A 72,089-nucleotide genomic window follows, 5' to 3' on the forward strand; every position below is an offset into this window, starting at 1 on the left:
TTTGGTGTTTCTATGTTTGGTGCATAAATATTTACAAATGTTGTATCAGGTTAGGTTAACTTTATTATTATGTAACACTCTTTTACTAGTTTGTTTTAAACTTTACTTTGCTGATGTAGGCATAGCTACTCAGTTTTTTCTGTTTGTTTCCATTTGCATGAACTATCTTTTTCCATATTTTCACTTTCAGTCTGTGTGTGTCCTTCCATCTAAAATGAATCTCTTGTAGGCAGCACACAGATGGATTTTGTTTTTTTTTTTAAACCATGTAGTTACTCTAAGTCTTTCAAGTAATGAATTTAGTCCACGCTTAAAATAATTATTAATAACTCTATGCTTATTGCCATTTTGTTATTTATTTTATGACTGTTTTTGTAATTCTTCTCTCTTCCTTTCTCCTCCTGCTGTCTTCCTTTGTGGTTTGATGGTGTTTTTCACTGGTATGCTTGTATTCCTTTCTCTTTCTCTTTTGTATATTTACTATAGATTTTTTGCTTTATGGTTACTATGAGGCTAATATGTATATAACAGTCTATTTTAAGTTGATAACAACTTAGTTTGATTCCATTATAAAGCTCCACATAATCACTCTCTCCCCGCCATGTTTTATGTTTTTGATTTCAGGTTTTACATATTTTTATCTTGTGTATCTCTTAAATGATTGTTATAATCATACTTATTTTTACTACTTTCATCTTTTAACCTTCATACTAGCTTTATAAATAATCAATCCAATAGTTTTACCATGTTTACCTTTTCAGTGAGATTTGTTCTTTCATATGTGTTTTAGTTATTAATTACTTTCTTTTCTTTTCAGCTAAAAAATAGTCCCCTTAACATTTCTGGGAAGGCTGGTTTAGTGGTGATGAAATCCTTTTACTTCTGCTTGTTGGGAAAATGCTTTATGTCTCCGTCATTTCTGAATGAGAACTTTGCTGAACAGAGTATTCTTGGTGGAAATTGTTTTTGCCAGCACTTTTAAAGTTTCTGCTGAAAAATGTGCTGACACGGTTTGGGAGTTCCCTTATACAAGCTGTTATTTTTTTTCTTTCTGCTTTTAAAACTCTTTCTTTGTCTTTAACTTTGGAAATTTTAATTATAGCGTGTGTTGACATGGGTCTTTTTGGGCTCCTTTTATTTGCAACTCTCTGGGCTTCCTGGATCTGGATGTCTGTTGCCTTCCCCAGGCTAAAGAGTCTGGCCATTGTTTCCTCAAATAAGATTTCTGCCCCTTTCCGTCATATCTCACAAAGGTAGCACCTGTCCTTCAAGTTTTCTGGAAAGGATTACAATCAGTGCCAAGATGCATGTTTAATCAGAAGCCTGCCCCTTAGACTGCATTCACAATAATAAGCCAGTTGGCCTCCATCACTAAAAGGCTGAGCTCTGGGTCTATTTCCTCTTACTGTACCCTAGGGGTAGTAGCTGTTTAAAAACTCTTTCTCCATTGGTTACAGTCTTGTGTGACCCACAAAGACAAGCCTTACTGACCCAGATCCAGGCACTGTAGAGGTGTACCCTGGCAGCAACTGCAAAATTGCAGTGCCAGACAAGGGTATGTGCTCCTTTCTAGGTGATACTGATTGTTAATAGTCCCCCTGCGATGAGGAACGCAAATTCTCCTCGTCACCAGACCCGGGTGATCAAGAAGCACTTCCTAGGTGGTAGCCACAAAAATTGGGCACCAAATGGGATAAACTGTCCCTTCTAGGAGATGATGGTGCTCTGGAGTCCCAGAAAGAGCTCAAAAATGACATCTGCCAGTGTCTATTCTCAGAAGAGTGTTCCAGCATATGAAGTACCTTGTCTTTGATAGGCAATAAGAATACCTTAATGAACAAAACAAATATGATTGTTGCCATTATGACACTTTCAGTACGAAAGAACCAGGCAAATAAACAAGCAAACAAAATGTAGTTCTGAATGAATTACTATTTCTTGTTTTTGTTTTTGTTTTTGTTATGGAGCTGGTTTGTTTTTCTCGAAATTATACGACTTCATTCCTCCCATGGGGATAGCTGTGCTCGTAACTGGAGGGGACCTCCCCCAAAGATATTGTGCACCCCAGCCTGGAGCTCAGAGCTAGAAATGACAATGAAATCAAGCATATAGCTTCAAAGTTCTGTTTGGAAGCTAAGCTAATGGTACCTCATCCTACCTTTTCCATTCCATGTATTTTTTCCTTATTTTTGTGAACGACAAATACGTGTAAAACAGGAGAGAATGATGGAAAAGCGTTTCTGAGAAAGAGAGGGAGAATGACAGAGAGAAAGAGAGACAAGCTGTCCTGAGTTAAGCTAGAATATTTATGGCATAGATATCTTTTATTCTAAAAGTGAATTTTAATTACTTTAACATATATGCCTCATTATTCCTTTAAAGGAAATCAAGTCAAACTACAATTTTTCACCAGATACACTGGTAAAATAAAAATGTTACTGTTTTTAAGACAATAAATGCTTCAGCAGGAAAAAAAAAAAAGCAATGTAAATGTGAAAAACAGCAGTGGGCTTTGATTATCTTGGGTCTCCACTATTCTCTCTTCACCGAGTGTGTTACAGAAAGAAAAAGAACATTCTCTCACGCTAGTCATTTATTATTTATTTTTATGCTTTAATTATTTGTGGAAATTCCTGACAGTTTCTTATTCAGCTGGTTCTCCTGACAGTCAAGTTTGCACATTAAGGAGGAGGACAAAGTACCAGCTCAAGAGGAGAAAACCCAGCCAGCGGCTGAATGGGTTTGAAGGGCAGAGCTGCAAATTTAGAAATCATTTGATGTAGGAAGGATGACAACAAAGAAAAAAGAAAAAATTGATGCTAATGACACAATTTGACCTCTTTTCTAAATCTTTTGAGATGTTTTCTCTCAAAATGAAGACTGTTCTTTCACTCAGCTCCAAGGTGTCATGGCCGTGGCTACAGGGGACCCTAGTGCGCCCCTGGAGAGAGATGGCATGTGGTTCTGGAGTCCGGGCATGGTCATGTGGTAATAATGATTCAGGAAACTGAAAATGGTAGCATGAGGATTTATTGCAGTCTATTCATTTGTTCACATATCCATTCATTCATTCACAAATACACGGAGTGCCAAGCACTCCATTAAGTATTAGATTAGAAGACTAAGTAATTTGGGGCGCCTGGGTGGCTTAGTCGGTTAAGCGTCCGACTTTCGCTTAGGTCATGATCTCGCGGTTTGTGGGTTCGAGCCCCGCGTCGGACTCTGTGCTGACTGCCAGCTCAGAGCCTGGAGCCTGTTTCAGAGTCTGTGATTCCCTCCCTCTCTGACCCTCCCCTGCTCATGCTGTCTCTCTCTCCTAGAAATAAATAAAATATTAAAAAAAAAAAAAGACTAAGTAATTTAGTTTGAAAGAGTGAACACTTGAACCAGAAGAATGGCTCTACTACCTTCCTTTTCTATTTACTTGTTACCATTTATTTATGTATTTATTTGGCAGGGGGCAGAGAGAGAGGGAGAGAGAGAATCTCTAGCAGGCTCCACACTGTCAGCACAGAGCCTGATGCAGGGCTTGGACTCATGAACCGTGAGATGATGGCCTGAGCTCTTCCACTACCTTTGTAATTCCCATATACTTTACTGTTTAAATCAGAAAGAGCATTTGTGTGTTTATTTATTTTGATGCTGGCTTTCATTTTGGTTTATTGGTTCCTCTGTTTTTCAGGTATAAGTGACGATGTTCACCTCTCTGTGTACAAAGACTCACCCTTTCATCTTAAAGATCAGTAGAACTCTGAGTCTTTGTTCAAGGTAAGACATGTTCTGAAGATTTTCATCAAAGATTTTATACTTTCATGGTTATTTCTAGGACCCAAATGATATCCACCATTCCTGGAGGTCTATTTTGTTCCTGACTGTTCCAGCTACTAGGTGCTTTAAACCAAGTATCATTAGTCCTTATAACAATTTTTTAAAAAAGATTATTGTTATTCCCATTTTACAGATTTAAATATTGAGGCTCAGTGAGATTAAAAATCACTCTATAACTGGTTAACATTGGTGCAGAGTCTTAATGTATATGGTTCCAAAGACCACGTTCTTCAGAACTTTCCCTATTTTGTTTTTCTTTTCAGGAAAACTTGACCTTAAGCATAATTGAAATTACAATTCCTCTAACTTTCTACCAAAATGGGAAACTGCTATTGGTTTTGCCTTTTTTATAGCAGCTTCCCAGAGGATTTATTCTGGCAGCTTCTGACAATACAATGAGCTCACAAGACAGGCATTATCTGCTCCCTGCGCACATGCACCAGGACCTTGAGTTTCCTCATTGCCTTGCATATCACACTCTTTTCTTTGAAGGGAATCCCATTTTCCCACCTGCATCCATCATTCATCTGTCATCCCATTCAACTGGTGAGGGTTTTAACTAGACAATTTTTTTTCCCTTTCTTTCTTGGCTAACCTTGTCTCTCAAGGTCTTTGCTCCGACTACAGTTTTAAAGCTCTGCGCATTTTCTTGCCCCCAGTTCACCCCCTTGGGAATAGCAATTAACACAGGCACCTGTTTTGTTGGGTTTTGCTTTTTACATATTAAAGGGCAAAGGCAACCTGCTTGGGCTGGGCTGAGCTTCCCTTTGATCTTACGGAGAGCCACACAACAATTTCCATTTGGACAACCTGAGCAGAGTAATTTAGGAATGGTGTCTGAAGGAAGCGTGGAGGTGCCATTGCTTGGGTTTGAAGAAGGACTCATACAGTAAGAGCATGACCCCTTCTCAAACACCTCTAGGAGTAGCAAATGTACTGTGCTGGGATCTCACCTTCCTCTTCTGATGCAGGGGATGAAAGTGCCTCTGAAGAGGAACAAAGACCTGCACTATCACAAAGCATAGCATTTTCCCATTGTATTTGAACTGAGTATATTGCTCTTTCAGTTTTGCTAAGATTACACAAAAATGTAATTACCATGACACTATTCACCTGGGAACTTGAGGAATGAATGCTAATGCAGTGGCTTTGGGGGAGGAGTGCTTCCAAACCATGCAGACACTTTCTCCTTGAGTCCAGAATTCTGCCTCCATCAGCCATAATCAACCCAGGCAGCAGAGGGAAGTGCTATCCAGTTTGCACTGTTCTAGAACCCCTTGTTGCTCCATATGGGAGCACATGTCTATTTATTTTATACTGTAAGTTTTTGTAAACTCAATGTTCTCCTTTCTGCTTTTATCTATCTAGTCTGTCAGAAACCTTGCAAATGTCCATGTGTTCTCTGCAAATAAAATTTGGTTTAGGACTAGCTTTATTTTAAATTTTTTAAAATGTTGTTATTATTTATTTTTGAGAGAGAGAGAGTGATTCCATCAGAGCACTAGCAGGGAAGGGGCAGAGAGAAAGGGAGACACAGAATCTGAAGCAGGCTCCCAGTTCTGAGCCGTCAGCACAGAGCCCGATGTGAGGCTCAAACCCAAGAACCATGAGATCATGACCTCAGCAGAAGTCAGACGCTTAACCAGTTGAGCCACCCAGGCACCCCAGAGCTAGTTTTATTTTAAAATAGAAGTTGAATCAGTATGAGTTTGTGTCCCAAATGAGAAGTTAAAATTTTGATTTATAACACCTGTTTCACATTGAGGCTCCATGACTCAAGCATTTATTAAAATGCTTCAAGCATAAAAGAGAAACTGTGGTTTTCATTTGCTTGCTTGTTTGTGTGTGTGTGTGTTTTTAGTGAAGAAGTACAATTAAAGTGTATGTAACTCTAGTTAGTTAGCAGCTGACTTTACCTCCATACCCACATCTACACATGGTAAAGTTATGTGTCTTAGAAAAAAAAATCAAGACTTCTACGTGGCTTCCTCCTTGAAAGACAGAAAAGAAACCCAACACTTGTACTTGAGATTGGCAAGAAAGACAATGGAAATAGAGAACGAGGGGAAAACAGAAATGGAAACAGTACAAATTTTTTGCAAGTATTAGAGAAAATGTATAGAAAGCAAATAGCATAGAACTGGGTACGTAAGTTCTAGTTAGGAAGAGAGGGAAGAGAGAAGAGGTATTGCCATTCCTCCAATCTCTATCGTTAATTGTATATCCAAATTTTGGCACTTTAAGATACGGTATTTCACTGTATGTAAGGCTAATAACAATTCTGGGTAGATAGCTAGACTAAGTGGTGACAGTGTTAGTATTACAATGTAATGTGGATTGGGGTCCACAAAGCATTTATTGAGCACCAACTAAGTGCCAGGCACTGTGCTAGGTACTGGAGATTCAGGGCAGATAGGAAAAAAAAATGCCAACTTCTGGGTTGTGAAGGCAGTTTGAAAAATATATGCCTTCATTCTCACTCAAAACACAGCAAAGCGCTTTCTCTATAAACAGACTTAACTCACAAAACTGCAGACACCTAGAGAGAAGATATGAGAAGAACAGTGTTGGAAGCCAGAAAGAATGCAGACCAGCAGTAAGTGACCTGGAAGACAGCCAAATCTTGGACTGACGGTGGGGACCTAGAGCAAGCCAACATATCAAAGATCCTCAAAGTTCCCATTGATCTTCCAAATGGGTCATGAACACACATATTCATAGGTTTGACTGATGAGACGGGGAAAATATCTCTTTTTCTATGTGACAAAGACGTATCTTGGCCCTGGAGTGCAGCTTGCCCCTTCCGTACTCTCTGCTGAAGAGGCCTGCACATTCCCTGTCCTTTAATTAGCGAAATCAGTCCCATTGGACGATAGTTCCCTGCCCGGGCCCAGAAGGAGGAAGGAAAGGGAAACAGAAAGACAAAAACACTGTCTCTACTTTCGAAGGTTGCCAAAAGCTTTAGAGAAATGGTTAGATCCTTCTTTACCTCACTCTAACAAGATGGCCACCCCCACCGAGAGACTAGAATTTTATTCTCTGGTGAGAGTAAAAGGTCTCTGGCAGAGGGGAACAGATGGGTGCCATTCTGAAAAGAGAGAAATTATGTGTCTGTGTAAGTGCTGAATACTTAAAAGCCCTCAGCCCCCTTCCTCTGCTTGGTTGCTTGATCCTTTGCTTCTAGATATTTTTACTCTCTAAGCAGGAAAGAGAAGGTTACTTCTTCCGAGCTTCTAGTGACTCCCCTTCTACCCCACGGAAGGACCTAAAGATATTGACACTGCATTCTTTAAGGAATGTGTCGCCCACATTACCTGGCAATAAAGCTCAAAGTCCCAGAGCTTTCCTCATGTCCTCAGGGCTTCCAGACAGTTCCTTAATGCTTCAATCTTAATCATGAGCAAACAGTCCAGAATAACCAGATATCTGAAAGAAACTTCTTACTTGGAGTCCAGACTAAAACAAACAGAAAGAAAAGTAAACCAACAAAAAAGCAACTTGAAGAAAACAAACTATGCAGGGAGAAAAAAGTCAATACTAACAATAACAAAAACTATGCTTAATACCCTTTAAGAGATAAGAGAATTTTGGTCTTGAAAGAAGTGGATGCTATAAGAAAGAACGGGGGGGGGGAGGGGCAGGAACTGTTAGAATGTAACAATATTATAGCAAAAAAAAGCAACAACAAAAACAAACACAAAGAGACAGAAAAACAAAACCCAAAAAGACAAAAACCTCAATAGAGGGCTGAAAGAAAATATTGTACTACCTGTCAGAAAAGTAAATTAAAAACTTAAAGACATTGAAAACAGGAGACAAAAGCTACAACTATTATTTCAAGAGGTCTAGTATTCAAATAATTGGCTTTTGGGATGAAGTACAAAGGAAATTGAGGAGAAATATCATCAAAGAGAAAAACGCAGGAAAATTGTCTCACAACTGCAAGCCATAGATTTCCAGATTGGAGAGGCCTGTGGAGGACCCAGCAATATATAATGAAAATATATCCATACCAAGGCAAGTCATTGTGAAATTTCAGAACATTGAGAGCAAAAACAAAGTTCCACAAATTGATCAAAAGAAAATTCCAGACATATATAAAGGGATGGTAATCTGGCATACTGGAAGAAGTAAGAAAACATGAGAGAGTAATACCTTCCAAAGTCTGAAGTAGAATGTTCTGTTCTTTTGAACAGAGAATAAAACCAAGAAGATGAAAGGCATGAGTCTAAGAAAAAGCAAAGAAACTCAGAAGGCAAGTAAAGGGACTCCAAGTATCAAAGAAAAGTATTAAAGAAACGTACAAAAGTATAAAAGAAAAATATTTTTAAAAGTATAAACGAGGGGCGCCTGGGTGGCTCAGTTGGTTAAGCATCCAACTTCAGCTCAGGTCATGATCTCATGGTTCGTGAGTTTGAGCCCCGCGTCGGGCTCTGGGCTGACAACTCAGTGGCTGGAGCCTGCTTTGGATTCTGTGTCTCCCTCTCTTTCTGGCCCTCCCCCGCTCATGTTCTGTCTGTCTGTCTCTCTCTCTCAAAAATAAACATTAAAAAAAAATTTTAAGTATAAAAGAAAACTTTCAAAATCTTATCTGGGAAGCTCAGATTACAGAATCTCTCAAAGAAGGATTTCTCTTAAAAAAGTGTAACTAGAAATGTGCTAACATTAAAGGAAATGATGCTTAGAGGCTAATAAAAAGTATGGGAAGAATAATTGCAAATGGAGAAATTATGAATCTGAGTAACAATAAAAAATAAGAAAGGGAACATAATCATATGACCATGCTCATTTGTGAATAATATTTGCATAGACATAATAATGAATAATAAACAATGAATAATGATTTAATCAAAGTTATAAGCTTACTATATTGGGAGGATGGGGAAGCAGGGTGGCTAGTCTGAGAAGATTAAGTCTAGGATTCAGTAGAAAATATGTAAAACAAAGATAATAGGAGACACACACTATTTAGAAGTACAAGGGTGCATAAATGCCAAAAGAAACAGTAGGGAAAAAAAACCTAACTAGCTGGAAGGGGTCCAGGTGGCAACGGGGCAGGATGGATGGGGAGCCGCTATACTGTATTGGTAAGTTTGTAGTTATTTAGGGTTTTTTTTAAAAATGCTTATTTATTTTGAGAGGAGAGGGAAGGGCAGAGAGAGAGAGGGTGAGAGAGAATTCCAAGCACGCACCCTGTTGTCAGTGCAGAGCCGGACACGGGGCTCGAACTCACAAACTGCAAGATCATGGCCTGAGCCAAAATCAAGTCGGGCATTTAACCAACTAAGCCACCCAGGCGCCCTGTATTATTTAGCTTTTTAAACTATGGGGATATATTATGTTGATAAAAATATTTTAAATCATTAAGTGTCTTGTTTAATCACCATGGTGTCTCAAGCACCCAGCACAGTGACTGGCAGGAAGCAGGCCTTTCATTTATTGAAAATGAGAAGGACAAGTCTTCATCCCTTTTCTAGAGGGGCCTGCATCAGAATAAATGAATCCCCTGGAGAACAGTTCACAGAACCAGGCACAGTCGGTTGTATCTGTCTCCTCTCTGAAACAATCAGAACCGCGCAATAGAGCTAAACCACTCCTTTACCCTCTGTGAATTTCCGAGGCTGTAGGAGTAGCAGCTTTAATAAAGAAGCAGTCATGGTGGTTCTCAGCAGCGAGCATCATCGTAACAGTTAGCAGCATGATGAGTCCTGCTCGTCATCGTAATGTTAAAATCCACAATATGGGAAGAAGTACCCTTGATTTCTCTAAGGCAGTAGACTATATGGGAAGGAAGGCAGCTTCGAAGCAAGACAGACCTGTCTTACCGTGGCAGAGTCATTTAGGTTCTTTTTGCTGGTATTCTCAACTTTAGAAGGATAATAATAGCTCCTGCCTTGCGGGAGTTTTAAAAGGGAAAAAGCTGTGAAGACACCTTGGAGTAGTGTAAGCATTCAGTGTGGGGTGCTGTTTTCACTCTAGTACACTGGAATGAACATTCTCCTGAGATTGAGAACCATGTTTTTTGTTCTCCAGGACCTAGAACAGTGCCTGGCACATAGTTGGAGGGCCTTGAGTATTTATTTACTGAATGAATGGATGAACGATCGCTTCAAAAGGAGCAGCGTTCATTTGGGGACTGGAAGTTTCCGTGGACGTAGGTCAGCTGCTACCGCTTCATACAGCATCTTAGGTCAACGCCGTTTGGAGGGAATCAATTTCCTCCAAGAATCGCTCTGGTGATCTGCAGAGAAGCACCTATCATAGAATGCGTCAGCTCAAACATTCCGACTTTGAGGTCCTGTGCCTTCCGGCATGATGGGTGCTGAGGCTATAATGAACAGGGCACAAAACTGCCATCTCAAACGTGTCCCCCTGTACCCTGGTGTTGTGTTGTTTACTTCTGTTCCATCTAGCTTCCGGCAATGCCTCCACGATCTTTAATTACGATCCTCTTTCATTAGATATTTCTTCTCATCAATATTTTTTTCTTCTCATCGATATTAAGATATACATTGACTTATACAATTTTGCAGTCCAAGCATTCTGTCACTCTAACAGGCACCGGGTACCCATGTGCCTCCTCTTCCGGGGGCAGGTGTCTGTTAAGCAGAGCTTCCTATGTGACCAGGTAACCATTCAAGATGTTTAGGCACCTTTAAATGAGTGAAAAGCAGTTTTCTCTGTAACAGTTGGTTTATTACCCTACCCACAAAATCGGATTATAATAAAGAAAAGACAAAAGCAGCTTAGCTACTTTTCTAACTCTTTTTTTTTTTTTTATCCCCCCCTGTATTCCTTCCTTTTAAATGTATCCTTTCTGCTGTCCATGACCATCTGGAGAACATAAACAACCATTTTAGAACCCAGATGCCCAGCCACTGAGAATTCCCTAATTGAGTTATGCGGCAGTCAGCTGCACGGAACCACACCCACAGCCTTGGCACGCTCCGCAGCCCTGCTGTAGAAACTCACAAAGATTCTGAGGTTTCCGACTGGGAGGTGTGCTGCTTCGGGAAAGATCTGTTCTGCCCTCCCTCCAATTTCCCATTTGCTGGCATTTTTCATTGATCTTGGAAAACACATGGCCAGCATCTGTCTGTGAATAACTATTTGTCATTGTGTAAAACATCTATGAAACGTTCTGCTTATAGAGATTTCAGCAAAACAAAACACAGACTATGCCTTTTTGGTGGAATTGTTTTTCTGAGCCAAGTTACCAAGCTACCATGATAATGGGGTGGAGATAGGTATCTTGATCTCACCAAGAGTAGAAATGTCCTTTATAAATCAACCTGCATGTGGAAATAATTATTTCTAGTTTCTCGTTGCTGTTCACAGAGAGGATTCTTAAACACTGCATCATTGCATTCTCACTCTAACCCTCAGATTGAGCATTCTTATCCCATTTCAGTGTTGGAGAAACTGAGGTCTAGAGAGGTTAAGTGAATGATTCTGTAATTAAGCTATTTTAAATCCAAACACACAATTCACTATTTTTAAACTGAAACTACACAACACTCTTTCAATCATTTGTTTTTTTATTCATACATCTTCAACAAACATATTCTATAGAATAACATTAATAGAATCAAATTTCATGGTGAGGCTTTCTGATAGGTGTAATCAGATTATGTGAATTCTCAGAGAGTTTTATGTGTGACCAAGTTTGAAGTCAAAGATGAAGAGAAATAACAGCAATTACATAATTTAATGATAACTCAGAAATAGAATTTTCTTGCCAAGATCCAAGGAAATGTCTTATTAGAGCAGGCATGCATCCCTGCACCGCTCATAAATACTTTTTCCTTCAGTTCATTCAATTAGCATTGCTGAGGTGCCTGGGTGGCTCAGCTGGTTAAGCATCCAACTTTGACTCAGGTCATGATCTCATGGTTCATGAGTTCAAGCCCCACATCGGGCTCTGTGCTGACAGCTCAGAGCCTGGAGCCTGCTTCAGATTCTGTGTTTGTCTCTCTCTCTGCCCCTCCCCCTCTCGTTCTCTCTCTCTCTCTCTCTCTTTCTCTCTCAAAACTAAACATTAAATTTTTTTAAAAAAAAAGCACTGTTAAGTGCTTAACAGGTGTTTGATGCTGATTCTATATGACCATATGAGAAAAAAAAAATCATCTGGCCCTGACTCTGAGGGTTTTGGCAGTTAAATTATGATAATAATAACAGACACAGACTGGGTCTTCATCTACTGTTGCTGGCACATAGCTCCTAAAACCCTAGTAATTTCTTATATGGGAACCATAAAGACATCTTTTGTTATAATGTTTGGTCTTTTGTCATCAGTTCCTGAAATAGTTGCAGAGCCATCAAGGTGAAAAGTAACTTATTATTCACATGGAGTCCCTTTCAAACATACCTGAGTTTATGTTAATAAGGTGACTTTGGAAATCTCTTAAGGATGGGGGCTGGTTGCCAAGGGAACCCACCAGGATTAGAAGATTGGGAGTCTCAGTCCCACCCAACTCCATGCCCTCCCACCACTCAACTCTTCCCAGCTCTCCCAGTTCAGAGAAGGGAAGAGGAACTGGAGATGAAATGAATTGCCAATGACCAATGATTTAATTAATTGTACCTATGTAATGGAGCTTCCATAAAATACCCAAAGGAAGGGATTTGGAGAACTTCTAGGTTGTGAACATGGAGGTCTAGGAAAGTAGTGTACCCAGAAGCTCTATGCCCCTTCCCACATACTTTGCCCTATACATCTCTTCCATCTGTGATCCCTGAGTTAGATCCTTTTATAATGAACCCCTGATCTAAGTAAGTCAGTTTTTCCTGAGTTCTGTGAGTCACTCTAGCAGATTATTTGAATGTGAGGTTATAGTGTTGTTGGTGAGAAACACAGGTGACAACCTGCAGTTGGCATAGGAAGTGTGGGGAGGTGTTAAAAGATAAACTGAGGAGTATTTAAAAATTTAAGAGTTTAAGGGTGCCTGGGTGACTCAGTCGGTTGAGTGTCTGCCTTCTGCTCAGGTCACAATCTTGCAGTTCATGAGTTCAAGCCCCACATTGGGCTCTGTGCTGACAGCTCAGAGCCTGAAGCCTGCTTCCAATTCTGTGTCTCCCTCTCTCTCTGCCCCTCCCTCAATCATGCTCTGTCTCTCTCTCTCTCTCTCTTTCTCTCTCTCTCTCTCTCTCTCAAAAACAAACTTTTTTTTTTTAAATTAAGAGTTTATTTGGACAAAAATCAGTTCCAATTGGGCAGTGCCAAAACAGAAGTGGTTAGGAACACTCACCACGGGAACTAGAGGAAAGTCTTAACACACAGAAGGGGTAGAAGCAAAGAGAGGAAATGATCTGCCTTGCTATACCTTAAAGCTTAGTTGGCTGCTGGTGATTGGTTGTCCTTAGGTTCCAGTTGCATAACCTTGAGGCATTTACAGGCTTCGATGTTGATTTGCTTACACAGGCCACCACAGCATTACAGACACATCAGTCTAATGGCCTCCTTGTTCAATTAATGGAACGGGGAGAGGGTGCGGTCTTATTGGGCTGAGCGCTTCTCTGTGGGATCTGACTCTGCTCTGCAGGGAGATAGTGTCTGATTTGAGCTAAATTGTAGGGCACCCAATCAGTGTCTGCAGACAATCACTTGGTCCTGTTGGAAAACATCCTAAACTAGACCAAGAGACAGATATGCAAGGAAACTGGGACACGGCGCTATAAGTCCTACCACCAAGAGTCAGAGACCAGAAGTGGAAACAGCCACTTGTCTACGCAAGGGGAAACTTCACACAGGAGGTAATACCTGAATGGCTTCTTGATGAATGATGAAAAGTTTTGCACATTAAGAAAAGTCAGAGGTTCTTCAAAAATAGAAAAGGCCATGTACAAAGGCCTGGAGACACAGAAGAACCTGGTGTTTGAGGTAGGGTGAGAAGTCTGGTTGCAGCAAAGGTGCTGGGGGGAATTCTGGAAGATTAAGATGAGGCACCTGGAGGCTATGTTCTATACCATGACAGTTGGAGAGTCCTAGGCAAAACAGAGCCACACAGAGGTTAAAACGGAGAGATGACATGCTCAGATTGTCTATTCCTGAGCTACAACCTGGTGCCAGAATGAGGCGAAGAAAAGACAGAAATGAGGAAGCAGGTGGAAATAAGAGGAGGCTGAGAAACTGCTCTGACAGAAGATACGGCTTTGGGAATTCTCACGGAATGAGTAAATAAAGAAGGTGCTCATCATTGTCTATAAAGTCACCGTGGACACTAAATTAGCAAATACTGAGACGTTACTCCTAGGGGAAACACATGGTTAGGTTTCTCCAAGCCTCTTGTCATAACATTTTTGTCAACCAATCAATACAGAACCTTGTTTCGTGTGTTTCTGTTAAAGACACGTTATTTAATATATATTGATGATTTATTTATTTATTTTTTATTTTTTTTAAATTTTTTTTTTAATGTTTTATTTATTTCTAGGAGAGAGAGAGAGAGAGAGACAGCGGGAGCAGGGGAGGGTCAGCGAGAGAGTCACAGACTCTGAAACAGACTCCAGGCTCTGAGCTGGCAGTCAGCACAGAGCCCGATGCGGGGCTCGAACCCACGAACCGCGAGATCATGACCTGAGCGAAAGTCGGACGCTTAACCGACTAAGCCACCCGGGTGCCCCTATTGATGATTTATTAACAATGAATGGCCAACAGCACACTATAACTCATGCTTCAAAGAAGTTTATCTAATACATGTATTTTCTCTATAAGGCACATCACAGACTTTTTGTTCTGGAAACACTAGACAAAACTTTAGCACTCCGCACTATGCTTGGGACCATTATAAATAGAGAAATTGGTAACAAAAAGCACGAAAACACAAAAAGCATGGCACTCAATAGACTGTGGAAAGGACACTTGCAGATGGTATGAAAACTGAAAGAAGACAGAGCATTGCCTTGTTCAGCCTCAGCTGAAACATGGGCAGGCGTGAGGGTGACTCAGATTTTTTTGCCACTCTGCTGTGCATGCCTGAGATTAACCCTGAAAGCACCATGGGTATATGTTTGGGGGCTATAAATAACTTTCAGCAAGAAGGTGAATTTGTAAAATATGAAGACAATGAATAATCAACTGTACTTGAAATCACTCAAGAGGATACAGGAGCCAGAGGTACACGCAGAGAATTCTGGAGGACATGAGGGTGAAGAGGTGGCAAATGCCCAGGAACAGATAGAAAAAGGAAAATATCACAGTCTGAGAGGCCAAGGAAGGGATGAGACTAGAGATGTAGGATGTGTTCAACAACGTACGGGTCTACAAACCGTACAGGAAGGCCAGGAAATGGGATTTGAATGTGTCTCTTCCTTCATGGCGACCTTAGTGGTTTCAGTTCAGTGAACAGTGGCAGCCAACATAAGAGGGCCCCTCAGAGGTGCTGGCTGTACAGCGAGTAGTAAGATATCCATGTTCTTAAGCGGTTTTCTGACTCTGGAGAAACTAGACAGGCATGAAGAGTCATTCACTTATTCAACAAATATTATTGAGCATCACTATGTGTCAGATATTAATTAAGCACAGGGAAGACAATAACATGCAAAGTAGGCCAAATCCTTGCCTGCGTGGAGTCCCCATTCCAGTGAGGGAGATATTCAATAGAGGAACACATGACTAATAATCTACTGTCAAATGCTGAAAATACTGTAAAGAAAAGGATAGCAATATAAGAGAGAGATATTAATAGCGTTTGCTATTTTAGCGAAAATGGAGAGGGATGAAAGTTGGGCAGAAACCTACAGGAAGTGTGGGAGCGAACCATATGCGTACCCTGAGGAGGAGTGTCCCAGGCAGAGGGAACTGTGAGCACAGAAACCCTCCCTCCTGCAAGAACTGGCTCAATGTGTTCCATCAATAGGCAGGACATCAGAGTGGCTGGAAAAGGTGAACAAAGAGGTAGGTAGTAGAATCGATAGTCAAACGACCATAAGTATAGTGGCTGGAAGTTCAAGACCAAGGTGTAGGCCAATTCAGTTCCTGGCCACAGCCTGCTTCCTGGCTTGGAGACAACCACTCCTCTCTGTGTCCTCACATGGTCTTTCCTCCACTCATACATGTGGAGAGAAAAAGATCTCTGTCGTTCTCTTTCTCTCTCTCTTTTTCTCTCTCTCTCTCTTTCTTTCTGCCTCTTGCCCCCTCTCCTCCTCTCCCTCTCTGTCTCCTTATAAGGGTGTTAATCTCTTTATGGACACACGTTTATGACTTAACCTAAGCACAATTGTCTTGCAAAGATCCCTTTTCCAAATACTGTCACATTGAAGCTGGGTCTTCAAAGTATGAATTTGGGGGGTGCACAGAGACACCCAGTCTGTAACGCATAGCAACCCCAATTAAGGCAAGTGTTCCAGCAGTCTAGGTAAGAGGGGAATTGCGGATGGCTAACATAGTTAGGAAGGTTTCAGACAACTCAGACTTGAGCCAAGCTTTCTAAGAACAAACTAAGCTATGTGCACAGGAGTGAAAGAGCAAACAATTGGAGGTGGGGGTAGGATGGATCATGAAGCGAAAAAGCAAAAATGGGAATATGCATAAAGTTGATCAGCCAGCCTGGGGCAGCAGTGCAGGGTGATTGGGCAGGAAGCTTTAGAGTTAAGTAGTCTTAACGTGGGAGGCCTTGAAAGCTGATCTAATGGGAAGCCAGAGTTTTCTGAAGAGTCCCACGATAGATGTCAAGGTGCTTTGGAAAGACATCACAAAAGAACCATGGCCAAGTTTAAATTGGCCAACAGGGTCAACAGGGATGGGTGACTGAAAGTATGGTGGCATCACTGACACAGAACTGGAAAGCCATTGGAAAGAATCCGCTTAGGGAACGAGTGAGGACCTGGAATAAGAGAAAATTCTAAGACATTGAGATGGAGAGGTCTGCTGCAGTTGAAGGTGCAGGATGGAAGATCAGGAGAAAGTTAGGAATCGTAAGATAGGGCAGACATCTGCTCTGATTCACTTTAAATATGCACCACCCCAGCACAGTACCTGAAACTCTACAATAAATGACAGCAACATGAATTAAAAGTAATCCCCACTAACCAGCTGGTGCTTGCTTCGAAGGAGGAGAGCAAGAGGAAACGTCCAGAACTGTGGAATGTGACGGTATTTGGGTAGGAGTAAAGAGAAAAAGAAAACCAAAGGAACAATCGCAGAGTAGTCTAGACATTTCACAAAATTAGGCCAAGCTCATTTTAGAAAAGAACCAAGTGGATAGGAATTCCCGATGGAAACTGAAACAAGTGTAAAGCCTACATCTGGGCCCACAGGGAACATGTCCCATTTGCTGCCTGGGACCCACAGATACAGGGTGAGTAGAGGTCACTTTGGGAATAGAATTCTCTAGTGCAGGTGAAAGGGGCAAATTTCTCTTCAGAAGGGAGTCTCTAAATAGCATCCGAAGAACTGCAAGCTGTCTGCCCCGCCTCCCGCCATGGATGCAGGGAGAATTCTACATAGCTCTCACACAGCTTTATTTAGGACTGGAGGGGAGCCAACTGTCTATTGTTCAAGTTCACATTTTAGCTGATGATGGAAATTCACACATTCTGTACGAGGCCATCCTGAGGAGCAGTCCTCAGTGCGGGGCTTTGGCAAAAATACTACATTCTAGGACAAACATGCTTTCCAGAGAGGCAAAGATTTTTCAAAACAAACAAACAAATCAGCCAGCCAGAAAATGGATCTTTGTTTTAAGTATTTACCACAGGGAAGATGTCTGGGGAAAAGTTTGAGAGTGGTGATAAGCATCATTTCCCCCATTAATTATTTCGTTAGATTAAAGAGAACGTACACCACACTGTCCTGGCATTTTCCTGTGATTATAGGGGGACTCCCACCTTGCTCTACATGAGTTATGGTTTCTTTAAAACCCTCAGAATCTTGAAAACTAAAAGAGAAATCTCCACTATCAAAGTGTACTAAAAAATCTTGAAGTCCAACATGAATTTGGGACGAAAAAAGTAATAGCTACGTGACCTTTGACAGATGCTTAACCTCACATAGCTTTGTAAAATAAGGCTCTCATTACCTCTGGGGTTGTAGCAAAGATAAAATAAAATGTCGTACGCTGTCGTCTCCACAGGGAAACCATCCCTACTCATCCCGTCTACGGTAGATGGCCAGCCACTCTGTATACATCATTCAGGTTCAAGTCTTTGCTGAGCATTTGTGACTCATTTATTACTATGTCTATTTATTGTTCACTGACTTATCCATTTAATATCTGTCTCATCTGCACAGACTGTAATCTCCAAGAGAACAATGACTTTGTTTTTTCGCTACTCTATCCCTAGTACCTACAGCAGTGCCCAGCACAGAGTAAGTGCTCAATCAATAGCCATTGAATAAATGTTAATGGGTTGCCCGTCGAATACTGGTTTCCTCCCCCCTCCAACGCCATCCCAAATTCACATGGCAAATATGTGGTTTATATACATAGAATTAGACCTAGCTCTTCAAGTGGGATCATTACATAACTGAGAGATACAGAGGAGGATCCAGGAGCTATTGCCCTCACCGCCCACATTGAATTTACTGTTTTACATTTACACTGTGTACGGTGTATGTTGCTGGAGCGACTCCTCCTCCATTTATATTAAATGAGGTAATACATGCACCCAACACAAACTGGGTCCATAAAACAGGGGCTGAATATATGTTAGTTTCCTTTCCTTTCTGTTGTGTGTATTTCCACCGCTCATAATATATTTTGGATTAGAAATCAGAAGCTTATATGAAAAACCCTCAGAGGAATCTCAAAACCTCTGACTCCTACAGAAACTAAATAAGAAAAAAGAGCCAGAACATTCCAGTTGGCTTCAGTGTTGCTGCCTGATTTCATTAAGCATGACCTGATTTCTCTGAGTTCCTGGAAAAGTGCTATTGTCATAGTACTTCTAATGTGCTTTTAGTTCCTTCTAAGAAAAGCTCTGTAGAATTCTACCATAGATTTTTTTAAGTAAATCTTTGAGATGACAGCTTAAAGGGTATTCAATTCAAAATACTTAATCTTTTCCCAAACTCTGCTTTGTGTGGAGGGGGGAAATGCTTAGAATCCCAATTCAATGTACAAAATTTCCCAGCACTTCATTCTGTGAGGATATTTTTGCTTAAAAACTCGTTAGCTTTTTAAATATTATACTTGTTCTAATTTTCATGCAACACACTCAACTATGAGCCAGTTCAAATACGATTTAAAATAGGACTCCATTTTCTTTGCACGTAACTACCCTTAATTGCATAGAACAAATTTGTCCAATTAAGACAAAAGGTAGAAAGGATAATTAAAAATAAATCAAAAACAATCAAATGCTACATTTGTATTTTCCCTTTACGTGGTGTTTGGGGTTCAATTTTGTTTTGTTTTGTTCTTGTTTTTAATTCAGAGTCGGAGGAACTGTGAATTTAAAGGAATGCTCTCGGTCTGAGAAATGTTACACACATTTCTCCAGAAAAGAGACACTGGTTTGTCTCCAGAGAAGGATCTCTGAATACTGGGATGAGGGAGAACGTGCTTCTCTTTTCAGCTCAATTTTTAAGTAGCTGGGATTGTTTCCTCATCTCTGAAAGGAGTTATGTAGACAATCACAAAACTCCCTATACTTTATACATGCTATGGATCTCTATATAAGGATTTTTAGTTAGCTTCAGTTGGAACTATAATTTTGGTCTGTAACAAATTCTTCTAAAGGATTTTAATACTCATTTAAGTATTGAAAAATGTAGTTTGAAACATATCAGTCATTAAGACTTTGGAGTACTATCAGAGTTAAGACTGTTTCCTTTAAACAGGGTTAATTCTACTTTTCTATTAAAGAATAATTAGGAACTGAGAGATCTGAGAATTCACTTATTAATTAACCACTGCCAATAATTTTATATGCTGGTTTGGGTCTTTATATCCCTACTTAGTAAAATTATTTTCTTATCTATAAAACTCCTTCATAGTATTTTTTAATAATGATTTAAAATCTTTATGGACTTTCCAACTCAGAGTATTTAGAATGATCCTCCTTTGGGACACCTGGGTGGCTCAGTCAGTTAAGTGTCTGACTTCAGCTCAGGTCATGACCTCACAGCTCAAGAGTCTGAACCCTGCATCTGACTCTGGGCTGACAGCTCTGAGTCTGGAGCCTGCTTTGGATTCTGTGTCTTCCTCTCTCTCTGCCCTTCCCTGCTCATGCTCTGACTCTCTCTCTCCCTTTCAAAAATAAACATTAAATGAGCAAATCAGAGAACTCTAGATGCTGGCGAGGATATGGAGAAACGGGCACCCTCCTGCACTGTTGGTGGGAATGTAAACTGGTACAGCCCCTCTGGAAAACAGTGTGGAGGTTCCTCAGGAAACTAAAATAGAACTCCCTTATGACCCAGCAATAGCACTGCTAGGAATTTACCCAAGGGATACAGAAATGCTGAGGCATAGGAGCACATGGACCCCAATGTTCATAGCAGCACTCTCCACAATAGCTAAAACATGGAAAGAGCCTAAGTGTCCATCAACAGATGAATGTGGTTTATCTATACCATGGAATACTCCATGGCAATGAGAAACAGTGAAATCTGGCCATGTGTAGCAACATGGATGGACCTTGAGGGGGTTATGCTGAGCGAAATAAGTCAGGCAGAGAAGGACAAATATCATATGTTTGCACGTATAGGAGGATTAGGAGGAACTTGACGGAGGAACAAGGGGGAGAAGAAGGGCGGAAATGGTGGGGGAAAGGGAGAGAGGCAAACCATGAGAGACTCTTGAATGCTGACAAAAACTGAGGACTGAGGGATGTGGGGGGGAGGGGGGGATGGGCATGGAGGAGGGCACTTTGGGGATGAGCACTGAGTGTTATGTGGAAACTAATTTGACAATAAACTATTTGTAAAAAAAAAAAATAAAAAAAAAATAAAAGAGAATTTTTCAAAAAAAAAATAAACATTAAAAATTTTAAGTAGGATGACTCTCCATTTTAAATCTTATAAACAATACAACAAAGAACATCTTTCCCACAAATTTTTATTTTGCATTTCCATATGTTCCCATTCAAGCGCAAGGGGGCAGTTACAAAGTCTTAATGTAAAAATCTTTTTTCACTACTTCTCTTTGGAATGGACATCATTAGTAATGTATTAGAAATGTAAAAATGATAGAGTGAATTACACATAGATTTCTCTAGTATGAAAGTTATTCAGACCCATCACATGTGAGACATATTTTCTTCTCGGCCTTGTGCTTCTCTCAGATGCCGAGAAGATATAATCCAGCCCATTCTCTTGTCTGTTTTAGTCTCTCTGGACTTTTAGAGATGACAATAAGGTCTTGGTTCAAAAAATAATATTTTTGAATAAATTGGGTTATAAGCAGAATAGTTGACCTCCCGTCAACAAATGTATTCGATTCTACAGCTATGTGAAAATATTTTAATATAAATATATATATCTATATTAAATTATATATATAAATATATATATATATATATATATATATATATATATCTCCACTGAATATATTGCCTGAGTAAATTAAATTAGGCTGGAAGCAAATACTACAGAGGCTCTAGTGGACTTTTTATAAGTGGTTAAATATGTAAATCCCTGCTTTTTAGTTAATAGAAAGAATGATATTTATTCACAAAACAGTTGCTCAAAGTAATAACTGTACTTTAAGAAAGAACTGTTAAACAATTTCTAATTGTTACTAAACGTATACTAAAAATCTCTTTGAAGGATACATTAAGCAAGTAGCCCAAAACATCCAGAGGTTACCAGCATATAGCTAGTATTTTCCGTTCAGAACATAAGGCTCTTAGGGTTTTACTTGGCCATATAGCTGAAGACTATTGTGTGACTTTCAAAAAATAAAATGTCAGAACTCATATTTTATCATCTCCTTCGGAACCCTACCCATCTGTACTGAAATTGCAATTCTCTTTCTTAAACCAAAGGGTATTTTCTAATAATAAAAGTAGTAAACCCATACTTAAAAAATGTGTAAACTATAGAAACGCATAAAGCAGAAAATAATGGGTCACCTATAAAGACATTGCATAGTGATGCCCTTAGAAACATTGTTTCATAATTACTTGCTGTCTTTTTTCTACAGGTTTCTTCTTTTTTCTTCCTTTGCTATTTATATGGCAGCATATCTTCTTATTTCGTTCCTATCTATTCTTCTCTTAATATTTATAATCACACTGTATATATAATTTTGTGTGCTGCATGTTGCTTAACTTTACTGATTATCACAAGCATTTTCATGTCATTAAAGCACTCGTCATTTTTAAATACTACATAACTATTCTATTGTGCAACTGTACCATAATTTATTTCCTCCAATTCAGGATATTTAAGGAGATTTCATTTTTGGGGGGACGCCTGGGTGGCTTAGTCGGTTAAGCGTCCGACTTTCGCTTAGGTCATGATCTCGCGGTTGGTGGGTTCGGGCCCCGCATCGGGCTCTGTGCTGACTGCCAGCTCAGAGCCTGGAGCCTATTTCAGAGTCTGTATCTCCCTCTCTCTCTGACCCTCCCCTGCTCACTCTGTCTCTCTCTCTCTCTGTCTCTCTCTCTCCTAGAAATAAATAAAAATAGTTAAAAACAAAGAGAGATTTCATTTTTTCACTAAGCAAGTAATGCTGCAATAAACAATCTTGCTTCCAGTTTTTTCTTTTGCATTTCTTATTATTTCCTAATGATAGATTCCTATAAGTGGAATTCATGGTCATAAGGTATAAATGTTTTAAGACTTCTCAAAAAAATGGTGGTAGCTACTAATTTACACGATTAAACTTTAATGAAAATATTGATTATGAAATCTATACAAATAAAAAATAGTAAACATCAACAGATGTCATTTAGTAGTTTGTGCATTAGGGAATCCATAAATAACAAATTTACAGAAGATTTCAAGTATTCATCCAGTTTGCATCCCAATAAAATACCTCATGAGTGAGAGCTTTCATTTTAATCAAGAGATCTCATACCCATGCATGGCCCATGTTGACATTATAATATGTCCAACACACAAGTTGGTTGCTTAGAGTCCCTTGAGAAATTAGGAAAAAATAAAGAACAAAGTCTTGTCATTCCTCATCATTAAACTATTGTATTTTTATGAAGCCATGCTTATTGCTTTGAAGAGATGTGTTGTACCTATTCAATATTATGTCAATTGTTTTGAGATTCTTTTTTAAAAAAACTTTCAATTTTTTTGTGTTTCTCCTCAAGCAGCAAGGACCTGAACCCAGAGGAAAAAACAAGGGTGCCCTTCTGTGGAGAAGCGGAAGGCTAAGTTAAGCAGTGATGCTTAGGTATTTGAATCATTTGAATATTTATTCAAGTCCTACCAAAATCTTACACAAATAGATGCATCTTTATTCCTTTAAGAAAGCAAAATGATCCTCATCCCTGGAATTTTATTCTATGAAAAAATAACTTTTTGACTTAAATATGACCTACTTTAGAATGACTCATCTTCTCATGCTGCAAAAATTATTAGCTTATAATTAGGAAATTTCATGCCTTTTTTTTACCCAGTAATCACCAGCATAGCCTATTACCTAAGTGGATGGGAGTCGAATTAAGTCATCTGGGTTCAAATCTCAAATTCACCGTTTACCAGCTGGGTGGCACAAGGCAAGTCACTTACCTGTTCTCTGCCTCAGTTTTATCACCTCTTAACAGATATAATAATGGAGCCTCCTTCTTAGGTTACGGTAAGAATTAAGTGACTTCATAATTGTAAGGTGCTTGGAGCACTGCGTTTATCTGGCACGTGGTGTTCAGTGTTAGCAATCATCATCAATGCCACCAAACATTACAGAGTATAGATTCTAGGGACACAAGGCTTGTGACATACATAGAACCTGAAAGTACAATGATTAACGTATATAATAACACGGTGTGGCATGCATTCGGTGCTAAATGAATGTTACAGGTAAAATAAATTACAGGACTGCCACGGAGCAAGCAATTATTAAAGTGTAGCGTTCTGTGAGAGGTCTCCCAGACAAGGTGAGACCTACGCCGTACTTCGAAGAAGAGAGGAGACTTGGCAGAAGACTGGAAGAGCATTTTACACAAAAGACATGTTGAGAAGCTGTTGATAGATTCTGGGAACAATCCTGGGAACAGTCAGGCTATCACAAAAATGGTTCTTCTAGAAAGGAACCAGAAAGTGGAGGGTCTTAAGTAGTAACCTCCTCAGAAATGTGATTGCCTGTAAGCACCTGGAAAGTACTGAGGTTTCTGAGATGGACAAATGAGAGTAAAAGGAGAAGGACATTAGCCCATCACTAATTTTCAAGATGATTCATATTGGAAAATATTAGGGACAAAAAATTAAAGACTTCACTATGAGACCATTAAAATATCTCCCCCCCGCCCCAAATTCTAGGAAAGTTCATATTAATAGAGATCTGGCAATTCAGACTCTTCCTCTCTAGTAATCCTTTTCTCTGTGAACTGTAACATAGAAATAACCTTGCCTGGTCGAGTCAGTTGTGTTTGGTCTTAAATTTTAATGTCTTTGTTGAGAGTAGAGCTCTAAAAACTTGCTAAACTTTTCATCTAAACCTGTAGCCCTTATTCTACCAAGAAAGAATAAGAACTTAAGGGTCCTGATATACGTAGTTTGAGAATTCAGGTATCCGACAATATCTTATTTGTGGTCCTGTGGTTATTGGCACAAATACAGTGAGTCTGGAGTTGTGGGAGTGCTTTCTAGGCTTGTAAAAATGAGGAGTTTTTGGTTAAACAGAGTCGACTCCTTGGTTAGCAGATGACCCATCACACTAAGCTCTTGGAGGTTGATTATGACTTTCCAGAAGTCCTTGGGAAATTTGAAAAATGCCCCATGATATTAAAACACAACCAATGGAGAGATAGTGCCAGGAGAGATCGTGGAGCAACTGTCTCTGCAGATCTGAAGGAAACAATTAGTAATCAAGTGTCTTTTTCTAATACAGAGGACCTGGAAGGTGGATGTGACCTTTTATGACAACTCTGAAAATAAACACTGGCCAATGTATCTAAACAGAAAAAAGAAATTAGGATAATTACAGACATAAGAGTATTAATTAAAATATATGTAATATGCTCTGCTTGTCTGTATGGGGCTTTGTAGTGGAATTTTCTTTTTGTGAGTAATATGAAATATTTTTTTTCCTTGAAAAGTCTATTATCTTAAAGTATAAAGAGATAAGCATAAAGGAGATAGGGAGACATGTCTATTTTTCAGGCCCAAAAGAAATCTGTAGGTATAATTCATTCTGTAAGTGAATTGAAAGGCTATTTTTAAATACTTCTCTTACTGTGATTGTGGGATATTATGAAACTTTGCTGTTAGCATTACTATGTGACCCTAGAAAGTCTCTCCGAGCCACCGAACCTGATTTCTAATCTATAAATGAAGGTAAAAACAGCAGGAGAGGGATGAGGGCACATCCCAACAAATGCTTATAAGGCTTTTTGCAAAATAGAACTCACTTGCTATAAAATTACATGGCTTGCTTGGTTCTTTAGAAACCGCTCAGACCAAGAGGCATTCTCTTCTTCCCTGAACACATTGTGTGTTGAACACCATCTTCCCTTAGCCGAGCAGAGTCCAAAACCAAATGAATGTTCAATTACTGTGACACTTCTCTTCTAGGGTGAGCCCGTATTGGCGACGATAATAAGGGTCCCAATTAAGCTGAAATCCTCTGAGGATATATTTAGGTTTCACTAATATGGAAGAGTCTGGGAGGGGCTGTGGATGCTAACCATTGATTAAGTCGGAGGGATTACTTCATTCTCTTCATTTTATGTTTCCTTTTCTCCCCATCAAGCAATTTTAGTCATTCTCCGATGTCCCCCTAGACTCTACAAACTAACATCAAGGCCAAGAGTTTCCTCCTGATAGTCCAACCTTGCTCTGCATTTTCAGTCTGCCATTTGCTAACATATTACATGACCAGCTGAGCCACTGAGCTAGAATAAACAGAATGCACTTTAGCATACAGGGATATTTTGCAAGAGATATATTCTCAAGTCTTGGAAACTTAACTGTGTGTTACCATATTGTCTTCCTTATGCTCCTTCTGTTTCTTAATTTCACACATCACTCCATTCTTTGAAGAAATTTTCCCCCAATGTGTTAAGAAACTGAGTCATGTCCTAAATTCTGTGAAAAAAAAAAAAATCAGGAGGGTGGGAGGAGGTTTATATCTGCAAAGAGCAATCTTGTTTTCTCTCAATAAGTTAATCGACCTGGTCATTTCACATAGAAGTTAAGGGACATAAAAGTGCTTTGAAAATTCCAGAGCCACACAAATGCATGTTATTCCAGGGTTCCTTTTCAGTTGCAGGCTATAAATGGGTCACATGCCAGTCCTTTTGTACTCACCAGGCCCGTTTTAGGTGAAGTGGTTTCTCTGAAGTTCTCCAGCCGAAGGCATTTCAGCTTTAATAGGTCATTTTTTGCTTTGAGCAGTACAGAGGTCCTCGTTTGCAGGGAGATGACCTTTATGAACCTTGTTCAAACTACAGGAGCTGGGGATGATCCACTAATCGGTTGTTCACAAAAATGAAAGGATATCTCTACGAATGTTATCATATATTTGTTTATTATAAATCAATGGCTTTGCTAGGCGTATGGCATGCAGGCCTTTCAGACTAATATTCTCTCTCATTGGAATGAATTTTTTTTTTTTTTAAAGAAGGGTCTCTCTGATCTCAGAAATAGAGAACGGAGCTATAACTAAAAACTGTTGTTGGAGCCGGTAATTTTTTTTCACCTTCATAATTCTGTGTTTCTCAGCTACATTCAGTGCTGTCCTGACATATGTTAATCAATGCATTTGTTACCACACAGCTTGACTATTGCATTTCTCTGGTAGTTGGCTTATCATCGTCTATAATTATTTCAACTCCAATTAATTCTGAACTTCTTTGCAAGGTTATTTACTTGCTTTAAGCAATAAGACAACATGACACCTCTTTGATTTCTAAGCATCTGGTCAACTACAAATTGAATTCAATGCCCTCTTCTTTGCTTGCGCAGTCTATTTCAGTGACCCTTCTCATTAGATCACTAGTATTAGTGGTCATTGACTGGCCTGATTGAAAAACAAATGCTAGTGAGAGAAATACTCTCAACGTAAGGGCATTGAGGGCTGCAGAAGCAACACTCAGAGTAACATTAGAACCCAGGAGGGGGACAGATGAGAAGAGCTACAGAGGTGTGCTCATCCACAAGGACAAGAAGAGAGTCAGGCGGTCTTGGATCCAGCTTAGAGAAAGAAGGGAGACCTGTGATGGGCCAGGTGTTATTTTGGGTGCTCTAATACCATTAGATCCTTTCCTAGTCAACCCAATTCTTAAGAGAGAAGAATGATTAGCCCTCCATAACAGATAGGCAAAGGGAGCCTCAGGAAAGGTAAGGACAGATTAGCTCATGGACACACACCTAGTAAGTAGCAGTACCCAGAATGGAACTTGGGTTTTCTAACCACACTATGACCACAGAAGGAGCTGGAGGTAGCAAACACAATTTTAGAAGCCTACATGTAAGGCAGAAGAGGGAATAGCACACCCAAGAGGTAGGAAATGCAAGGACTCTGAATCCGGAAGAAACAAACCCAGAAGCAAGAGTGTTAATTGATAGGCAGAATGGTATATGGAGATGGATCTAGATGGGCCTAGAGTCTTTTGTGGTAAGGGACCAGATTGTAAATATTTTCAGCTTTGCACCCCGTACAGTCTCTGTCTTAACTGCTCATCTCTGTTTTGGCAACGCAAAAGCAGCCTGAACTATATGTAAACAAATAGGCATGACTATGTTATGAGAAAGCTTCATTTACAGAAACAGGATGTGACTTTGCAGCTATAATTTGCAGAACTCCTAGTCTAGATTAATATCTCCAAATGCAGGCTGGTATCATCCCCCTAGGGGTTATTTGAAAATGGAGGAGGAGCTCTTTTGACTATCACAGTCATGAGAGCTCAGAAAAAGCTACTGGCATTTAATAGATTCTGGCCAAGGATATTGAAAATCCTGTGCAGATCCTGGGGAAGTCCCAACTAACCTAGAACTTTCCCCATCCTAACGATGATAGCATCACCATTGAGAAACACTAGATTAGGCGAAGGTGACAATGTACTCATTAAAAGTCAAAACCCTTATTGTCATTCCAAGTCATAGGGGTTAGCAAAAGGACATGGAAGAAGTAAGACCTTCTGGAAAGAAGAGGGCCTTTGCAATGAAACCAATCTGTTCTGTGTATGGTTTTTCTACTGGTAACCGCATGTTTTTTCAAGCTCCCTGATGGCCCTGACACCTGGAGCTTGTCAATAAATAGGGAATAGTTATAACTCCCTCATCAAGCTGCTATAAAGATTCAGAGAAAGAACACGTGTGAAGTGACTGGCATAGGGTATGGATCATGTAGGCCCATGCTGTCCAAAAGAAATATGATGTGAACCACCCATATAATTTTAAATTATCTAATAGCCACACTAAAAACAAAGAGGTAAAAAGAAATAGGTAACAATAATTTTAATAATGCGGTGTATTTAGCCCAATATATCAAAAAATGCTGTCATTTTGGGGCGCCTGGGTGGCTTAGTCGGTTAAGCGTCCGACTTTCGCTTAGGTCATGATCTCGCCGTTCGTGGGTTCGAGCCTCGCGTCGGGCTCTGTGCTGACTGCCAGCTCAGAGCCTGGAGACTATTTCAGAATCTGTATCTCCCTCTCTCTCTGACCCTCCCCTGCTCACGCTGACTCTCTCCTAGAAATAAATTAAAAAAATATTAAAAAAAAAATGCTGTCATTTCAACATGTCATCAATACGAAAAATTATTAATGATATATTTTATATTCTTTTTTTCCTATTTAAGTTTTCAAAAGCTGTTGTTTACCTTTCAATTACAGTATTTCTCAGTTCGGGAGCACCACGTTTTAAGTGCTCACCAGCCACGTGTGGCTTGTGGCCACCATCTTGTCTGGCTCAGGTGGAAACTATGAGTTCATACTACATCCTCCCTCCTTCTTCAGTTCCCAACAGGCCACTGACTCCTAGTCAATGTGGAGAGTCTTTTATGTCACGTACCCCTTTCCCAAACATGCAGATAGAGAAGAGCCCCCTGCCTTTGCAGGACAGGGTCTCCCAACGCTTTCCAGGCCTTAGTTCTGAAGCACTTCCCTGACCGCACAGCCCAAATTTAACTGAACGCAAAATCAAAATAGCGGCACTTGCTTCACATGAAAACCCCCTGACGTCCAAGAAGCAAATACTGCCAGAAGGGCTGTATTTGGTGGCGCCTCTTTAGCAACCTCTATCTTGGGTAACTTTCTAAATAGCAGTGCAATAAATTCTGATGGCCCAGGAGTATCCTGTAACTTCAATATTCCACCTCCAAATAAAGAAATACTTTCATGAAGTCTAGCAGTAGGGTAGTCTCAGAGTCACACAATGGGTTAAAAATGATTCAACAAAGCCCGTTGGTTGGCCCATCGATGTTTATGATTAACACAGGTTTCATCATCAGCATGCTATAGGAATTCAGCTCTTCTATTTTTCCCGACTGAAGCAAATGAATTCCTTCCCTTGTAGTGTTTTGAAGCTTGCCAGTCAAAAGAGTCTATGAAAAGAATACACATGAATATAGGTGCTGGTAACTTCTTAATGTCTACATGCTATGAAGGTATCCCACTTATGCTCGTGTGTCCCTGTGCTTCGTTTGGCATAGATACTTTAAGACTAAAAGATGGGAACTCTTCCTTCCTCTAATTATTACGAATATGAATACATTTCTAGCTTTTAGTATTATAGAGGCACCTCAAACCTGCAGGGGCTTTCATTAAAGCAGATGCCCTCGCCCTAGCAGCTTGACTGCGCAGGTTCCAAGCTGACTGATTGAAGCCGGCGCCACTTGGAGAGAGGCAGGTCTTTTTGGGATCAGCAGTTCAGGGAAAATGCTGTTTTTATTTGATTCACTTTTCTACCCTAGTGAATCCTGCCGCCCCACTTTCCACCCCCTCCCGAAGACTCTCCTTTTCATCTTTTGGTCTGTTTGTTTGTTTTTGAATAAAGGGCAGGATGAGAAAGGATACTATTTGCTTAGTTAAAAGGACTTTTGTTCAAACACTTGCTCCTCCAAATATAACTGTGTGGTTGTACCATTTGATACTATTGAGTCAGACTCTATCAACTTCTCAAACCCTCGCCTTGCAACTGCCTTTGTCACACAGGCATGTACACACACACACCCACAAACACCCCAACGGGTATTGGTTAGGAAACGTAAGAAACAAACATATTTCTAAACAATGTACTTTGAGACATTTCCCGGAAATATTGATCCGGCGAAAGGCAGGAGAGCCTAATGAATTTCAATCCATATGGTCTGCTAATTAGGGTCTTGTGAAATCTGAAACACCTATTGATTAACCTGTTTAATATCTTAAAACCAGTACCTCTGCGTGGATAATGCCTGCCCCGCTGCCTATCGAGAAGAATAATGTCATTGTTTGTTTTGCACATGCCAGGAGGAAGTCTCCGCTGGTTCCCTAGATGACAAAGGTGCAGCAAGGGCTTTCTCTCCCTCTTTGGCAACAAGAAAGCTGCCCCTCCAGATGATAGGGTCCTTCCCCCTTCCTGCAGGTAACTGTCAGTCAGGCGGGGTGCGAGGTATGATAATTCCATCTGTGCCATTGGGATTGTCAGCTGCATTGTTCTGCTCAGTGTGCTGTGGATTGTGAAAAACAACCAGGACGGATGATTTTAAGTAATTGCTCTGACAGAGACTGATTACTACAGTAACAACAGTCAGTTATAGTTAAGGAGTAGCCTTGGCATATGGTCTGCATTTGATGTGGGAAGGAGAGTGGGGGAGAGGAAGGAAAAAGCTTTATAATTTTACAGATTGCTTTATGTTTTATAATGACTGAGTTTTCTTTTCCTTCACTTGATTTGGAAAATATCACCAACAGAAGCCGGAGAAAAAACCCTAAATATTGTTACAGATAAAGGAATTCAAAGAACATATTTAACTGCTATTAAGATAAACCATAAAACGATTAGGATTTGTAAGACCAATAATTATTCATTGCCACAGCATTTATTGTTCTGTGTATTGTGGTTTGTTTTCAACTTTGTGCATTCAGTGATCACCCTTTGTGAAATCTTGGCCGTTCACTGATTGCATAAAACTATTGCATTCATTTTGAAAGATGAATCATTAACATCCATGGCTTACCTCCAAAACTCATCTGATATTTCATTCATGAAAAATCCTTGAACAGAACAAATTATTCAACTTACATATCTTTTATAAAAGACTGTATAATAGTTAATATAATAAAATAGATTTGTCTGGTTTTGTTTAAGAAGAGAATAGTAAGAATAATCGCAAACATATTTTACATCCACACTACAAAAATATACATTTGCACTAAGCAAACTTGAAAAGAGAGATCTATTTACTTTACCTTTGTAGCTACCCACAGAGAAATAACGCAATTAATAGGTTTCATTCTAGTTGGGCTTTTAATTTTTATAGCATTCTTATTTTAAATTTTTTATAATACCCAAGAAGTGGCACATGAGATTCTATGCAGAGCAATGAACTAGAAAGCTCCTTCAAGACGAATAGAAATGATAGTGATTTTTTAAAATAAATGGTAATATGCTCAATAAAATAATTCAATACCAGATAAATAGGAAAGTCTTTGGAATAAAAATTAGGGTAATAATTTAACACTGTGAAAAGTAAGTATGATAAAGTACATCTGAAGGACATTAATTACTTATACGTGTGTGAGCTATTGTTGGGCACATAATGGCTGATCCATTTGCCAGCAGTCACGCTGTTCCCAGTATTTTAATTCATTACTTTGTAAATCTCTTCTGTGATACCTTGAGGGGAAAAAAGGTGCTATTTTAAACCCACTCCTATTTAATATTAATTAGCGTTAAGCAAAATAATTTTCCCCAATTATTACTTAAACAAAGGAAAGTGCTGGTCTAACTCACATTTTCTAATATGTTCGGGACCAGCTAGTGTTCGAGTATTTCCAGTAGGGTTGTGACTATCACCTTCATTTCCAAAGGAGAAAATGAGAAGGGCTGTGATTGGACCACTCATACAGTTGAGCTTTCCAAGCTATTTCCATGTATTAAGAAGTCTGTGAGTCTGGGGAAGTTTAGAAAAATAGAAGGTTGTGTTGTTGTTGTTGTTGTTGTTGTTTTCCTTCAGTGATTTGGGTCATGACCTGCCTATGAAAAAATGCAAGTCACATTGCAAGTTGACCTTCCAGCTATTACAAACCATCCAAACTAAATAAAGTTCTCTGCTGGGAAAACTGGTGATTACCCAGCAACACTATGGCAACTGGTTCTAAATAGCACAGTTACTTGGGATTTTTTGGTTTCTAGAAATCACTATTCTCAAAAAAGCTTGTCTTTCTCCAAACATCCATGCTTCAAAGAGCTGACTGCTTACCCACTTAGTTGAATAAACAAATTGGTCATAATAAATTCAAATGAAATTTCTTCCTGTAAGACTTTTTGAAAATCTTTTAGGCATCAAATAGTACAGAGATGTTTTTCTAATCGAAATTCTCTTAATGAATTATGAGCTAAACCTATTTATACTAAGGATAACACTTTGTAAACTGACTATAAAACCAGATTATTTTCCCCTGGACGTCAAAGTCAGCTGGGTAAGTCCCTTTCATAGTTTATGTTTTTTAAAGCTGCAAAAAACATTAACATTTTGAAAACCATTTCTAATCTTTTTTCAGAATTCACTCTTACTTTCTATCAAAGTCCAAAGTCTTTTCCCATAAATTTCTTTTATGGGAAACTTTCCATCTTTGACAAGAGCAGGGAATTAACTAAAACAAAAACAAACTTGAGAAGGCAGGTAACACCTTTGGTAACCTGAATTTTGATTGATTGTATTTTGATCTCTCTGAAGACTTTAAATATATATACTTGCAGAATACAGTTAAAAATTTAAATTATTCTATATTTTTTAATTCTTTTAACTCAGCCTTTTTTCCCCCTCAGTTATCTATGACATTGTAATTCATACCAAAACCTAAAGGCTTTAAACAAGAGTGTATTATTTCTTATGATTCTGTGGATTCACAATTTGGGCAGGACTTGGATGGTTCTTCTGGTCTATCTGCCATTAACCGAGGTCACTCATTCAGATGCCTCTTAGCTGCCACTGGGCTGCTAAATATCTAAGTAGGCTTCACTCCCAAGTCTGGCATTTCATTGTTCATTTACTTGCCCACCTCTCTCTCTCTCCATATGATCTTTCCTCATTCAGTAGACTTGCTCAACTTTCTTTATATTGTGGTGGCTGAATTCCCTAGAAAGAAGTCATCAGTCCTCTTAAAGGTTAGACCCAGACCTGCCACAGTATCACCTTGCTACATTCTGTTGAGCAAAGCAAGTCCAAAGACTATCCCTGGTTCGAGAGGAGGAGAAATAGAGTCCACTCAAGTAAGTAGAGTGGCCTGCACATTTAGGGAGGGGACAAATTAATGGAAGACTTCTTTAGAAAGTATCTCCACACCTCCTAGGAAACCATTTGTTTATCTGATCAAGATGAGAAAATATTTCAAGCACACAAAATATAATTGATTCCTTAATTCCATTAGTTACCCATCATAGATAACAGTAAGCTAAATAAAAAAAAATTTGCTTTGTATAGTAAATGTTAGTCCCTTTATATGTATCTGTCTACATTTCTTAATGATTTTTTATTAGCAACTTTGCAAGATGTTTCATGTTGCAAAACACATTATTCTCTAAGACTGCACATTGTGTGGGTTGATAAGACCAGAGTGCCTTTGTTTCTTAAAAACATACTTGGCTTCAACCTATTCTCATTATTTCTCAAAAACACAAAGATTTAAAAGTTATTACTCTAGCGTTAGGTCTATTCAATGGAGTCTCAAAACCTTTTATACAGATTAGGTTCAAAATCATTTATAAATATCTTGATAAATAATTTGTGGGGCACCTGGGTGGCTCTATCGGTTAAGTGTCTGAATTTGGCTCAGGTCATGATCTCACAGTTGGTGGGTTTGAGCTCCGCATTGGGCTCTGTGTTGACACCTCAGAGCCTGGAGCCTGCTTCAGGTTTTCTGTCTCCCTCTCTCTCTGTCCCTCCCCTGCTTGCACTCTGTCTCTCTGTCTCTAATAAATAGATAGATAGATAGATAGATAGATAGATAGATAGATAGATAGATGGTTTGTTTCCAGGTTCTCCTCTCCTTCTTCAAATGAATGAAGCCACAGAAGAGTATTTCCTTGGCACCAGACTAATTCAGGTTTAGATCTTCCTCTACCACCTACTACGTAGGAGGTAGGAAGGATTAAATAGATGGTATATGTGAAATTCTTAGCTCAGCCAGGGGATATAACCCTCACTGAATGGTAGCTTTTAATATTAAACTTTTCAAGTCAAGAATTTTGAAAGAATGACCTATTTTTAGTTGGTTTGCTTGTCAAATATGTGGATGTAAAAAAAAAAAAAAAAGGATTGTTTCAACTTTCCCAAGCCTCAATAAAATAGGACCTTTGATAAATTTCTTTTTCATTGAAATAGATGTGCTAATGATCACAAGTCTCCCGAAGTGCTCTTTTAAAAGGGGGTGTTATGATCAAATATATTTGGGATATATATACTCCTAATTGCCTCAAAGAGAACTACAATGTACACTAGAGGATCTAAAGTATTTTGTGAAAATTAAGAAATATCCTTCAGTGTCTTAAATTTAACATTACCACAAACTCTACTAAAATCTAAATATATAATAATCAAGTTGAATCATGAGATTGGAAATAATCGACCAGCTCTACAGGGAGATATTACCTCAGAGATATTGCAGGTTTAGCTCCAGACCACCACAATAAAGCAAATATCACAATGAAATGAGTCAAATAACTTGTGGTTTCCCAGTGCACATAAATGTTATGTTTATACTACAGTCTATTAAGTGTGCAATAGCATTATGTCTACAAAATGTACATACTTTAATTAAAATACTTTATTGCTAAAAAATGCTAACCGTCATCTGCACTTTTAGCAGGTCATAATGTTTTAGCTGGTGGAGGGTCTTGCTTCGAGATTGATGGCCGCTAACTCATCAGGGTGGAGGTTGCCGAAGGTTGGAGTGAGTGTAACGATTTCTTAAAATAAGGCAACAATGAAGTTTGCCATGTAGATTGACCCTTCCTTTCTACATTTATATAATGTTCTAAGTTCTTTGTTATCATGTCAATGAACTTCATGGCATCTTTACAAGGAGTAGATTATAACTCAGGAAACCACTTTCTTTGCTCATCCATGAGAAGCAACTCCTCATCCATTAAAGTTGTATCATGAGATGGAGGCAATTCTTTCACATTACCAGGCTTCACTTCTGATTCTAGTCCTCTTGCTGTTTCTACTATGTCTGCAGTTGCTTCCTCCACTGTAGTCTTGAGGCTTTCAACATCATCTATGAGGGCTGGAATCAACTTCTTCCAAATTCTTGTCCATGTTGATATATTGACCTCTTCCTATGAATCATGAATGCTCTGACTGGCATCTAGAATGATGAATCCTTTCCAGAAGGTTTTTAATTTACTTTGTCCAGATCTTTAGGAGGAATCACTCTATACAGTAAGGCAGTGATAGCCTTATGAAATGTGTTTCTTAAACAATAATACTTGAAAGTCAAAATTGCTCCTTGATCCATGGGCTGCAGAATGGATGCTATGTTAGCAGGCATGAAAACCACATTAATCTCATTATACATCTCCATCAGAGCTCTTGTGTGACCAGGTACATTGTCAGCGAGCAGCCATATTTTGAAAAGAGTCTTTTTTTCTGAGCAGTAGGTCTGAACAATGCACTTAAAATATTCAGCAAACCATGTTGTAAGCAGATGTTCTATAATTCAAGCTTTGTCATTCCATTTGTAGAGTATATGAAGTATAGATTTAGCATAATGCTTGAGGACCCTAAGATTTTTTTGGACTGGTCAATAAGCATTGACTTCAAGTTCAAATTACCAGCTGCACTAAAGTCTAACAAGAGATGATCAGCCTGTTCTTTGACACTTTGGAGCCAGTTATGACTTCCCTTTAGCTATGAAAGTCCTAAATGATATCTTCTTCCAATATATGGAAAATCTATTGTTTAGGGTAGTCCTTTTCATTAATGATCTTGGCTACATCTTCTGGAGAACTTGCTGCAGCTTCTACAACAGCACTTGCTGCTTTCCCTTGTACTTTAATGTTCTGTAAATGCCTTCTTTCCTGAAACCTCATGAACTAACCTCTGCTGGCTTCAAACTTTTCATCTTCAGCTTCTGCACCTCTCTCAACCTTCACAGAATTGAAGGGAGTTAGGTACGTGCTCTGGATTAGGTGTTGACTTAAGGGAATGTTGTGGCTGGTTTGATCTTCTCTCCAGACCACTCAAACTTTCTCCATATAGGCAAATAGTCCTTTTCCTTTTCTTATCATTTATGCGCTCACTGAGTAGCACTTTTAGTTTCTTTCAACTTTTCTTTTGCATTCACAAGTTGGTTAACTGGTATAAGAAGCCTAGCATTAAGCCAGTCTCAACTTTCCACATGTCTTCCTCACTAAGCTCACTCTTTTCCAGCTTTCAGTTTAAAGTGAGAGATATGAGAATCTTTCTTTGATCTGAACACGTAGAGAACATTGTATATTTACTATCTGGCCTAATTTTAATATTGTTGTACCTTAGAGAATAGGGAGGCACGAGGAGAGGGACCAGAAGAAGTGAGGCAAGAAAACAGCTGGTCAGTAGAGCAATTGGGACACACACAACATTTATTAAGTTCACCATCTTATATGGGCACAGTTCATGGTACCCCAAAGCAATTGCAATAGCAACATCAAAGAGCAATGATCATAGATGACCCTAACAAATATAATAATGAGAACATTTGAAATATCGTGAGAATTACCAAAATGTTACACAGAGACAGGAAGTGAGCAAATGCTATTGGGAAAAGATGTTGGGAAAAGACTTGCTCTACACAGTGTTGTCACCAACCTTCAATTTATAAAGACTGGATCACATGTGAAGTATAATAAGGTGAAGTGCACTAAAATGAGGTTTGCCTGAATAGTTTATGCACTTTGGGGACTGTTTGGTTTTTGTTTTTTTCCTACAAAAGAGGCAGTAACATTTCAGTTTGGATTATCCAATAAACTTAATCCCACACTAAATGATCAATGAACACCTTATTTATTTTAAGAGATTTGTGACAGCTCAGGATTATTGTTAAGAATATCAGTTCTTATATTCTCCTAATAAACATTATTTTTTAGAAAGTTTATTTAGTTTTAGAGAGAGAGAGAGAGAGAGAGCAGCAGCAGCAGTATGAGTGAGAGAGGGGCAGAGAGGGAAGATGAGAGAGAACCCAAAGTAGGTTCTTCACTGTCAGCACATGGAGCCTAAAGTGGGGCTCAATCTCATGAACTGTGAGGTCATGATCTGAGCCGAAATCAAGAGTCAGTCACTTAACCAACTGAGTCACCCAGGGGCCTCTCGCCTAAATAACACCTTGTGTAGAATTGTGTACCCTTAGACTAATAGGTCCCAGACTACCATGCTTTAATGGTTGAAGTATATCTCTATATATCTGACCATAAGAGGTAAGATATAGAAAGACATAGACATATAGCTAGTTGGACATTTAACTCTGATGGTCAGCTCAGCCTGTTTAGTACGTCTGCATTATAATCTCCCTCCTCAATTGCTCCCTGGAATTACTGAATTTAAGGAAAGAGACAATATTTACAGGAGAATCAAATGATCAATTTTGTTAAATCAATAACTTCAATTTCATCCGCAAAGTGACTCCTCTAAACTCTGCCCAAGGCATTGTTGTCTAACCCACACAACAAAATGCTAATGTTTTATGACTGTTGTTTTCCTTAATTTTATATACTCTTTCCTACCACTTATTCATTACTTTGTAACTTCAAAGGACAAAATGCTCTATATTCTGACATATATCACATCCTCTATTACATAGTAGTTGCTATAAAATTGGGCAGATAGATGGATAACAGTAGTTGGTGGACGGTAGATAAATGGCTAGAAGAGTAAGACAAAGGAAGGAAAGCAAGGAGAGAGGGAGAGACAAAGGACAGAGGGAAGAATGACACATTTATAGGTTCATAACTGCTCTGAAAGAATCATTAGAAGTCTACACAAAACTAGCCAAATGTCCTTTTAAGTTAAGAATCAAATAACAAATCCTGTGATGCAAAGTGATATATATAAAAACAATGTCTAGAGAATGAAATTGCACAAATTCATAAGTTATTTGTTAGTTTGCTTCTCTCATTATAAAGAACCTCTTTGTTAGTGGGGTCAGTGTCTTAATATAATGCCTCGCACAAAAGAAGTTACTCTTCACAGGTTTGTTAAATGGATAACTTTATTAATCATGTAGTATAAAATGTATGGTTTTATCTGAAAAAGGTTTGTCAAGCAATAAAAAAAGAGATTACATAGTTCTTATGTAAAGAACAAACTTTACAAATTTCTTTTGTCTCGGTATTCCATGAAGCTCTGTTATTTTGAATTTCCCATCCATGCTTTTTTTAGATGGAGCAGTGTCGTAATGGGAAGTCCATTAAGAGTGAGTCTCAAACATTGCGACATTTTGCTCCCTGGAGCAAACAAACTTTTCTTTCAGTATGACAGAAGACATCAGTTTTAAGGAAATATTTGGGTGAAACATTTCACCCAAGGAATCAATTTAGCTGTGTAGAAATAACTACCCACAAAAGCATGCATCAATTTATTCTTTTTGGAGACATTTGTCTAATACAGGTTAAGTCAGAATTGGTCGATGAGGGAGCATGTAAATTTGAATGACAAACAGAATACTTGTCTCTTCTGTTGAGATTTTTCCATAAGAATCACATTTTTAAAAACCACCTGTACTTTCCACTTTTATAGAAAGAAGACTGTAGCCACCTAACAAACTTCATGAGTTAATTCTGCAAAATTTCTTGTGAGGTAAAGCAAGATCAAAATAGCAGAAAAGGGAAGTAATGGGAGTAGCACTGGGTTTTTTTCATCCTTCAATTTCCCTTATTTTTTTTAATTTTCCAGGGATGGAAGCTTTGTCTTCCTGAGAGAACAGGATGCTTAATATTACTTTTGAAATACTATAATTTAGCCTAAATAGGGAAGCAAAGGGGAAATGATTGAAAACTTCTCCACGGCGAAAGAGGGGAGAGGAACAGAAAAATCATACACAGTATACTAGTTACAAGTTAAGTCCTCTTAACTGATCTATTTTACTATTTTTTGTTCAAGTAACCTATTCAAAAATGCATCCATGCATAGATTGCCCCTATTATTAATAGTAAATGTACATTTCAACCTGTCAAGTTTTCTAGCCCACTTCTGCAAGGTTTTTTTTTTTTTTTTTTAGGAAAAAAAATTTAAAAAGCAAAGGCATTTCCTAGGGCACATGCTGCCAGACACCCAGCATTTATCTTATCTCAGTTGATGACTTTCCTTTTATCCTGAAATGATTTGACAATGACTCTATGATTTCCTGTACAAATTACCCTTTGAAAGTGGCAGTGGCGCTTGGCAGCGATCTTCACTTAATTACTGAGTGGATTATTAGCATACGGCTCCCCCCCCCTTCATTTCTTTATATCTTCTAGATTGCGTTGACAGTTCCCTTTCATTGCCTGCTTTAACTCACTGAATACTAAACATTATGCAGATTGCAGCTGAGAAGTACCCAGGCTACTCCAAACCCCTAGTCTGCACCAAAACCTTTTTGATGGAGAATAATTTACAGGTCAGAAATCAATAGTGTGTCTGGGAAGTACATTTGTGGGTTTTCTTAATTTAGATTGGGGTGGGGTAGCGCAAAGCACTAATGTTCAAAAGTGAATATTCCTCCGTGATCTTTCTGAAAAACAATTAGTTTTGTTCCTTCCTTTAATATCCTCTGTCTTTAAATAGATTGAGATCTTCAGATTCTATTTCTCTGATACTCCTTCCGCTACCTAACTGGGGTGGGGATTAAGGAGACCCTGTTTTGAGGAATGATAAGTTTCACTCCTTATCAATCTCTGAAGTCGGGAGACCGATAAGCTGACCTCCCCGGCATGTGTGAAGTGTTATTTATTGTTTGCCAGGCGAGACAAATGCAAATGATAAATTGCAAAGATCTCTTCAGCACTCTCAGAAGGAACCTTCTCTTCTGTCTTGGCTCCCATCTTTTGGCACAAATTTGCACATATGTCGGGCATTCTCCATCCAGATCTCTATCTTTTTTTTTTCTCCCTGAACTGCATTCTAAAGCATCTTCCACATTTCCCAGGGTGTAGTAGGGACACGAACCCCTTCCCATTCCAGCCTTATGGTATAGCTCAGTGCATGTTTTTGTTTTTGCTTTTGTTTTTCTCTGTCTGTCTCTCCTTGGGAGGAGAATACAATACATGAGTGATTTCAGGACTTGGTGGAAGTGACACCAAAGCCATAGGAGTAAGCGCGGGTGGGGGGAACAGCTGGGTGCTGACTATGTCATCTCCATTCCAGGACGATCAACCACCAGCTTTATTCTTCTACTGTTACATCTGCTCTGAAATTTGGGTCTTCCAGGTGGCAGCCCCACACGCTGTCCAGTGCTATGAGGCCATTTAAATGCTTTGAGCTAATGCTGCATATCCATTTTCTAAACAAGTTAGCAGATACCATATGCAGCAATTAAAGTTTTATTGAGTGGTGCCTGCTTACCATACTGAATTTGGATTGGCTACCATCTGTCTCAAAGCCTGTGGTACCATCCCTGTTGCTTGAGAGAGCATTTGTAAGGATAGGAGATTTTTCTCAACTTCTGAAGAAGCGGCTTGCATTATTTTTTACATGCAAGCCCACAAAAGTGGAATTGGTACAAATGAGAAGTCCCAGACAATTAGAAGTTAGGATGCAATACCTATTTTTTGAGTAGGATAGGCCACTACACTGAGAACACCAGATCTTGGAGCTTCCACCCCGACTATTTTTAATACATATGCTATTTTTCAGACATGTCGTCTTTGGGCAAGTCAGCGAACCAAAATTAGGCCTGGGCAAAGGACATGGGAATTGTTTTGCCTCTGTAAGAGTTAATATAATTGTTCTCACTGTCTAGGAAAATTTTACCTGGAACCACAGGGAAAAATTAAAATATAAATTTACATTTTACTCATTCCATTGGTAAGTCTCTGTGGGGACAAAGCTGTTTAAGATCAATCAGAGCTGAACAAAGGGTTTTGAAGAAAGCATTTATTAAAATTTAAGTAACGTCTAAATACTTGAGCTATGATGCTTTACTAATACGTTGTTAATGTTTGATGTTTTCTCAGACATATTTATTGTTATACCTTTGACCTTCATGAATGCTCAGAGGGAAAAACATATGATAGTGAAATTGAAAACCTCTTCAAATTTTTAAAGCAACTGCCTGAGTATTAGTGTAGACTAATAGAGTAAGGACCGGAGACCAGATCTGTTGACAAACTCTGGGTTGCACACATACTGGACATACTGCTTGATGATTCTGTGGATACCGTTCAATGGGAAAATAACGGGTGTAGAAAGGTTTGTTGATTCTGTCCCTTTTAACCCTAAAGAGAACTTCTGAGCTGAGGCTTTGTGTGTTGAAATGGTTGGTAAGTGAGAAGAGAAATAGTTTTCCTTTCCTTTCCTTTCCTTTCCTTTCCTTTCCTTTCCTTTCCTTTCCTTTCCTTTCCTTTCCTTTCCTTTCCTTTCCTTTCCTTTCCTTTCCTTTCCTTTCCTTTCCTTTCCTTTCCTTTCCTTTCCTTTCCTTTCCTTTCCTTTCCTTTCCTTTCCTTGTCTTTCCTTTTTAATAGCTTCATTGTATCTTATGTCGATGCTGTTCATTAGAGCTTCCTCACTAGTCAGGTCCTAGTTAGCCATGTCAAATTTCATGAGTGACAGGTTTATAGCATCACAGTCTTAAGCCTCATCTACTTAGAGGAAAAGTGATGCACTTGAACGAAAGCACTGAGTATGATTTAGAAGGCCTGCTCTGCATACTTGCCTCAGAAAAGCTTTTTGCTAGGTAGGAAAATCACCAGTCTCTCTGAGTCTTTTTTTTCCTATTCTGTAAAATGGAGCTCAAAATCATGTCCACCTCTCTTTGGATTATTGTGAGATTTCAAAGAGTCTATAAATTTCTATAAATAATCATTAAAATATGAAGCAAAAAATAGTTTGCAAATTATTAAATAATGTCACAAATCCTACCCCCCCTTCAGGTGGAGACCAAATGTCATGTCTTTCACAAAGCCTTTAAAATAACACGAATGAGAGGCACCTGGGTGGCTCAGCCAGTTGAGCAGCTGATTTTTGGTTTTGGCTCAGGTCATGATCTCAAGGTTGTGAGATCAAGCCCCACAATGGGCTCCACACTTACAGTGCAGAGCCTACCTGGGATTCTCTCTCCCACTCTCTCTGCCTCTCACTCACTCTTTCCCCCTCAAAATAAATAAATATTAAAATAAAATAAAATAACATGAATCCTCCATTTCTTCTCAGAACCCAAATAGCAATGTATTTGTATCTGTCTAAAGACATTCTTCCCTCTTTCTTATAAGCTGAGAGAGGAGATCCACCACAACCATCTAAACATTTGCTGTTTGACTTGTGTGGTCCTTGAAACTGAAAGCGCCAGCCGGCATCACATGAGAACTTTACAGAAACTCAGAATTTCAGGTCTCTCCCAGATCTAACAAATGAGAATCTGTGTTTCATAAGATCGCCAAGTGAGTTGTAGAAATATTAAAGTTTGAGGGGCACCTTTATGTCTCAGTCAGTTAAGCACCTGAATCTCACTTTTGCCTCAGGTCATGATCTCATGGTTTTGTGGATTTGAGCCCCAGGTTTGGCTTGAGCCTGCTTGAGATTCTCTGTCTCCCTCTCTCTTTCTCTGTTCCTAACCTATATCATGTTGTCTCTGTCTCTGTCAAAATAAATAAACTTAAAAAAAAATAAATGCTAAAGTTTGAGACACACTGCTCTATACAATGACTTTAATTCTTGAGAAATTTCTCATTTTTTAAATTTAAGATACTTACTATCTTAAATGAACATCCTGTGGGACCTTAAAGATTACTGGCACAACCCTATCATTTCAAGAATATCATTTCAACTGGCATTTATATAAACTGGAGTTTACATAAAATTTAATGCCTGGTTCACCTATTTATTTATTCATCAATTATTGAGTGTCTGTTGTAAACCAGACACTGTAGTATGTATGGAGAATTCTTTTTGGAATAAGACACGATGCCCAATATCAAAAGGCTTCTAGTCTAGAGAGGGAAGATGAAAGTTTTCTCACTCCTGTGAGGCATTCTTTTAGTCACCCTGCAGAAGTCTTCTTTAACAGGTGTCTGATTCTGCCTAGTCTTACACTTGTCTTACATTTCTTCCAAACTCATTTATTTTCATTGCCAAGACATCAGAAAATCTATGCTCAATGAGTCTGGAGTGCCTGGGTGGCTTAGTCAGTTGAGCATCTGACTCAATTTCAGCTCAGGTCATGATCCCAGGGTGCTGGCATCGAACCTGCGTTGGGCTTCATGCTGAGTATGGAGACTGCTTAAGACTCTCTCTCTCTCTCTCCCCCTCTCTCTCCCCTGCTCATCCTCTATCTCTCTCTTTAGAAGAAGAAGAAAAAGAAGAAGAAGAAAGGAGAAGAAGAAGAAGAAGAAGAAGAAGAAGAAGAAGAAGAAAAGAAGAGCAAGAACAACAAGAACAAGAACAAAAAAATAAGAATAAAAAATAAAAAGTAAGTGGATTTGATGAAATCAAGTGACATTCTTTGACTACTCATATACCTGAGAAAAATGTCTCATTGACCAGCATTGTATCATAGCATTGGCAGATACATCTTATATGTGCTTCTCACCTATTCTCTAACCCATGCCCACACTAACCTAGAATTAATATTATTATGCAACAATAATAATAAACATATATGGAGACTTCCCTATATACCCAGCATGGTTCTAAGCATGTCACATGTGTTACCTTATTTAATCCTCACAGATATCCTAAGAGGCAAACATCATCCTCTTTTTATAGATGAGCTAACAGTAAAAACAGATGAGGCACCGAAAAATCAAGTAAGAGAGTAATAGAGATACACTCAAGCCCTAGGCCATCTGAGTTTTATTTTTTTAATACTTATTTTTGAGAGAGAGAGACAGAGACAGAGCATGAGCGGGAGGAGAAGCAGAGAGAGAGGGAGACACAGAATTCGAAGCAGGCTCCAAGCTCTGAGCTGTCAGCACAGAGCCCAATGCAGGACTTGAACTCATGAACCAAGTGATCATGACCTGAGCCAAAGTCCGACCCTTAACCGACTGAGCCACCCCAGCGCCCCTAGGCAGTCTCAATTTAAAGCCTAACTCTATATATAAAGCCTTAGGGTAAGGTTTGTACCTTAAATGATTTCCTACAGGATACGTTGTCTCCAATTACATATTCTATTCTTTCTGTCCTGAAACTGGCAGATCTCCCACCAATGATAATGGTAGTTCTAGACACATTAGTCCCAAATAGCTCTTCTGAAAGAATTAAACAAACTGATGAAGATCTTAGGCTTAATTAAACTACATTCATTTTCCTGACGGAAAGGTCAGTAGAAGCCAAGAGGAACTACAGTTTCAATTATTTATTGACTGCATAGTGTTCTTCCTCCCTGAACAGTTACTCTCTAATTTTTATAACTATAAATGTCTCGCAGTTATTTTGCTTACTACACAACATTGAATGAGTGCCTTGCATTGTCGCTGTAATGGTTTCTTAGAGTATGTACTTCTCACCTCTCCTGTTGTAGATTCTCATCATTGAGCCATTTGTCTCTAAGTGGTCTGAAAGTGCATTTAGGTCTCAATAGTCAATTGGAATTTCATAGAGAGGCGTGGTCATTGAAGTCTAAAGGGTGACCCTGTCATCAGTCTAAGAGTTTCTGGCACCCATCTTCTTGCTCATTACTTCCTCACTTTTAGACTTGGACTTAATTGTTGCATGGACAGAAGCCAAGCCTACAGAAGAGTAAATGATCTGACTGTAACGAGCTACAGATTGAAATACTTCCTTCTGTGTGTTGTCACTATGGAGTTACGTACCGGTCACTCAGTTCAAGTTTCTAAACTCCTTATGTTCTTTGCTTTGGCTCTTCTTCCTCCATTTCTCTGATTATCAGTAGCCCCAAGGGAAAGTAAGTTCAGAAATTGTGTTAAATAAATAAGTATTGATGTTCTAGCAAAGTCTAGGGATTATTATACCTTCAGTTATTCTATTCTTCATGAGCTGAGGCAATCAGTGCTGCATGCTACCATGTCAAGGTCTTCTTAACGTTAGAACATGCAAAAGATGTATTTATTACCCCTTGTTTATTTGAAAGAGACACATTTCTAGAACCACACAATAACACTGCTGACTCTATTGAAACATTCCTCTGAAAGCCTAGACTAGTTCTAAGAGGATTATGTAATTAGACACCCAAAGATCTCTTTATAAGGTAGTTTTACCAAAAATGGTCTTATGGTACATGCCCAAGGTCATGTTGCATGTAGAGGCTCCAGGCAATTTCTTTCAATGAGTTCAAAACATCAGTCATTTCAAAACCAGTAGTCATTTCCACTCCTTGGCCTCTGCTTCCAGGGCTTGTCATTGATTGCAATTCTGCCCTTGGCCCTACAGCTTTTCTCAGACCTTTGGTTTCTAGCTGGATTTGCAGCTACATAGGGCTCTAAATAACCTACAGGTGTGTTGCATTGCTTCAACATCCTCTTTGGAGAGTATGTTAGCCCTTTATGCAATCTCAGATTCAGCAATAATTCATTAAGCATATGCTCTAAGAAATAGTAAAATACTCATGATCAAAGTCTTCAACAATGCCCATTGACTAAAATATAACATCAGAGCTCCTGAGGCTAGAAGTAGAGATTCTCCAGATTCTGGAAATCACCTCTATTTGCTTTTCTGATTCCAATTTCTTCCTTCCACCACCTCTCCTCTTCAATCACTCTAAGTTACTTACTCCTTCTAAGTAATAATAAAATAAAAACAAGTGAGACCTCAGCCTGGTGGGATATATTAGTGGTTCACTCACACTAACTAGCAAGATTAGGAAATAGTCTGTGCCTGTGTCTCTGGGATTGTGAGTGTAGTGAGCTCGGTGAACTAGTGCATATGTGCTATGGTGAGTACAGTGCCTTTACCTGACTCCCTTTGAATGAGATTGGGTAAAAATTGGCCTGTCTTCCAGAACTCAGTGTTTCCATCAGCATCTCTAGGGAATGGAATACTAGGAGGAACTCCAGAAAGTAGGCATGGGCCTCCTTGGCTTATATGCCACATTCCCTCTAGCTTTACCTTGATTTTCTACTGAGAATCTCTTAAATTTCCTCACATAGATCCTTTCTATGAATTTATATTGTACCTAATAATAGAAAACATGCCTTTCCCAGAATACTTATTACTGAAGCCCTGATTAGGCATGAGTTTGATCCATGTAATTATGATTTGTGTTCTTGGATATGGCACTTTGTGCATTTCAAATCCCACCCTTTTCTGTACCACTCATTGGAATTTCTTGATTTGTTTTCCCTAACCCCACCTGGACACTACAGGTCAATCTCCAACCTAACCCCTCCCCACTCTGTTTCCAATGTCCAACCTACCAGTGAGTGAGGTCATTATACTTAGGGCAATGAAGAACAAACATATGTGTACCTCAAAACCAACATGTCTACTATCAAAGTATATGCTTTCCCACCCCTGCTCCATCTTGATAAATAGAAAAATGCTCACTCCCTTCAAACTAGAGGTGTTGTTTTTCATCTTTATGAATTATATTCAAGTCCTATCAATTCTTGTCTGAGAAACGGAAGCAGAGTTCCAAGCTCACAAGAGGGAAGCAGGAAAAAAATCTAAGTCTCTGTAAAATACATATTACTTTTGGACAATATAATTTTTCAGACAATATAGTTATATGAATTCTATCCAAGTCCTATCTATTCTCTCTCCCAAGTGTCTCTTGAATTTGAATTGGTCACTACCTTACCACAGGTACTATTAGCACACCAGGAAAACATAAAATCCTTTTCTGGAATATTGTAAACATCTAATTTGCCTCCCTGATTTTATTTTCTTAGAATTCATGTCTCCTTTACCCAGATGGCCATCAGTAATCTCTCTGAATCACTATTATAATCATGACTCTCATCCTTCTAGATCCTTCAGGGGTGAAACGACCCCTGAGCACATCTGATAATTTTGTCTTCTTCTTCTTTATATATATTTAAAATGTGTTTTATATGCCCTTATGTATCTTACATAGATACCTAAGGCAAAGGAAGTAACACAAATACCAGGTTGTCAGATTTTCTTACTAGTGGCATCTTTAATCAAAGAATACATGTTTAGAGGTTTGGCAATAGAATAGGTCTCTCACGGCCAATATTTAAGACCTGCTGCAATGCAAGCTGTCTATTTTAATCAAAATTATATCTTCCTCAGAGAGTCATCTGCTCAGGTTCCAAGATGTCCTACCTGGGAAGTATGAGCTGCTTGGAAGAGAAGAAATTTGGAGTTTCTCCAGGTGGGCACCAAAAAAAGCTATCCATTTGTTATTGATAACCCCCAAATTACATATCTTCCAGAGAATATTGGGTTTTCCTCTGCTTTCCTTTTTTGAGCTTGGGATTCTCTTTCAGCTTCTCAAACAATAATCATCATCAACCAATGATATTCGTTATTGCAATGATTGAACACCTTCATATATACCAGGCACTGCATAAGCTCTATAATTGTCATAGCATCCCTATAAGGTAAGCAGTATTAGCCCTAATTTTGGGATGAGGAACCTGATAATGAAATTCATCTATATAGTGAATAGAAATAGTGAATAGAAATAGTAAATCATGGATAGTCTGTCTAAATCCAAAGGCTTTACTCTCTCTTAACCACACCTTCATAACCACACACTTCCCTGAATCAATAATTAATTAATTAATAGCATTATTATTATTATTATTATTAATCTCTCTGGGTGAATATCTCTTATCACCTTTGTCTTGATGATAGTGACCCAGTAACATACTAGGAATTCTTGTAAATTATATCACATTGACTTGTCATGTTAAACAAGGTTCATATAAGATATTCAGGATACTTGTACAAAACCCAGGCAGCATTAATTAAAGCTTCACAGACATTTGAACCATCTTATTATTTTGTAGCACTTAAATCCTTTTGAGCTGAAGACCATCTTGTCATTTTGTTGTTTGCCGAAGTATTTGGAAAATCCCAAAATAGAGTCATCTGGCTTATATAATCTGGCAGTGCGCAGAAGAGGAGCATTTTAGTGGCATTTTCTCTTTTTTTAATATTTTATTATGGATGATTTTAATATATACAAAAGTTGGGGACCCTGGGTGGCTCAGTTTCTTAAGATTCAGACTCTCGGTTTTGGCTCAGGTCATGATCTCATGGTTCATGGGATTGAGCCCCAAGTCCGTCTCTACACTGACAGTGCAGAGCCTGCTTGGGATTCTCTCATTGCCTCTCCTCAACTTTTTCTCAAAATAAATAAGTAAACAACATATACATATAGTATAAATACATATATGTATGCATATATATAATATATATATATACACAAAAGTAGAGGGAACAACACAATAAATCCCCATGTTCCTCTCCCCCAGTTCTAGCAATCAACTCTCCTTTCACCTGTAACTTCTCATTTCTCCCCTTACTGGATTATCTTGAAGTAAATGTCAGATACATCATTTCATTCATACAGATTTCAAATTTTATTATTAACTTTCTTAAACACTTGCAATGTTATTATCTACACCTAAAAAGTTAACAATAATTCCTTTTTGACATTAAATATTCAGTCAGTGTTCAAACTTCCTCCAACTTTGCCTCTTATGAATTATTTTCACCGTTGCTCTGTTCTAACTGGAATTCAAATGAAGTCCATAATTTTCATTTAATTGATATGCACTCTTAAGTCCATCTTAGTCTATATGTCATTTTTTTTTTTTTTTTAATTCTTGGTCTTTTGGGAGTGCCTGAATGGCTCAGTTAAGCATCCAACTCTTGATTTCGACTCAGGTCATGATTTTACAGTTCATGGGATCAAACTCATGGATTCTGTGCTGAGAGTGTGGAGCCTGCTTGGGATTCTCTCTCCCCCTCTCTCTCTGCTCCTTCCTCATCCTCAAAGTAAAATGATTAAACATTTTTTAAAAAAAGAATGTAAGAATATTTGTCTTTTATCTTGTAGGATTATGTTCATTCTAGAATTTACTGATTCCATCCCTATAGTGTCATTTAGTATACTCCTCAGTCCTTTGAATTTTCTGTAAATTGGTGGAGACTTGATCTGATTCAGTTCGATGTTTTTTAGGAGGTGGTAATATTTCATTTTCAAATTTCATAGGAGGGAGGATATTTTATTGTAGTTATTATTCTCATTGATACCTTAAATTGTCCCTTTTTGTCTGGTGCAAGCCTCTTCAAGGGTCCTGAGTTTTTATGACACAACTTCCATTGTCTCTGGTAACATCCTTGTTTTCTAGTATTGCAAGCTGTTTCAGCTTCATCTTACCTTTCAGTGTTCAACTTGGAATCACCTATTTGTCCAAGAAGCCCATTTTGAAGTGGGAATGTGTAGGCCATGATATGAGGGCTCTGAATATTCACGTTTCTAGGTTGGAAATTGTTTCCAGGTCTTTTTAATGGACAGAAAGTTTTTTCTAATTTTGCTATTCAAATTTTCTTAAGTTGCTTACTTAATTTATATGTTATATACATAATAGTTTCAGAATAATAATAACCATAAGATTACTAAAAACCAATTAAGATTTTAAAAAATTTTTTGCTTAGGATATCCTTAGGATATACTCCACTAGGGATAAAGATTTATAGGCAAGTTACAGAATTTTAAACTTACTTGAAGCAATTTCTTAGATCTTCATTAAGCCATCAGCTCAATATACAGTTTGGTTCGGTTTATTTGTTTAATCTTGCTTTTAAATTTTAAAGACTCCTTTTTATCTTCATTTTAATTTAACTTTGTCATATATTCATATAAAATATAGTTCCAAAATTAGATCAATCAAACAAGGTAAATTCAGAGAAGTTAGTCTTCCATTCCTGTCCTCTCTCCCATGTTTTCTTTCTCCCTTTAGATGTAACTATTGGGTTGATTTTATGGTTTATTTTTTCAAACTTAATTTTTTAAAAATATTTTATTTATTTTTGAGAGAGAGATAGAGACAGCATTAGCAGGGGAAGATCAGAGAGAGAGGGAGGCACAGAATCTGAAACAGGCTCCAGGCTCTGAGCTGTCAGCACAGAGCCCGATGCGGGGCTCGAACCCACGAACCGTGAGACCATGACCTGAGCCGAGGTCGGACGCTCAACTGACTGAGCTACCCAGGCGCCCCTCAAACTTAATTTTAAGAAGATACATATACATTTATAAATATTCAGAGACAAATAGCAGAATGCTATATGTACTTTTCTCTATCTTGTTTTATATTTCATTTAACATATCCTGCATTACACTTCATAACAGTTTATAGATATATTCTTTCTCTTTTAAGAGATGCACAGTATTCTACTGTGTGATGTCCACGGCTTATTCAACTGGCCCTAGTTACAATAAACACTTAGAAAATTTCCATCACTATTGCAAATAGTGTAATAATTAATAGCTTTCTGTACATACTCTTATATTTTTTACTGTATCTTTGGAAAATGTTTCTAGAAGTGGGATATCTGGGTCAGATGATAAAATGTACATGGGGGTTTGCTAGATTGCAGGCTCCCATGAATAATATATGACAGTACCTTTTCCCTACAGCCTCACCAACAGGTTATGCTGTTAATTTATAGATCTTTTTAAATTGGCATTTCTCTCATTATGAGTAAAGTTGAATATCTTTCCATATATTCAAAATTAGTTGTACTTCTTTTCTGGCCCATTTCTCTGTAAAGTTTTGGGGGTTTTCACTTTTATTTTTTCAGAATCTCTTATTTTATTAGGAATATTAACTTTTTGACTGTGAAGTGAGCTCAATTTCTTTTCCAGTTTGTCACTATTTGTGTTTTATTTTTTTTTGCCATGCAAAAGTTTTTGTTTCTTTTGCTGATTGATCAATTGATTGCATTCTATGTAATAATATGTATCAGTCTTGTCCTTTTTTGGCTTTGGATTTTAGGTCATAACTAGCAAACTTTAATCCAATTCCAGATTATAGATGAAATCCTCATGTTTCCTTTTTGTATTCTTATGAGTTACTTACAATTACACCTGTTAACCCATATGAATTTAGCACAATAGGTGGTATAAGAACTAGATCCAGTCTTACTTTTTTGTATGGCTATCTAGTTATCTCAACTTCACTTAATGAAAATTCAATTCTTTCATGACTAATTTGAGAGAGGATTTTATTGTATACTAATTTTCCATATGCAATGTTGAGCCTATTTCTGAATTTTATAACATGTTATATTAATTTATCTGTCTATATTCATGAGACAACATACATTGCTTTAATTATAGAGGCTTTAAAATACATATTTAATGTGATAGGCTTGATTCCCCCTCATTGCTCCTATTTTTCAGGGTTTTCCTGGATGTTCTTGCTTTTTATGCTCTTCCAAATAAATTTTATAATCAAATTGTCTGGGTCCATAACAAAACATGATGGCGTTTTTATAGAGATCGCATTGAATTTATAAATTAACTTAGAGAGAACTGACATTTTTACTGATAATAAGTCCAAAACCATAGTTAAGCCTGTCCTTTATTTGAAATCTACTTTGTGTTTTATAGTTTTCATAAGTCTTGAACATTTTTTGTTAAGTATTCTGTTTCATAATTATCAGATTAGATCGATGTGGATTAAGGATATAGATATAATAAAGTGCTGAGGAACTTAATGGCATTTTCACCTGCAACACATTTTCATGTGCCCCTTTCCCCTTTTGCCCATGATATTACACTACTTTTTATATCACTGACTTTCAGAGAGCATATTAACCAAGCACAAAAGCAATCCTGGTAGAAAGTGAATTGTTCAACCACACAAGTTCTAAAATTTCAGCAATATCTCTTATTCTCAAGTGAAGTGCCAGAATGTATTTTTGTAATACGATAGGATACAACATAAACTATATGTACTTCATTGTCATTGTCCTTTTTTTATTTCTTCAAACTATCACCCACTGTGTTATTAGAAACCTTAAACATACTAAGGAACTGAGTCTCTGTATACTGAATATTTTTTTAAAAAAAAATCAAGTAATTAGGATTTTCATAAGTTTAAGATAGCACAGATTTGCCACTTTGATCAAATTAACCATGACTTTACTGTTATTTCATGAAATAAATAGATTTCAACTGGAGAACTTGAGAATTTCCTCTTAATGGTTTTCTCACTGCAAACTAAATTCCCATACCTCCTCTTCTGATATTTAGTGACTGAAAATAATTTGCAGGGGGGCTTTCTGGAAGCAATCCAGTGCAAACAACCTAGAGAGTTATATTCTTCATTAAAAATGAGCTAATTTCAGCTTAATTGCCCTTTGGCTGATCTTCCTGGCTCCAAGCTCATTCATTCATAACCACAAATATAATACAACAAAATATAGCATTTTCTTCTTTGTAAAGATTTTTCTTCAAAACTATTTTTTCATTTAAAAACACAATGGCACCACAATGTGGTAGATTGCATTGCTGTTCCCAATTCTTTCCCATCCTAAAATCGACACTCTTCTCACTGCCTCATTGTGGATGGATTGAACGTTCTTGTCCCTTGACTTTGGGCTTGGCCATGCCACTCCCTTGAGTCAGTGGCCTGTGGCAAGAAATGACGAAACATCATTTCCGAACCTAAAATTTAAAAAGCCTCATGTTATTCCTTTTGCCCTCTTGTAGCTCTGCCATTACCATAAGAAAAATATACCCCAACTCAAATTCTGACACCTAATTAAAACCCTGATCACCAATTCCATTGTGTGCAAGGAAATTTCTCCATACCACCAAGCAATTTACCAACACTAGCTGGGTATCCTACAATTCAACTCAATTCTGATACTATATACTCAGAAATAACATCAGATACCACAGATTAAGGGCTCAGTCCTGCAAGACTGCTCCTACTTCAGATGCCAATCACAATGCAGGTTGTCACCTGTGCTTCTGACTGACTGGCTATAGACTGAGGTTCCAACAACACCTCCTTCAGTTCAGTTAATTTGCTAGAGCAGCTCACAGCATCCAGAGAAACATTTTACTTACCAGATCACTGGTTTACTATAAAAAATGTATAAAATATAAAATACATATCATATAGTGTGTGTATGTATATATATATATATATATATATATATATATGTCAGGAATGGCCAGATGGAAGATACGTAGGGCAAGGTATGTGCAAAAGGTATGTGCAGAGCTCCCATGGCCTCTCCAGGTGTGCTACTCTCCATGCATCTCCTTGGGTTCACCCACCTGGAAGCTCTCCAAATCCCATCTTTTGGGGAATTTATGGAGGATTCATTTCATAGGCATGATTGATTAAACCATTAGCCATTGGTGATTAATTCAACCTCCAGCCCCTCTCTCTCCTGGAAGGTTCAGGGGGCTGGGACTGAAAGTTCCAACCCTCCAACCACATGGGTGGTTCTCCTGGCAACCAGTCCCCATACTTCGATGTGGGCCAAAAGTTACCTCATTAACATAATTTAAAAACACCTTTATGGTTCTCATCACTTGGGAAATTTCAAGGGTTTTAGAAACTCTGTGCCAGATATGGGATGAACACCAAATATATATTTCTTCTTAGAGATCACAGTATCTAACATATTGGGGCAAGGAGGATGAGACGCATGTCAAGAATTGCCCCAGCGGCCCCACAAATCTACAACACTAAGCAGAGCTTCCCTGGCTGCCTCTGCCTGAAGAAAGCCCCACTAATAAGCCCAAACTACATCAGGAGAACTTCACTAGACCCACAGATTCATGAGGTTATGAAATACTTGTTAGTTAAGTCACTGAATGCTAGAGTTTGGTATACAGCAATCAATGGCTGATTCAACAATCACTCGAATCCACAAACCAAATACGAGTCTTAGACTTTTGTTCTGTTTTTCTCTCACTCTCCAAATCCAATCAGTCTTAAGAAGTTTGTTCTGCCCCTATGTTTCTGCCATGCCACTCCTTTCCATTTTCTCTATCACTGCTCTAAGTCATGCTTGATAATCACATCTGAATGATTACTATGACATTCAAACTAAACTTTGACTTCCTTTCTCTCTAATCCATCTTTCTCACTGATACCAGAGGGTTGTTTTGTTTGTTTTGTTCTTCAAATTACAAGTTTGGTTATGTCCATCCTTTGCTTGGGAACCTTAGATTAGTATCTGCACCTTTTCCTCACCTCTTTCTTAATGGACTGTAGCCATTAAGTTTCCCTTCTGAATCCAAAAATGGCATTAATAGGGGGGTTCCCAACAGCCACTCCTCATCAGTATAAACTGTCTTTTCTACTCTGTACTAGATCATTTGTCATTGCCATTGTCCATTGTCAATGTCTACCCTCAAATTCAGACTATGACCCTAAACTATTTCATTGGCCTTACCCTCTATTATTCTTTTTCTACCCTCACTGAATCCCATGTGCTAACTTCACTGAACAAACTTTCCTGTTCCCCAAACAGGCTGCTGATCTCCATAGTGATGATACTGACATCTCCCCTATGAGATATGTCTCATATCTCACAGGACATCAAGCTCAAAGCTAAACTGTTTGCTCCTCTGTGAAGGTCTCTTTAACATCTTCTTCCACTTCTGTCTCAAGGTTCCATCCCTCTAGATGTCAGTAGGACCTTAAACTTGTTCTGCTGACAAAATTACATTTACTTGTATCATAGTAACTCCTGATGAAGTGTCTCCTACTTATAAGCAGAGACCTTGTCCTACTAACCAGATTGAGCATTTGATAGACACACTACAGGTTGGATAGATAAAACTACTCCTATGAAATCATTCCAAGTGGCACTTAAAAGTCTGTGGTGCAATGTTTTCCTGCCAAATATGATTGTGAAAAGAACTTTGTTTTTTTAATTAAAATCCTTTTCACTTCAAAATTATTTAGAAATTGGAGACTTGATGAAGCTCTAGAGATACTATCATGAAGTAGTATAATTTCTAAAATTAAATCAGTTTTCAAGGTAGATTTTACACGTGTTAATTAATACCATTTAAGGAATGTCTGATTTAATGAGAGACTATTGCACATACAAAAGCATTTTAACAAATTAGAGTAATATAAAATTGATACCAAAAATATGAACGCAATTATCATTTGACCATGCTAATCCAAAAGCCATGGGCATTGAATAATTTATTTATGCAACAGAATAAAGAAAATCATTTTCAGCTTTCAAATTAATATAATTACTTCTAGAAAATGTAGGCATTACTATAACAAATTAAATTTATAAAAGAAAGGAAAAATAGGTACATCATTAGTGGGTTAAATATAAGAGAAGCACAAAATAAGCTCACTCTTGAATAGACAGGTGAATCTATGGATACTATGTATACCTGAGGTTTTAGTAAAGTTTGCAATCACTGAAAAGTATGACCTGTTCAGTTATCACCACAGTTTATGTTTCAGAAAACAGAGCACATGATCTCTCAATAGGACATGCTCTCCATGTCACCACTCGACCCTAACAGAATGACCCTATTCCTTAGCTCAAAGATTCAGGGGTCTGCTTTTCATCTGAAGTGACAGATTTGAAGATAAAACTGTATCTCTCAGAACATTTGTCCATTAAACTTGAGGTGCTGGGTTATGATAAAAGCCCACTGAGGGCTTGAGAACTAACATAAGTAGAGAATCAAGAGAATGGAGGATTTCAGCTCACAGTTCTAAGTGTGATTCTTTCTGGGAAGTTAGAAAAAGAAGAATGTCTTAAACAGGGTCACTTACTGCGGTCACTTCTTTTTCCTGAGTCATTCATATTTCTTCTCTCTTGCTTGAAAACAAAGTATAAATTTCCACCAACATGTCTTCAGTCCCTAGAAGAGTGTTTTACAAAATGGTAGGCACAAAACAAGCCACAATGGTAGGAGAATAAACATGACGGCTTCTTCTTAAGTACATTTTATCATATCTTCTTTAATTTAAACATTATATTTTCATATTTTCATGTTTGTAATAAATGTGTATATTTTGTCACAATATGACATGTATATTTCTAAAAAATAAATATATGTTCACTATATGAACTATATAGTATGTCACTATAGAATATTTTTATATAGGCTACATGATCCCAAATGTTGGGAAGGAGTGCGCAATATAAATCACGTGGGTCCAGAAAAAATGATAGGGCTACTATTTATATTTGTTTTTAATCTATAAATAAGAGATCCACTACGTTTTACTACATTCCATATGTGACTATCACTGGAGCCCTCCCTTGATGCCTCTCCTTAGTCTTTTGATTCAGAAGGTCAAGTTTCCCATCTGCTATAGTAGATATTTTCAGGAGGGTTGGGGGAGACTGTGCTTGCTTTTAAAACATACTGCAATATACTACAGTCTCAAGATGTATAAATACGTTGATTGATAGATCATATTATTTAATTAATTAAACAAATCATCACAAAAATGGGCAAGGGGCTTCTTCCCAAAAGTACAAGGTAAAAACAAGAAACTGACAGACCTGCTAGTGTTTCAAGTGCAAGGAAAACTAAGAAACTGGCAGAGTTAATACTCCTTTACCCCTGGCATGATCAATCTTACCATCTGCTCCGTAGCAAGATATGGGTGATGACCACCTAACCCGATTTAACAAGAGAAGATTCAGGTATTGCAACTTATTGACAAGACTATTCAATGTATGTCATAAATCCATGACACTAATGAGAAACGCTGCCTAAATTTACATTTCACCCTGAGATACTATCTTTTTCATCCTCACTGTATTTTTGTCTAATCTATAAATTACATGTTTCAAAATGTACATAATTATATACATGTGTAAAGAAATATATATAAATGAGTGGTTATAATTACCATTACATAAGTAGTATGCATCAATATTTATTTATTATTGGGAATGGATGCTTAAAAATTCTTAATAAGGATGCATAAATAAAAATTTGGACACTACAACTCTAGAGAAAATAAAACTTAAAAAACAGATTAATTAATTTTCTTTTAAAAGCTTTTATATCAATCAGTTACCTTCATAAACTACATAGCTATATAAATTATAGAATATTCTACAGTGCTCTAGCAAGTACCCTTCTGGCTTGGGCTGGAATGGTGTTCACTTACCTTTGCCACCCTTTTGTTCTGTAGGATTGAATAAGTCCTCTAGCAAGTCCAACTTGCATGCATTGAAACCTACAAAGAAGCTAGTAATAACAGCAATGTGAATAAGTTCTTGACCTCCAAGAACTGAAAGTCAAGTGTTTATTAATAGGAAAAACATAATTAAGAGAATCTTGAAACATTAAAATTTTAAATATTATTTTATATGTTAAGGGAATTTTTAAAGATAAAAAGAATAAAATTGAATTAAGTTGCCAGATTGCAATTGATGACTTTTAATTTTTCATACTTATAAAAACAGAAATTAAAAAGATATCTAACTCCTTAATTCACATGAATTAGTAAAGATTAACAAGGTATTAGATTTTGTTCTTTCTTAAAACATACACACACACACACACACACACACACACACAAAACTCCAAGACTGTAACTACCAAACACCGAACTTGTAAAAGATTATGACACAATGAGTGTGACTTTGGAAACAGTGAAAAAATAATGGCCCAGAAGATGAAATTAATTCAAAAACTGTACCATTAAAGACTAGAATTTTGCCATTAAAGTGAGTGCTTTTTTTTAATTAAAAAGGTTATTTGTAAAGAACTCACTGTTTAAACAAATCCTAATTTTTATTTTCTTCAGTGGCAGAAGTGTTTGCTCAACAAACTAGCAAAAGAGCATGATAAAATCTCGATAATATTTCCCAAATGTGTAGACTTTCTAGACACTATTTGGGTTACCAAATCCTTTGTGGCTCACCCAAAACTCAGTCCCCCATAGTCATAAATCATTTCCATTTTGAATGTAGGTATTTTTCACTTCTACATAGGCACTCTACTCCAGTGGGAAACTTTTCATAATGTTTCCAGTGTGTGTTTTTATTCCGTGTTATGTGCATATGTAATATGGGGCATGAAGTACTGTTAGGAAAAATGAAATGATGACATTCTCTTATATCAACAACCTTTTCTTGAAGTACTGGCAATTAGTACCAAAGATTACATCAGCTTCATAAAATTCAGACAGTTAAAGAAAAGCACAATATACAATGAGCCACATTACTGAAGGAACCAGTCATAAGTTAGGGAGAGCAGTTAACTCTTTATGATTTAAAGTTTGAGTGTTCCTTAGTGAAACCTTATTCCAACTTTCTTAGCCTCCTTCTTTATTTAAAAAACTCAGATTTGGCTACTTTTCTGCTTGCTAGCACCTATTGGAGAGAGGAGGGAAAGAAAAATACAGGAAGTAAAATTCAGATCAATTAAAGTATCTATTGGCATTTCTCATTAAAAAAGCAGGGTAAGAAATGATGCTGAAATATTGTGCTAAATGGAGATTTGAATTTTATCTCATTACTCATGACCCAGTTCCTATTGTCTCCTATAAGAGAAATCAAGCTTTCTCAGTTAGTTATGTAGCATGATTATAGAGGGGAAGCTTTATATCACTCACAATATACATGTGCACTAGCCTCCAAAACCATTCAAGATGGCAGCATAACAGAGGAGATCAAGGGAAGATGAGGGACCAAATTTGGAACCTAAGACAGAACCCAGAAGAAAATTATCTATAAGTACTAACTATGTTTCAAGGGCAGAATCCCTGGGAGGAGGCTTTGTCTGTCTCTAGTGTTGACTGTAGAATTCCCACCCTGACTGGAAGAAGATCCACCTCCTGACACCAACAGTACCAACTGTTCCCTCCTGATTCTTTCTTCATGACTCTACCATCAAGCAGATATAAAATAAAAATGCCAAATACTTTTATCTTAAAGTTTTGTGAGGAGTGACTCCTCCATTCTCCATCATCTTCCTTACTTCATTTCCTTTCATGGCACTTAAATAGGAGCTGCTGTACTCAGTTATTTTGTTGTTGTTGTTCTTAATAGTCTATCTTTCCCTCTAAAATGTAAGCTTCAGAAGGGTAAAGATGTTTGTCTTTGTATCCACTGCTATATCCCATGCTCCTGGTAAAAGACCCAGCACATAATAAGTGCTAAATAAATATCTGTCAAGTGAATGAATGGTTGCCCCCCGTGTCCACTTCTCTGCGTATGAGCCCAGAGAGTTACTTGGTCACACTGATGTCACAGGTGTCATCAAAGTGCCTTCACTACAGTTACAGTCTGCAGATAGTTAGCTGACAGGAAATAGTGGATGGGAAAGTCCTACCCTTCCTACAGTCCTAAATTTCAATAAAAGGGTATGGGGAAATGGAAGAGGAAAAGTTAAAGATTCCTCCAAAAGAAGCCATAAATGTCTGCTTACTCTTGATCCGGTCTTCATTGGTGTTAGTGTAAAATAGTTGCCTACTGGAAAAGTGAACAGACCTTGATAAAAGGTTGGTGATCCAAACCCAACACTGAAGGCTCATGATGAAGCCTTGGCTCCCCACTGCCATCTCTTCCAGTGAAACGCATCAAGGATATCAAGGGCTGATGTCCATTCAGGGGTGCTGTTTCTCACTGCTCACCAAGCTAGAGGCATGGCCCCCTAAACTGCTAAAGCCACAGCTGCCATTGAAAGACACTACAGTTGTCACATGTCACTTTGCCTAACCATTGACATGGGCACCATCTCATTTAATTCTCACAATACTCCTAAGTGTTACTATCAATTTCAGCCAAAGAAACCCATATTTGGAGAGGCTGGTTGGAAGTGGAAGTTAAGCTTTGCTTCATCTCTCACCACACCTCCCCTTGCATGCTACACTTTGGTCTAAAGTACTTACAGATCCCCATGCTAAGTTCTGTTATTCTTTCCATTTAACAGAGGAAAGTCAAGTCCCATGAAGCAAATGACTTGCCCAGGACAGTACAGTGGCAGGGTGGGAGAGCTGAGACCCCATACCCACACTCTTAATCAATTCACTACAGTGCTTCCTAATGTCTCCTCACACAGAAGCTAGCAAAGTATGACATGCACTTTACAACATTTTAGCACTATAAAACTTTTGTGCACACCTTACCCATTCTGTTTGAACAACTTCTCCTACAGCCATTACATTGGGCCAGAGATGAAAGTGCATATAAAATAACTAGGCAGGAAGCAGCAGACTTCACATTTCATAGAAGAAACAGAAAAGGCAGCTGAAGTAATCATTACTGTTTTCCTCTTTCAGTGTGAACTGGTAGAGGTGGGAGACCATCATGGAGCAAATGGAAAACTTCTCCAGTCCATATTTGCTCTCTGCCCTCTAGTAGTTTCACATTCATAGTTGGCCAATTTGCCTCCTGAGTTTCAGATGAAGTGTAATTTAATTAGGAAACTCCCATACATACACTATCTCTTCATCACATTATACTAGGCTAAATCTAGGCTATACCAGCTGCTGATGTGTTCTTCAAAAGTGCTTTTATACTTGCTGTTTTGCTTTAGAAATACTCTCAATGCAAAAAGTACCTGACTTTTCTTAGACTGGGTGCTAAAATTGGTGGTCAGGGCTTATTCTTATAATCACAACCCTAAGATTCACCTTGTAGAGAAGCACCATCAGAAAAAGTTCACGCTACCCTAAATATATTCAATCAAGGCTAGAGAGGGTCTTAAAAATGTCTATTAGTTCCGTAATTATGATTCTCCTCCTACTATGAAGAGGGGTCAAAATATGCTAAAAATCTTCTCCGAGCAGGTGTAGCCCACCTGCCAAGCACAGAGCACTGCTTGCTTCTCTATCCCATGTGCGCATCTGTGCAGAAATGCAATTGTGTTATTATCAACAGATACTAGTATAGTAAATGATTTTTGCATCTATCCCATGGTCTGGGCAAAAAGAGAGTCACTCTAGGACAGACAGTGTCTAGCCCACTGCAGAGATCCTTATGACAGCTACAAAGACATGTAGCTGGTCCTGAACTCCATGGGTACTGATTAGACTATAGTAAGGCTTCTGGAATTGGTCTCATGGATATTGAATGTCTAACAGAAGAGAGTGTGTGAGCTCTAAGGAGAGCACCCATGTAGCTCAGCTGTCAGGCTAAGATATCAAAGAGCAAGGAGATAGACATTTCACTTCTAGGGAATCAAACCTTGGTTTAAAATCACTGGTTAAGTGTCTATTGTGATATTTTTTGCAAGGGGGATGACCATATGGTGTCTACTTACATTCCCACCGTTCACCACTGCACTCCAGCCTTTTCTACTTGTAATCCCAGAGCAAACCAGCCTCCCTTTGCTCCCTGACTTTTGCACATGCTAGTTTCTTATATGGACTGTTATTTTCCACCCCTCTCTGTACCCTGAGTCAGGCTAATTCATCCTACATGTCTTGGCTTTGAGATCATTCCTTCAGAAAGCCTTTCAGGATCATGTTAAACCTACACCAAGATTGGAGGGAAATGCCTTACATTCTGTATTCTAATTGTGTGTTTGCTTGTCTCTTTCCACCTGAGAGCTCTAATTGAAGGATTGTGTCAGATTTGCCATTACCTTCCCAGAGCCTAACATAGTAACTAGCACACAGTAAAAATTCAACAAAGATAAAGAACAAATGGATAAAATAAAATTTAACTGATCGTAACATGCCTCATTCTTACTTGAGACACTAAAACTTTTTTAAAGCTTATGTCTTTATTTTGAGAGAGGGATAAACAGAGAGAGCAGCATGAGATGAGGAGGGGCAGAGACAGAGGGAGAGAAAGAATACCAGGCAGGCTCCATGCTGTCAGCACACACAGCCTGATGCAGGGATCGATCCCACAAACTGTAAGATCATGACCTGAGTCGAAATCAAGAGTCAGGCACTTAACCAACTGAGCCACCCAAGTACTTCTACACCAAGACTTTAGCTAAAAAAGAAAAAAAAAAGAAAAAAATAGGAAAAGAAGTCAATTGATGAGCTCCATGCGGTTGAGCAGAAATCAATCTATAGTTTGAAGTCCAAATTCAGAACAGTAAGGCTGAGACCTCCATGTGGTTAGATCAGTACTAACACCAGAAACTATCAGTCTGGAGTAAATCACAGTGAAAAGCCTAACTGGGAAATGCAAGTTGGGAAAATAGAATTTAGTTTATGGACAAAGGATGGATTCATACCAACATAAGAAAATAATAATAACTTTGGGTTCATTGTTAAGAACTTTATGATAACAGAAATACATTATAATAAACATTTTGTAATAATACACATATCATCAAATACATTTGGATAAATACATTTATTCTTAAGTGAACTGAAAGTAGCTGAAATAAACATATATAATATACATGTATATATATTAGTCCATTATCAAAATATTGTTTCATTATCCCTTTAAAGGAGGGCCAGGTGGATATGACCACATTAGAGTTTTAATAAGAATTAGCCAAATAAGTATATTCAGCAGATTATAACCTTTTTGTGTGCCAGTTTCTATGCCAAACTCTATGTAGACATTTCATTCAAACCTACTGACAACTCTCTGTAATACGGGTCTAACTATGACTTAGAAGTTAAATCATTTCCCCTTAGCCATTCAGTTGGTAAGTGGTAGAAATGTGATTCGGGTTTAAATGTGTCTGATCCAAATGGTAAGATTTCATTATTATTTTATGGCTGAGTAATATTCCATTGTATATACTGTACATCTGAAACTAATATGACAATGTGTGTTAGTTGTACTGGAACTTTAGATAGATAGATAGATAGATAGATAGATAGATAGATAGATAGATAGATGATAGATAAATCTGATCCAAAGCCCATGCTCTTAATCACTGCATTATACTATCTCTACCAAAACTGTCATATGGGTCCCTATTTATATTAAATTTTTGGTTAAGCCAGGTAAGCATGTTTTACTACATGGCATCAATATTTATGTGAAGCAAGCTTTATATGTACCGACCATGGTCATTGAATTTATAGTGTTCAAGGTCAATGTTATCTGGCTCAGAGTTCTGAGCCGAAGGAATAAGTAGCAAAAGCTACCTACTGACTAAATAAGAGAAATGAATCATTTTGTTTTGATGGTTGCTTTACAGAGAATCCAGATCCATGCAAGTAAATTGATGCAAATCATACTCATACACATTAAAAACTCAAGAGGTTACCTAAGGGAAATCAAATTCTAATAATAACAGAGAATTTTTTGTTAACATCTCTCAAAAAATGTACACTAAGTTCCCAATTCAATTTAATATTCTTTTTAAGGCATGCCTGAATTGACCATTCTCAGACCAGTTTCTAGGAAGATTTAAAATCTGAGTAACTACATCTCAATATAAATATATTACACTTCTACTCAAGACAAATGTTTGGTTTTTCTTAGAACTGTTAAATATCATAGGTGTCACTTGCTTCCTAAAAGTACTGTTGACCACAGGAAATACTAGATACATATATTCAAATTCACTCCTTAGCTCATCAGTTAATTTAGCAACTCTCCTGAGAAATGGCTAATATTAGATTTCCAGTTACCAGATGCTCTTTCATTTCTTGTGATGCTATCTTTTTTGAGTTCTAACTGGTTACCAAAGAAGCTTCATGATTAGCTGCATACTTGTGATCTCACTAGTTTTCTACTTCTTTCTGCTCTATCCATAGCTCGAAGATGAGTTAATTTCATGGAACATTATTGAACGCAATCAGATAGAAGGATCCTTATGGGGAAAGGATTAATAATAATACCTCCTCCTATTTATATGTCAAGCCATCAAAGTCAAAAATCATCCTCATCAGAAAATACAAATTGACTACTTAAGTAGCATGCACTGTCTCATGTAACTCATGAGCTTATAAACCAAGGTTCCCCAGAGATTATATTCAACAACCAATAATATACAGTATTTTAAAAACTTTATAAGTCTATCAGCTACCTCTATACAAGCCTCCTCAAGAGTAGGTATAAGTAATAGGCTGACAGTGAATAGAACAAATTCTTATATAGAACAAATTTAAACATCCTTTTAAAAAAAAATGGTGCATAGGGGTGCCTGGGTGGCTTAGTTGGTTAAGCATCTGATTTCAGCTCAGGTCATGATCTCATAGTTCATGGGTTTGAGCCCCATGTAGGGCTCTGTGCTGACAGCTAGCTCAGAGCCTGGAGCTGGCTTCAGATTCTGTAACTCCCTCTCTCTCTGACCCTCCCCTGCCCACNATGTAGGGCTCTGTGCTGACAGCTAGCTCAGAGCCTGGAGCTGGCTTCAGATTCTCTCTCTCTCAGAAATTTAAAAAAAAAAAAAAACATTAAAAAATAATAAAATAAAAAATAAAAAATTGGTGCTTAAACTGCCAGAGTCATTATAGTGTTTATGTCATTTTGTACAGGACAATCGTGCTATCAACAATACCACCTTGGTCTTGGAATATTGATAGAGGCACTTATATTCCAACCTTTTCCCTTCAACTCAAGGACAATGTCGAAAAGAGCCTTAGGAAGAATTCCTGCCTGTTAAGAATTCTGAGGATTCTACAAAGCCAAGTCTGACTGATAAAAAGTCTCTCAGGTGGTGATGACTCCCCTAGTTAAAGTTAACCCTTTGAACTCCCCTTCCACTGGAAACATTTTTGTAAGTTCCTGGGACACCAACAGGGAGGGGTTCATCTTCTCCCAGAATACACCAAGAAATCTACTCGCAGAGGTCCCTGTCACTAAGAGTAACCATGGCCTTTATTTCATGGCCCTGTAGTCTTCAGTGAATTTCCACCCAAGATTGGCAATACACAAAGTGCTGAGATACCTGCTATGTAGAAAAAGATAACTTATTGGGCCATGCCCTCCAACTTTCTGGTCTGATATTAAGTGATATTCAAACTTCAACAAGTCCATAGAGATCCCTTTCTATATAACTAAGACACAAAATATCAATACGAGTCATGTACCTCATACATATCACAGAGCTACTATATTGTCTCAAAAATGCAACACTCCCCCACCAAAATGCAATTCCCCTGGTATTATCAAATGTTCTCCTAAGTAGTAAAAAACTGCCCATACAAAACCTAACAAGAACTCTACCAGCAAATGTGTATACAACCATGCACTGGCTTGTGGTCTTGCTTCACCTAATTTTCTTCAACAGTAACATGACATTCCCACTCAAGAGCAGGAAACTTATTTCTCTGACTTGTTCATCATTCTATGCACATTGTTTACCATAGTGCAGGTACTGTGGATACAATTGGTGAGCAAATTTGATGGCTTTCTAGAACTTCTACTGCCACCACTACCTCTGTGATAATGCACCTTGAAGGATAACAGTGAAGTTGCAGATGTCACCAAAGTCCATGTAACAGCAACAGAAATGAATCACAAAAGTCTCCCAACTGTGGGTGAATGCAGCACTTGCTTTATTTGCACCCCAATATAGCTGTTCACAGGTGAAAGTCTGCCAAAACAATACATGAATCGGTTGGCCCCTCATGCAGTACTGCCCTTCACCACAGCTCAGAGGCAGTCTAGCAAAGCACTCTCCTTGAGCTCTCTTGCTGTGTCATATTGCTTGACTGAGTGCCAACTATAAGTCAAATATTCCCTGCAAGAAAGCTTGCCAGGGCACCACCAGTTTTGACAAGATGTGTACCTTTCCAATGTCTTACTAGTAGAGAGGTGGTAGAAGTTTGTAGGAAGGAGGCACTTAGACATCTGCATTTTGTTAAGTTAAGCTGGTCAGATTCTGAAACTTATGCACTATCAGCACAGGCTCCTATAAAAGAGTGCCAGTCTGAACATCTAGTATTTCCAGCCCAGCCTAGCATATATTAAATAAACGGATGAAAGAATAAAGGAATGAGTGACAGAATTATAGATTGAGAGGGCCTGTGTGGCCAAAAACTAGGGAAAGAAAAGTCCTTTTTCTGTTGTTCTCTCTACCTTCTGTCAATATTTATTTCATATTTCTGCCTTGTAACCTCTTTATAACATCCCCCAAACTAGCTTCCAGAAAATCCCAAATTATCTCCCCAAAACTTGTAAATACCAAGCTTTGGTTATACCATCTACCGTTTATCTTCCCAGGAAATGGAAGAATCCCCCAGGGCCATATATCCGCATACTCATGACAGAGGGGCAAACCTTCCAAGAGATCAATCCATATATCTGACTGCTTTGTAAGGGATTTACTAAGTGCAAAACAAATCATTCTTGGCGCCTGACTTTTGAAACATTTCCCTGTGTGTTTAGAGAGTGCAGTCGCACGGTCACTTGCATTCTGAGATGTGAAGTTTTGCAGATGGTTTAGTGTGTGCTCACTAAGATGGTCTTCCCCATTAACTCCTCAGCTCTCAACACATGCTGTTTCCGAGTCTGTTCTGGGTGATAATCTCATGGCCTAGCAATAGCCTAGTAGAATTAGTATTAGGTGCTTGGTTTAGCAATAAAAGATTTAGAAATATATTAACAGAAGTTCTACTATAATGGCCCATCTGCAGAGCCTGAACATACAGACTTTAAGGAACACGCAGGCACACACACACACACACACACACACACACACACATACACACACACACACACACACTGTAAAAGAGCAGTGTTTGCAAAAGAGAAGGAAACTTTCAGAAAGCGTCTTCGGCATAGTGCACACTCTCGGACTTTGTATTCCATGCTGTTTTGAGTTCCCTGAGAACTCAAGCCTCCAAATTAAAAAGTGGAGGACAGTATTTTCTCAGGAGTACTCTCAGAACTGATAAAAGAATGAGGAAAGCAGAATTTGGTAGGGAAAACCAGGTAAAAAAAAAAAATTGGAATCAAGATCTCAGCCAATCCCCCTAAGAACTCTGCAGCTGGATAGGCCGTCAGATTGGTCTAAAATGAACCAAAAGGGTAAGGCCATTTTACCCTTGAATCACACCCTCAGGACATGTGTGCTGCCCCTAGAGAGAGGCTACAGCCTCAGGGAAGGCAGTAGTCTTTGCAGAGGGCGATTGCTGGGAAGTGACTCAGCCAAGAGTGGACTTGACTAGTTAGGCCACGTCTTGATCTCCTATGCGAATGTTCCTGGCAGCTGAGGTGATGAGAGCCTTATTCCTGAAGGGAGACCTTGGGCGGCACACCACAGGGTCTGCTACATCTGCTCTATCTACAGTTAGAAATACGGAATGTAATAGCCAGTTGAAATGTATACCCTTCACTTTTTAAATGTCATAATGGTATTCTTCCAAAATATGACATGAGGGGAACATTATCAGAAGAAAACTGGCATCTCTAAAGATGTTACAGCTATTGACTTGAACTTTTTAGAAAGTCTTCACCAAAGTGACAAATCCTAAATATGAGCTACCAATCTATCACTGGAGAAAGAAAGCTATTTTCATCATTGTTTAGATACTAATAATAATCATCTCTAGTTTTTCAACATTTCTTCAAACTGAGGAAAGTATGCATAAGTGAACCACTAAGGTACATAAATGGTTTCCATCACTCTTCTTTTTCCTTCAGGAAGATCAGCCCATGAACTTGCATTTCACACACAGAGAAGTAAAATCCCTTAGAGGTGCTTTCAGCAATACAGATGAAAAATGTATCTGGCAAAATTACTTGTCTCACCATAGGAAACCAGAATTAAAACTCAGGACTCATCAAAGTTTTGTAGGACTAAAGCACTTAGCTAGAAGTTTTTGATTGAGTTGGTCAGATTTTGAAATTTATACACTGAATACATAATGTTAAACCTGCTAGCACCCTGAATCCCTTGGAAGTGTCCATTTATGTTATAAAGTTTTATGTTCTATATGTAATGTGGTGCTTCATGGAGAAATACCACACTTACCATAAAAAATGACACTAATATAATTCTGAAGAGAAAGTTATAGCATCAGCTGTGTCCATGCCATTATCCCAATTCAATATTATATTTTAAAAGACATTTACTTCTTTAAGCAGATATAAATGCAGTCACAACTACTTAAATGCCTTTTGAAGATTTTGAGGATCTGTAAAAATGTCTTGTCACTCCTCTTGAATATAAAAATCCTGTTGAAGCCATCATCAGCAACAGCTCCAAAGTCAGTCAGTTTCCTCTCTGAATTCCAGGAGTTGTAAGGATGATGTGTATCCACTTAGTAACATCTTTAAGAGATGATTACCTAATAAAGTTGTGAAAATCCTGATTGTTGACCTCTAACCTAAAGGCTGGCATCCAATGTCCTTATTCATTAGTTCACAATCTACCCTAGAAGCTGTGAGGCCTTATCCAGGCTCTGCTGTGGCCTCTCAGCTAGTGAAATGCAGGTCACCCAGGAACGTTAAAAGTCAAACAATTGGGAAATATCCATGTCTTCATCCATTCAAAGTGAGTTGATACAAGCATCAGTGGTCAGGAAATACAGCCAAGGGCAGAGAAGGCACCAGCTAATCATTAGGTCACGCCTTGGTCAATTGTTCCGTATAGTTGTCTTCCCCACAAGCCAGCGTTCAAGGGATGATCGTCTCTCTCCCTTGACTCCATGCTACATTCATCTCAGAACAGGGCCACACCATGTCACTGACCAGCTAGATTCATCAGAAAGACCACCACTTCATTAGCAAGTCCGACCCAGGTGTACAGCATTCCCAGGAAGAACAGAGAAGTGAAAATTGCATACTAGCCGGGCAGAGAAATAAGAATTGCATATTAGCCCTTTTCCAAGTAGAGGACATTGGATAGGGAAGTGGAAGGGGGGAGAGTTGAAAAAGAAAAAAAGTAAAATCAATTTGGTTAAAACTGAAGCACTAGCCACTGCTTCAATATCATCTGCTTCATTCAGAAAAATGTGTCTGGCAAGTGAATACTGCTCCAAACGCACTGTGCTACATCCAACAGGTATGAACTGTAAATTAGCAAATACGGCTGGGTCGTATTTGTTAACCAGATGCTTATGCAAGTCCCTGTCTTGTTTTCACTTGCTAAATTTTATATAAAGGTATATTGATAATGAAGTGGAGCCTTTGATAGCTGGTGCCCAAATCATGCCTCTTTGCCATCAGAAAAAACCTTTTCTTTATTCCTTTATCTGCTCTTTGCAGAAATGGGGCTTTCTGCTTAGATAATGGGCAGCACTGGTTCTTTTCAAGAACTATTTAACAAAGACTTTTTTTCTGTTTTATATATATATATATATATATATATAACTGCCCAGATTGACTCTATTCTCGTGTGAAGAAATTATACACTGTAACACAAAATGCAAAGGATGATAGACCAAAGGAAGTTCTGTCAACAATAAAGGATGTTTGTGAAGCAGTATCCTTTGTATAAAAACAGGCAGCTTCAAGGGTTTGGGGACCTAGAAGGCAAGGGCCCTTACTTTGCTTGGGCGACTTGTTCTGGGGAGCTTAAGCCTTCTGTTAACTGCAGGTGCAAACATTGCACCTGTAACTAAATACAGCCACAATTAGACCAAGACCATTGTAGGGACCATTAGACACTTAATTTTGAGGGTGTGACTAACCCATAATTAGCCATAGCTAAAGTGTTTGAACCCGCATGAAAGGAGACTGTGAGACTGTGCCCAAACCAGCCAAACTTTTTTTTTTTAACCATGCACCTCTCCCTTTGTAGACAGAACTTCGGAAAAATAACTGGTCGTGCAGGGGTAAAACATGCATGATAAGAAAAACCACACTGAATGGAAATGAAGCTGTGTTGTCAAAGACACAAATAGGGGCAGAGGCACACATATAAATACAAACCGAGAAAGAAACTCTGTCGAAAGAGTTGCTTCAAACAATGAATTCCTTAGTTATGTCTCCCTTGCCAGGCCAGCAATTTATGATAATGGTGTAGAGAAGATTGCTGTGAGCTTGAAATCATTAGGTGAGTGTTCTTCACCTATGATATGTTTATCCTCTTGAGTGGAGAGGTTCTTAGGGATTTATGCCTTTATTGAAGTGACATCCAAATGGACTCTCTTTCCAGACTCTGACCTTATTTTCCCCCAGCTATCATTCCCCTTGGAACAGCCCTCCGCCAGCCAGCCATGTTTCAAACATATAAATATTTTCTACTTGGGCATAAGGAAAGCTAGTGTTTTCAGTCATGAGCTCAAAAATGCCTTTAGTTAATCTAATAACCTTTCTTACACCACAGGTTTGGCTTGAGAAATGACATGCTTTTCTGGTGTCATTCTTATCTGCTTTTTACAAAATAAAAGACTTTGTCTTTGAAAAATTAGAAGCCTTTCAAGCACAGTCTGTTACAGTTTACTGAATGCTATATAAACCTCAGCATTGTATTTATTGCTCAACTAGAAAAATACAACAGAGCCAAGTTCATAGCCCTTTCAACGTATGATAAAGCAAATATTCTAAATTTGCCTTCATCTTGCTTCATCTTCTTAAAAGGCTTATATTTCATCTTGTTTAAAAATGTTCATATGTCTAGAGGTGCCTGAGTGGCTCAGTCAGTTGGGCATCTGACTTCGGCTCAGGTCATGATCTCACAGTTCATGAGTTTGAACCCCGTATCAGGCTCTGTGCTGACACCTCAGAGCCTGGAGACTGCTTTGGATTCTGTGTCTCCATCTCACTCTCTGCCTCTCCCCTACTCGCACTCAGTCTCTCAAACACAAATAAACATTAAAAAAAAAATTTATAAAAATATGAACAGGTCTCAAAATGGAAACTTCCCCATAGAACTGTCTTCCTCATCCTCAGAGACAAGTCAGTCTAATATCTTCCGCTGCAGACTTTTTAACTAAATCATTAATTGATTTTCAGAGCTCCTGAATTTACTGGCCGAAGTTTAAATGTGCCCTTAAAATCAAAGGAGAGGAAATATAATAAATGTGGAAACTCTATCATCCCTTCAACTACGAGACCACTTCTAAGTTAATGCTGTGCATCATAACTGCAAGTTACATAAGCTCTGTTTATAAATTATTAAGCACTCGAGGTAGTAACACTAAAGCTTGTCCAAATGGAAAGATGCAGTGAAGTTTAGGCATTCCGATGACTAAACTAGCGATCCTTCCTGTGTTATGGCCACTGCACAAATGTCAGGAAGACGCTGTCAGGGATTTCTTATCACACTGAACCGCAACCTTTGCATGGGACCATCCGTAACCAAGTGACCTGCTGCAGCTCATTAAAGGTAATGTAATGGATCATTCCCTCCTAATTGTAATCATCAGCAAATGAGACTCCTTTCTAGGCTAGCCAGGCAGCAGGGAAGTATGTGCCTAAGTAGAATGCATGAATAACTTTTCTTTTAGCCAAGTGCCTTTATTCCACACAAAGGAGAATAATGTAGAGTAGAGGGAGGCAGATACGGAAGTTCTAATACGTGCTAGGATGTGCCTTATTTGCATCATCTCAGTATAGTCACAAGATATTTTTTTAATGTTTATTTATTTTTGAGACTTAGGGTAGAGAGAGGGAGACACAGAATCTGAAGCAGGCTCCAGGCTCTGAGCTGTCAACAAAGAGCCCGACTAGGGGCTCGAACCCATGAGACATGAGATCATGACCTGAGCCAAAGTCGGTCACTTAACCGGCTGAGCCACCCAGGTGCCCCTGGCTACAAAACATTTTAATGCTCTTCTAGAACTCGACCTTCAACCCAAAGTAGAGACAAGAGTAGAGAAAAATGACGCGGGTAATTCAGGTGAGACTCTTATTTGCCTAGTTTTGCAATGATTCACTTTCCCTTTCAGCTGACCTCTACTAGTCATTCTCAAATATCCAAGATACTATTATCTAACTACTGGTGGTAATTGTGAACTCTTTGGAAAATCCAATACTGTTTTATTGATTTTTTTAATTTAAAAAATGATATATGGGGAAAGGAATGCAGAAACACATGTGAAGGATAAACCACAAATTCTTAGAATTAATCAAAATAATGTATCTAGAATTCTTATTCTATCTAATGGCTCCTACTCCAAATACATTTGTCACTGAGAGATCATTAGTATACA

The sequence above is a fragment of the Hyaena hyaena genome, unplaced genomic scaffold, assembly GCF_003009895.1.
Source record: "Hyaena hyaena isolate Hyena2069 unplaced genomic scaffold, ASM300989v1 scaffold_1143, whole genome shotgun sequence".
NCBI classification, from domain to species: domain Eukaryota; kingdom Metazoa; phylum Chordata; class Mammalia; order Carnivora; family Hyaenidae; genus Hyaena; species Hyaena hyaena.